Source organism: Carassius carassius, chromosome 45 (genome assembly GCF_963082965.1).
Source record: "Carassius carassius chromosome 45, fCarCar2.1, whole genome shotgun sequence".
Lineage (NCBI taxonomy): Eukaryota > Metazoa > Chordata > Actinopteri > Cypriniformes > Cyprinidae > Carassius > Carassius carassius.
In genome coordinates this window covers 3,306,662-3,378,750 of record NC_081799.1, presented here as the reverse complement: position 1 = coordinate 3,378,750, position 72,089 = coordinate 3,306,662, and the positions used below count along the sequence as shown (strand labels likewise).

General features: G+C 38.6%; 2 protein-coding genes across 3 annotated transcripts in view; both read left to right on the top strand.

Moving 5' to 3' along the window:
- Positions 1-4,834, top strand: part of syk (spleen tyrosine kinase) — an 18,566-nt gene extending 13,732 nt beyond the window's left edge. Inside the window, exons 8-13 of the mRNA XM_059538706.1 lie at positions 1-53; positions 642-851; positions 1,994-2,183; positions 2,318-2,458; positions 3,661-3,773; positions 4,041-4,834. The exon at positions 1-53 is cut by the window's left edge and continues 107 nt beyond it. Coding sequence (XP_059394689.1) covers positions 1-53; positions 642-851; positions 1,994-2,183; positions 2,318-2,458; positions 3,661-3,773; positions 4,041-4,113 — 780 coding nt within the window. The 3' untranslated portion in view covers positions 4,114-4,834. The remainder of the gene's footprint in view (positions 54-641; positions 852-1,993; positions 2,184-2,317; positions 2,459-3,660; positions 3,774-4,040) is intronic.
- A 13,449-nt stretch (positions 4,835-18,283) lies between these two features.
- On the top strand, positions 18,284-69,993 carry LOC132127411 (mitogen-activated protein kinase kinase kinase 1-like). 2 transcript variants are annotated; one of them, XM_059539266.1, is made up of 20 exons: positions 18,284-18,718; positions 48,232-48,382; positions 49,541-49,735; positions 50,004-50,198; positions 51,764-51,880; positions 51,966-52,114; positions 52,645-52,766; positions 53,588-53,669; positions 55,370-55,562; positions 56,286-56,546; positions 59,422-59,543; positions 60,115-60,206; positions 60,571-60,763; positions 61,242-62,478; positions 62,985-63,137; positions 63,301-63,463; positions 63,781-63,912; positions 64,836-64,978; positions 66,506-66,637; positions 69,681-69,993. In XM_059539266.1, the coding sequence occupies exons 1-20, from the start codon at positions 18,300-18,302 to the stop codon at positions 69,828-69,830; spliced, it is 4,401 nt and encodes a 1,466-aa protein (XP_059395249.1). In that variant the 5' UTR covers positions 18,284-18,299; the 3' UTR covers positions 69,831-69,993. The 2 variants fall into 2 exon arrangements, with proteins under 2 accessions (XP_059395249.1, XP_059395248.1); XM_059539265.1 differs by having other exon boundaries at positions 61,242-62,484.
- The last annotated feature ends 2,096 nt before the right edge of the window (positions 69,994-72,089 follow it).

Here is a 72,089-nt window from a genome sequence, read left to right as displayed (position 1 = left end):
TTGGGCTCAGGCAACTTCGGCACTGTCCTGAGAGGAGTCTACCAGATGAAGAAGTGAGTTGACCAAGTTTACCTACAGGATTTGAGTTATTTTAAGGATATCAAATCTGTCATCAGAATTCAGTGTCAGTAAATCAAACCTTTTTGCATCTTATAAGCCGTTATTCTCACTCTTAAAAAATGCAATTAAAATGATGACTTATTGGTATTGTATACTAAAAGCCTGAAATTGATACTAATTTGTGTGTGTGTGTGTGTGTGTGTGTGTGTGTGTGTGTGTGTGTGTGTGTGTGTGTGTGTGTGTGTGTGTGTGAGTGTGTGAGTGTGTGTGTATGTGTGAGTGTGAGTGTGTGTGTGAGTGTGAGTGTGTGTGTGTGAGTGTGTGAGTGTGTGTGTATGTGTGAGTGTGAGTGTGAGTGTGAGTGTGAGTGTGAGTGTGTGTGTGTGTGTGTGTGTGTGTGTGTGTGTGTGTGTGTGTGTGTGTGTGTGTGTGTGTGTGTGTTCTTTCTTGCCACAGTGTATGAGTAGTTAGTGGTTTGGTCTGCTTGCTCATGTCTTGCAGAAGTATTGATGTCATGTGCACTCAGCTCATAAATATGATTTCCGACTTGGACACTGGATCTTCTTTTGTGTTTGATGCAGGACACAGAAGATTGTTGCTGTTAAGATCCTGAAGAATGATGATAATAATGTGGCGGTGAAGGAGGAGATGCTGCGGGAAGCGAGCGTCATGCAGCAGCTGGATAACCCGTACATCGTCCGTATGATCGGCATCTGTGAAGCGGAGAACCTCATGCTGGTCATGGAGCTCGCTGAGCTGGGGCCGCTGCACAAGTTCCTCCAGAAGAACAAGTACGCCACGCTAGACTTACTACAGAACATATGAGAGCTGTGCTGAACTGTGAATATAGTAATATGCATTGAAAAACAATGTGGAGGAACTAACATTAAGCAGCTATTTAACTTAAAAGTTACCACTGTGAATGAATCAAAAATGTCAAAAACTCATCATAGTACCTAAATACTGTGCACTATATTCCAGGTTTTCTGAAGTCATGAATGTCAGCATTGTGTGAGATGCACAAAGAACATTAGTAAATGCATAAGCTAACATAATTTATAAATTTTATTAATATAAGAAACTCCTAATTTCCTGCATATTGATAACAAGTAAGGTAGTTGTTGTAGTAGCTATGTTTAGGTTTTGGGTTGGTTTAAGGGATTAAAATATGGTTATGCAGAATAAGCCATTATAAATGTGCATGCTAATAAGCAGCTAGTTAATAGTTAGTTTTCCTAATCTGAAGTGTTAATGTTACTGTACATTATGTACATAATGTTAATGTAACAGAAAAACTATTGTTAATGTTTGTTAACAATTGCAACAGCTACAACTTTAGATTTTAGAAGTGAACTATAATTAATGAATGCTGTGTAATTATTGTTTATTCTTGACATGGTAAGAACCAGACAGTATCCAGTCTTTTAAATAAAAATGCACAGGATTAGGCGTTTCCTAAGCAGACTTTGCTTGTGTTGGTCATGCAAACTGACCAATAGAAAGCTGCTTGGTTTGACCTGTGTGAGCTGTGCTTCATGCATTGATTTCACCAAAATGACACAACACTCTTAAAAATAAAGGTGCTTCACGATGCCATAGAAGAACCTTTTTGTCTAAATATATCCATAAGGAAACTTTAACTAACATCTGAGGAACCTTTCTGTTTCACAAAAGGTTCTTCAGATTATAAAGAGTCATTTTTTAAAGAACCTGTGACTGAACGTTTCTTTGTGGAACCAAAAATGGTTCTTCTATGGCAACCTTTTAAGCACCTTTATTTTTACAGTTTTTAATAAACTTTGCATACAATCCACCTAATGGATTTGAGAAGTTCATGTATTTGGTTATTGGTTTTGGTCCATGTGAGGAGATTGAGCTTTGTATTTTTTGAGTAGTTGTATTGTTAATAGTTTTTCACTTTGTGTATTTGCAGACACATCTCTATGAAGAACATCACAGAGCTGGTTCATCAGGTCTCTATGGGAATGAAATATCTGGAAGAGCACAACTTTGTTCACAGAGATCTGGCAGCCAGGAACGTGCTTCTAGTGACTCAGCACTATGCCAAGATCAGTGACTTTGGACTCTCTAAAGCCCTGGCAGAAGAGGAGAACTATTACAAGGTATAGTCACCAGGAACTAATCACATATACCAAGAATGAAAGCCATGCCCTCATTACAAAGCTTTGTGTTAGTAAAGTAGAATGGGTTTAAGATGAATGTATTCCTGACTGATCTTTGTTCGCTGCTCCTGTAGGCCAAAGGTCATGGTAAATGGCCGCTGAAGTGGTACGCTCCCGAGTGCATGAACTACCTGAAGTTCTCGTCCAAGAGTGACGTGTGGAGCTTTGGAGTCCTGATGTGGGAGGCCTTTTCATACGGACAGAAGCCATACAAGGTGTGAATATGCATATGATGTTGCTCCCAAACAGACATATATTGTATTGTTAATCAGGCTGGGTGATGATTGAATATATCAATAAGTGAATGTTTAAAAATGAGGCAATATTGTGAAATGGTCACAATGCTTTTAATGCCTAACAATAAATACAGTTCTGTCTAGTTTTAATTTAGTGACAGTGGGAAAGCTGTCACAGAACACTCACAAACAGGATGATCCAATGCAGTTTATTTAATAATCCAAAAACAGAGTCAGGGTAAAAACAGAATAAAGAATCACATAACAAAACAATCAACTAGCAATTAAGGACACAGAAATATATATATAAGCTTATATGAGGGTGAGTTAACAAGATAATGAGACACAGCTAGATGTAATGAGACTAGAATGTCAAAGCAAAGGATGATGGGAACTGAAGTCCAGATAAACAAAACTACAAAGTGTGCCCTCTGGTGGCTATAAAGGGCACACCAACTAGATCACCCTGTGACAAAACCTATATTATTGCTGTATTCGTTTTACATGGTAAATCTGCATTTACGCAAACCTTTTGAATCTGCTTCCCAAATATATCCGTCTATAAACTAACAAAATAAAATTCCTATTTTTCATGGTGATGCTTTACAAATAAGGTTCAATTCATTCATACTATTTAATGCTTTAGTTATCATGAATTAACAATAAAGATATTGTCAGCCTTTATTAATCAAAGTTAATGTTTATTTATAGATATATTATTGTTCTTTCGTTATTGAATAATAATTAAGAATTCTATTTCTATTCTGGCTACTTGTTTTGTTTTTATTTAAAAAAAAAAACACATGACCATCTAACATTAGCACTCTCTGTTCTATTTCTATTCTATTTATTCATTAAAATAATAATAATAATAAAATAATAATTTGACTCCGTAACACTGTTGCTCTCTTATTTTTATATGTAAATGTAAATAATGAATGTTCATAATACATTAACTAATGTTAGTTTATACAACATGAAATGCTAAAAATATATTAACATTAACCATAATTAATAAAACCTCCAAAAACCCTCTCTGGTATGTGGGCTTTAGGACCCCCTAAAATAATATTGACACATATACTGTATATAGAATATCATCTAAATCGCAAACTGCACATCCGGTGTTTGAAAATGATATTTTATTTTAGTACTGTGTGTTTAATTCATATTGTCTGTAGGGTATGAAAGGAAATGAAGTCATCCAAATGATTGAAAACGGAGAGCGAATGTCCGCTCCAGCCGACTGCCCGGCAGAGATGTACAACCTCATGAGGAAATGCTGGACATACAAGTATGTTTATTGCATATATCAGCGTTTATATATTGATAATTCTGCATTCACAATCATCCCATAACTTAAAAGACAACTGTGCTAGCAGTCTTTAACATACTGATCTGATACTGATAGGAGATCACACTAGAACACTGATTATAAGCAATGAATGATAGCCTTTTATTTATTATACAGAAATATCTTTTACGTATACCTGTGTAATAATGATTCATTCAATGCAGTACACTGAAGGATAATAAATGGCTCTCTGTTCTGTTTCTGCAGGCCGGACGAGAGACCTGGATTTTCAGTAGTTGAACCCAGATTGCGGCATTACTATTATGACATATCTCAGTGATGATGAGCAAACATGTACAGCTATACAATACAGTATTTCAAAACTGTCAGTCTGTAAGAGGTGGGCTAGTAATTTTTGAATTTTTTTCATTGACATTTTTCATGATAATATATGTTTTCCTCCATCACATTCTAATTGACAGCAGTTTGTGTTGAATCATTTAAAGCAATAACTCTTCTTGAAGTATTTGTACTTCCAGGCTATTTTTCTTAGAAGCTGTACAAATTGGATTAATAAGCAAAAATACTTACTAAATGTGTTCATTTTGCTTCTAAAAGCATGTTTAGAAAGAACATCAGTGTTTTGTGTATGAAGCCAAGTCGGTATTTGAGATGTATAACAGCAATAGGATGACCAATATGAACTTTCATTCCTTTCTCTCACATTTACTGTTTTTTTTTTGTCTTCATCTAAGTGCCATATTCTATTGTTTTTTTACATCGAGTGTATGGTTAAAAAGTTAAACCGGCTGGTATTCATTCTCTGTGTAGACAGTGTTTACTTCTCATGATCAGGTACAATGTATTGAGCATGTCATCTATGCAGCCTAAGCAAGGTCTTCTTCAGCAATCTTTTAGGAATTGTTTTCTCTGTGTATATGAATTCATTGCATTTGTCAGCTTGATTGAGTCGCTGCAGACTGATAACTGAACAGCATGGCATGATACCTTCAAATCTCGCTCTTCCTCACTTTGATGAGATCAATAAATGATACTGAGCAAACTGATCATGTGTGGCTGCATTGCAATATGATTTAAAAAACGCTTTCAAAGAAATAAAGTCATTTATTGATTGCTTTCTTGGATGCACTAAAATATGAACATAGAGAAATAAAAAATGTCCTTCAATCTCACTCTTGATTAAAGCACAGTGGAATAAAATAAGTATATCATATTTGATTAAAGTAATTCCCGAAACAGGAATTAAATTGGGTTTTAACTCTTGATACACAGAAAACTGAGAGAAAGTAAGGTAAAATACATGAATTATTCCATTTACAGTATAAAGTTGAGAGAAGTTGTGCATTATCAAATGGCACATTCAGAATAGTTTAAAAACCAACAGCAGGGTGTTCGTCCAAAAATACAAAATACTTCACAGCCTCCACACAGATAAATCTGTGCACCATTTATTACTGAATCACCTTTGGTCCAGCAGGGGGCGTGATACGCAGCAAAAACAAGTGTGGCCTAAATTCAGTCAAACTTCACATGATGCTGTATTCTAACATGACTATTCAGCCACGTATTGCCCTGTATTTATTCACCATTTCAGTATTTGTCTGTCAGATGTAAATGATGAGGTTCTTTGATATTTGCTAACTCCGTCCTAGCTGAAGTGGTTTTAAGCAGTTATGATCTGGAACACCGGAATTTGGAGCAATTATGGTAAATAAACATTCTCATCGAATCAGATGAAATCAAACAGAACGTCCTGAATCATGATGTCGTGCTTCAAAGGGGAAAGGCCAGCTTATGAACATTTAGTAAGCGTTGCAATTTTGCTGTTTTTTAGGATTTCAGTAACTGGAAATCTAGAATACACTGCGTGTGAACTGGAGAGCTGCTTTTTTTCTCCTCGTCATATCAAGGCCTTTTCATCTTTATGAAGTGAATTATTAACACATTCCTTTAACCCCTGCTCTCTTCATTTAGTCAAAAAAGAGGGATCTATTTCTTGTCCTCTTGACAGTGAGAGGCTTTCTGCCAAGGGCCCTGTGTCCACTAGAGCTCTGCAGGCCGGCTGTGGGCAGCCTCTTTTGTTCCTCGGAATTTGAGATGGGAACGTCAGTTGTGTGGGAGATGTCTGACTTCTCCCAGATGCCAGACGGAGCAGGGTGGGCGTATTTTAGGGGGATGGGAGCAGCAGAGACCGGACAGTGAGGATACAGTACATGCATCTGTGCACTTTCAGAAAGCTTGTGATGAAACCTGGACATTTTCCATTCTCCTGCACATTCACTCCCATGCCTGACAGACTTGATTGTGAAACTGGCAAAATAAATGAATAATAACAGTAAATGAAAATATACTGGCAGGTAAAAAAGTTCACTTTAGCATATACTTCTTAAAAAGGAACTTATTACAGAAATAATATGCAATAGTTTAAAATAATATACGTAAGTGCAAAGAATGTAATATCTTAATGAAAATGAAAATGAAAATGCTTTCTAAGTTAAATGTATATTAAAGAGTGTTTTTGACCCACTTAAAGGGTTAGTTCACCCAGATAGCAAATTTATGTAATTAATAACTCACCCTCATGTCGTTCCAAACCCGTGAGACCTCCGTTCATCTGCTGAACACAGTTTAAGATATTTTAGATTTAGTCCATTAGCCAGATAATGACTCATTCACGAGTCAAGAACTGTTTCTGTCAGACGCGTCCGATTCGAGAACCGAGGAGCTGATGATACTGTGCATGTGTGATTCAGCGTGAAGTAGACCGACACACAGAGCGTCTGAACCGAACTGATTCTTTTGGTGATTGATTCTGAACTGATTCTGTGCTAATGTTATGAGCGCAGGTAAACCGAAGGCTTGAATCAAGGGCAATCATCGCAAATGACGACATTAAGTCGAGCGCAAAAGAACCGGTGAACCGTTTTCTTCAACCGGTTTATTGAATCGAACTGTCCGAAAGAACTACTGGTGATCCGAAAACTGATGCAACCAGTTCTTGACTCGTGAACGAGTCATTATCTGGCTCGGCGTTCATCTTCAGTTCTCTCTTCACAGCAGTTCAGTCAGTGTACTGTTTGAGTAAATGAATAACTCCAGGATATTGGTTTGTTTGAACTCAGAGGGAGTGTCAGAAACATTAAAAAAGTTAACAGCTTAAGTCATTTGTTGATTAATGCGTACTGGAGACGCGAACCGTTTAAAACGATTCAGTTCGATTTGGTGAACTGAATGATTCGTTCGCGAACCGGATATCCAGCTGCTTTGATTTGAACTCTCTCTCACAACAGACACAATGATGAATAAAGTCGTCGATTTCTTGCTAATTTTGGACCAAAATGTATTTTCGATGCTTCAAAATATTCTAACTGACCCTCTGATGTCACATCAGACTAAATCTAAAATATCTTAAACTGTGTTCAGAAGATGAACGGAGGTCTTACGGGTTTGGAACGACATGAGGGTAAGTTATTCATGACATAAATTTGCTATCTGGGTGAACTAACCCTTTAAGTACATCTGGTTATATAATATAATAATTACTTCATTTATGGTAAATCATTTTTTTATGTCATTCACAATAAACTTGAATTTATGCATTTGTACTGATGAAGATGCAGTTTAGTACATTTAAAATAAATATAACATTGTGTAAATATGAAAAACACACTACAGTTCTTTTTATGTGTGATTTAGTATTTACTCAGCATATCAAAATAAGAGTACTTCTTTAAAGCATGACAAACAATTAATAAAGCATAATCATTTCCATAATAATATTTTTATATGTCATTATTTACATTTTAAAGCAAAACTTTACAAAAGTGCGTAAAAAAGCGTTTTAAGAAACATTCATGAAAGTGCTTTCCTAAGTGTTTTTAGTTTTTTTAATATTATATATTCTCTGTAAATACTGTTTGTTTGTTTTTTTAATACACATTTAAGTCTGCTACAAGTGCACATTAGCCACAACTCTTTTCATAAGTGGCATCTTAGAGTACACCACTCAGAAGAACTTCAAAATGAATTCGTTTTCTATACATTTTATGCAAATGTTGCATTCAATCAGCTCTGATACAGTCTCTCAGATGTGAAACAGAACATGAGAGTTGAGCAGGGAAGGAATGTTCCAGTGCTTTTCATCTGAGCTTGTTTTTTCAGAAATGACTCTGATATTCCCTCTCTAAGTGAAACAGCAGTGCCAGCACCACTGGGGCGTTCTTGGATGCGCTTCACAAAAAAGCTTCCAAAGTGTCTGCCAAGTGGAGAGGGCTGAGCTCCTGATCAGGAAGTGTGTGGAGGGACACATCCTCCTCTCATTAATACATCCCTCCACACCCCTCTCTTATCTGCTCATCCATAAGTCAAGCAAACGTGAAATCTAAGGATGTACAATAAGCTTTAATCTTTGATCTTTCCTCTCTAACACTGTTTGACACTGTTCATCACGACAGATGTGAACAGAAACTCTTGATGTAGAACAGATTATCACTTTAAAAATATATAAAATGCAGGTAAATAGGTTCCTGAAATAAATAAAGATGCAATATCTAAAATGAGCATCCAAAGCATCCAAGTGCGCTCACATTTATTGTTGTGTTGGTGAATTTTCGTTTGCAACGTTCTAGTCAGTCGAATGTCTAAAGTGGAGCATCAAAATAAAGCGTTAGCAGATGTTTAGCATGACTGCTAGTTGACATGTAAGTTACTTACAGTTATTAAAAATGAATGGAGTTACTGAATATCTGGCTAAACCCAACTTCTGACCTTGGTGAACGAATCAAGATAGAGCCCCTGTTTTCTTTGTGTTTCCTTCACCCCCTCTCCCCTCCATCAGCCCGCTTCACCTGGCTCTTTGTTCCCTTTTCAGTTGAGCCGAGCTTTTCATTGACAAGCCGAGCTTCTTTTGTGTGGTTGTTAGATACAAACTCCACTTGCTTGAAGACCTGCTAAAGCGCTTGTGTGAATAGACTGATAATAAGCAGATTCTAGACATCTGTGTGTTGTCACATGCAAAAACCGACCGTATGAAAAGTGCTGCATTGTTGGGTTTTTGGATCTTCTGTCGCAGTGTTTCTGAATCACTGTCCATGGCAACATTGCAGGCCTCCCGAGATGTTTCTGTTAGTCCAGTTCACACTGTAATATTGAACTTTTTTTCTTATCCTAAGAACATACGTACATTGAGCTCCCCTCAATTTGTCTACTGCTACTGATTAATGCAAACAGCATGGCATCACACAACCATATCAAATGTTCAAATGCCTTTGATTCAAAAGTAAATCCTCCCTCTTATATACTTAAAAATAACTGTCCTTCCTATTTTAAAGAAGACATTATAGGCCTACATTCCAGAAAGGCAGTAACAGCAAACATATCAACATGCCTCTAAACACACAAATGTAATAACTTTGCAATTTTAAAGGGGTAGTGCACCAAACAAAATATCTTTTTTTTTTCTGTATCAGTGGTTCCAGGAGCAGAAGTGGACACACTTTACTGAGCTGCATGTCAACAAGTGACTCATTTCTGTCTATTTCTATTTCCTCTAAGAAACTGGAGGTCTTCAGTAAGCCTCCTGAGCCAGAGAAGTTTCCTCAGGGTGGATCTCAGCCCTCAGACGTTTGTGGTGTGCTTGCTGTAGTTCAATAGCAGCACCCTCAGGCCAATGAAAGGGTCATTATCTCACAAATGCGGCTGTACCCTCAACCTGTGGTATTCTCCCTCAAGACAAAGAAGAAACTGATGTCTGCTCGTTTTACATGACCTGACCTGAAGCTGACACATTTTGTGATTTGTGCAGCAGAGAAAGAAAGGCAAGAGAGGGAGCAGAGAGCGCTGGCTGGGTGTGGAGGAGAAAGAAAGGAAAAGACAAGACAAAAGGAGGCTTTGAAAGGGCCCTTTTCCCCTGCAGTAAACTTTGCCAACCTCTCGATGATTTGCAGTCAACAGAGTACAAAGGCTGCTTAGGGCAGCACAAAATCCTGCAATGAATGTCAGATTTCAAGAGCGGTCATATCGGCACAGGAAAGGATGGATGAATGCTTTTCTATTAATCATTGCCCACATACTGTAATGTATGATGAATTTAATAATGACCAGAGACGAAGAGTCCTGAGACACCCCATGCATTGGCAGAAATATTCTTGGAAATGTATATTTTCCTTTCCAAATATGGATCTTGAATAATAAATCAAATATATTTCACTTATTCACTTGTCATATATTATATTTTCAGTTTTCATTTCTGTTGCAGGTCCATTTATAAATACAATTATAAATGAAAATAGTGTTTAAAACACACATATACATCTGGGATATATCTCAAATTAGTTTTAAATCTAACCAAACGCTGTCCTGAATCGGACCAAAAAGTGGAACCTTGTGTGAAAAAGTAGCATGCTTTAAATTACAATTAAAAAAGATGATTTTACTGAATTATTATGGGGAAAACATGCTTTAAAAGAATACACTTAAGTGTGAACTGAACGTAATATTTTCAAGCTTTAGTTAGTAAACACTTAAAATACTTCTTTATAGCAAGACAACAGATTATAAAAACAATGACTTTAAACTCTGAATTTAACATTATTAAAATGTGCGCTTACAGTACGTTTTTTAAGGAATATGAAAGTGTACTTAAATAGCCTTTTATTACATTAATATTTAATCTGCAAGTACGGTGTGCTTTTTTTCATTTACTTTTAAGATGTGCACATTCAGTACAATTGAGCACATTTATTTTTTTAGAGGGCTTGCCTTTATTTGAGTTTTGCTCACAGAAGGAATTGCTTCTGCTGCTTGCCACAAAGTTGCTTGCAACATTTTCCCACATGTGAAAATATAAGCTTGCAGGAAATGTTCCATAGTTATAGCACTGTAGTCTTTTATTCTCAGTGTAGAGCTTTCAAGAATAAGCATACATGGTGAGATATCTGGTGACAATATAAGCGTTCATGTACACCATTGCTCCTGATCCTTGAGTACACTAACCCGTGATTGGCGCTGTTGCTGTTCCAAGCTGTAACTTTTAGTTTCATTTGTCATTCTTGACCTGCAGCTTTGAGAAACACCGCTGAGTCTACTTAGTTTATTAAATCAGGACAGCCTCTCTCATCTGAAAATATGAACCTCTTCCTCTCTCTCACACACAGAGTTTTGTAAGTTTTTCTCTCATAGTGTGGTTCTGCTGCAGAGGCTTTTTTCACAGCTGAACAAATAAAAGCTGTTATGTGCGCCTGTGAGAACGCTGCATTTTCCAGTTATTCATCAACATCCCATAAAAGCCAGCACAGGTGTTATCTTAGCAACAGAAGGACAGACTAGTTTGCCTAAGCAGAGAGAAGAGTTTGAGCACATATCTTGACACAGCAATAATTCAGCAAGTGATATATCTCTGAATGAATAGGTGATAACAGCCATCTAAAGGTCGTCTGACCTCTCCTGTCACCCAAGATTATGATAAGGTTGAGCATTAAAAACTTCAGACAAAAAGAGTCACAGTGTTTGCACTTCTCAGGAAATTCCTTAGAATGTCTTACTTAGTTGTCTCTGCATATTAAAGAAATAGTTCACCCAAAAAAAACATTTGTTGAACATTTGCTCAGGCCATTTAAGATTAGCATGAGTTTGTTTCTTCATCAGATTTTGGAGAAATGTAGCATTGCATTAGTGTCTCATCAGTGGATGCTCTGCAGTGAATGGGTGCCGTCAGAATGAGAGTCCAAACAGCTGATAAACACATCACAATAATCCACAAGTTACCCACAACACTCCAGCGCATCAGTTAATGTCTTGTTAAGGAAACAAAGCCATCATTAAGACGTTTTAACTTTAAACCATCATGTGTGACCAAAATATGAGTCCATAATCCTTAATCACACTTCCTCCAGTGAAAAAGTCCATCTCCCGTTGTCTCTCACATCAAAATCAATTCACATATTTGTTTAGAGCTGTTTTGGTTTGTAAACGGTGCTTGATCTGTGCAGATTTCTCTCCTGATTCATGACTTTTCCACTGCAGAAAGCAATATTATGAATTATTGTCTCAGCGGTTTGTAGTTAAAAATACCTTAATGATGAATTTGTTTCTTACAAACACATAGCTTTCCAACTCTCCAGATGTTAACTGATGGACTGGAGTAGTGTGGATGACTTGTGGATTATTGTGATGTGTTTATCAGCTGTTTGGACTCTCATTCTGACGGCACCCATTCACTGCAGAGCATCCAATGATGAGCAAGTGTTAAATTGAATGCTAAATTTCTCAACATTTCTTATGATAAAGAAACAAAAAACCAACTCATACGTCTTGGATGGCTTGAGGGTGAGTATATTTTTAGCTAATTTTCATTTTTGGGTGAACTATTATTTTAAACTGGGATATATTAAAGTTATTAACATGACACATCATCTTTATCTGTCACTGTATCTGGTAACTCTTTCAGATCATGACATCAAATGAAGGAGTCAACAGATAGCTGTTAAGAAGCAGACTGTCTTTGTCAGGTTTCGTTCATGTGAGTTTTTCCACTTTGTGGCATTCCAAAGTTTTGACGTCTTTGCTAAGATGAAACAAAAAGGTCTTTAAATCCGAAACCTCAAACTTTAGTTTGCAGACTGACGCATGTTGTAACTTAACCTCCCAGGACAACAGTTTCAAAACCCTGAAGCAGCTGCTATTTCTGTATTCATCAAATCAATCAAGCAGATGCTTTCAGTCGACAGGCACAGCTGGAGCACCAGCCAACATCTGTAACCGCCGTGACCACCAGAATCACACTCTGGCATGTTTTGAGTGGCACGTTTTACATCAGCGTGCAAAATATCTTTTCATAGTAGGTGTTCAGGTTGCACTTCACAGAAAACATCAATCATCACAGCTTGTAAACAAAGCATACCTTGCACTGTGAGTCACTTTTCAGGGTCTGCCAAATAAATATACTTATGTACAGTAAACGTAACTGAATGAATATAGTCAAAGTGAACAGACTGCCACACAATAAATGTGCATGCACTAATACTGAAATTGTAACAGATGTTACTCCACATTGAATTGATGGCAAAAGTGCCTTTTTTAACCTGAGCAAATTAGTCACATGACTTCCTTAATATACAACTATGAATTTATCATAGATTATGTAACTAAAACTGGCATTTTTACACTTTGTAAAAGTGCGTTAAGAAATGTCATGAAAGTTTACTCATTACTTTCATTAATGTTATATTTTCTGCAAATACAAGTGTGTTGTTTTATATATTTGAACAAACGCAGTCTGGCTTGAGAAAAAGCTGAGTGGCTTCTAAACAAGATCAGTGCTGATCGAATAAACTGTATGGTCATGAGATCAGCGATATATCCTTTGAACAGAAAGTATCGCCTCCTGCTTTAGCATCTGCACTAGTTAGAAGAACTAAGATAAGAAAGCCTAGGAAATCCCAAGCACCAAGATAATATCAGAGTAATAGCTCCATTACAGTTGGCTCAGAAAACATTGTTGATGTCCATATGAGGAGATCAGCTTCCATGGGAAATGACAAAACTTGCAGTAATACGCGTCTCATTTGCTTTATCTTCTGATGGTAATATTTGTTGAGCCTGCCCACCGTTTCAGCCTGTTCATACACGTATCAGCAGAATTCCTTCAGCAGCAGCGCTCAACTCCACAAAAAATACTCCTTTTGTTGCATGCAACAATGATGTCATTGAAGACCTCTTTGGAATTAAAGCTTCCTGACATACATGGCCCTTGTTTCGGGATCAAATCTGTTTGGGCCAGTTGGATAAGATTAGTTGGGAGACTAATTGGCCGAAGCAAAAGAACACAGTCTGCGGGGTATGTCTGGATCTCCCCACCGCTGTGATTAAAGCCGATTAATTGTAGTTCCCACTCAAACCCAACCAGCCCTTGAGCTCTTCACTGATCCCCTTTCCATTTACTCAACATTTAGTGACACAATAAGACTGCTTCAGGTTTCCCAGAAAACTGAGGAATTATGACTCAATGAGCAGCTGAGGAGACAATAGGTTTGGTTTTAGAATCAGATCCTTTATTGATTTAATTACCTTTGTGACATTTCTTCTAAAATTATCATTATGTAAAAAATATCTCACATGCAGTGTGTTTTGGGGTTTTATGTGTAGAGTTTAAAGAGAAAGAGTCACAGTAGGAGAAATGGTAACTGTCAAGAGCTGTATGGCTGTGATGTGTGGCCACTGTATGTGCTGTAAAGCCTCACGTGCACTCGCTGCTTGTTTCGCTAACAGGACCCTGGAGGAGGAGGACGGAGACGAGGCTCTGTACCAGGCACTGCGCTTCAGAAAAAAACAGCTGGGAGTAGATGAAAACCAGCGCTTTGATATAAACCTTCCCTGCACTCCCATACGACACAGAATAGATTTTCAGATACAGTATTTCAAAGTATAACAATTGGCAAAAAACATTATGCTAATATATTTGCAATATGGATTCATTTACGATATGTTTTCAGCATGCTTAGTCATTTCAATTAATTCACTGTGATGCATTACACAGTCAAGCACTGAAAGTATGCACAAAAACAAGAAGAAGTATCAAGAACTTACTATTAAAGAATGAAGGCAAGAGATAAACACACACACACAGAGAGAGAGAGAGAGAGAGATGGGAGAGGGTTGATCCAGAGGGAGGTCAGTTCCCTCATATACTCTTCACTCATCTGTCATCATGGCCTTATATCCACGAGTAGTGAAACAGCGACTGCTCTTATTATTGAAAATACCAGAGTCTGTCCTCAGAAAGCTTTCTGACAAAAAAAACAACATGAAATTGTTTCCAATACAGTCCATCCTGCTCATGCAATATGGGGTTTCTTAACACGAAATTAAAATTGAACTCAACTTCCAACCAAAAACCAAATAAGTAAAACAATAAATATGAATAACAGTGCATGTGTGATACATTTCACATTTTTTAAAATATATACTGCACGGTTTTGACAGAAAGCAGAACGGAGGTCACCGCTCTACATTGGACCAAATAATTGCTTTAATCTAAATACAAGCTCTTTAATACAATGGTAATCTTCATAACCAGTTGAAAATATGCAGCTGCATTAGCTAAATATAGTACATTAGAGCTGTATGTATAGCAAGCGGGACATATTTTTTTTATTTGAGTGCAGAGAAATAAGACTGTTGTTGCATATACAGGTTTCGATCCAATCTAGAAACTTACAGTAAAAAGTCAAATGCTACTAAATGTTTTCGTAACTAAGAGATTTCTCCCAAAATCATTCAAGGCAATTGAATCTTTCAGATGTGCTGCTGTGAGGTCTGTGTCTTTAGAGGAATCCGAAAATAGATTTATTTGTGTCTGCACCTTCAAGCCTGCTTTTCCTGACAATGTTCAACTGACTGAAACCAGTAATATAAAAATGCTGAATCATAATAGGAGGAATCATATTAGAATCAAGATAATAAAGGTGTTATTATTTAAAGTCAAAGTCATGTTCGGTCATTTCACCCAATTACTTGACAGCACATTTAACCATATGTAATTATATTATATTAATATCTTACAAATGAAATATGAGAGCTTTTAATATTTCACTTTTTGAATCCCTCAGTTATGCCAGTTATTACAGACAGATACAATCCACCTATTTAACCTTCCAGTTCATCCAAATAAATAACGCAATCCTTCATGGACGTTCATCCCGATTCACATCACATCACTATTTTCCTTTCATTAGCATGAAACAATAATGTCTATCCACAAAGCTGTTTCCTGCCTTTGACCAAACTAGCCCCTGTTTCTCTGGAAAGCCACTGCTTTGTGCAATGGTGCTCTGTTTATGTGATATTCCACAGGAAGATTTCAAGTTCATGTTTTTTCTAACCCTCGTGTCGTGTGAAATTCACCCTTACATCAAATAACTGGAAGACACTCTGTGGCAGTACTGTAGGAGCGCTGATCGTAATAATTATAATAAAATGAATAGTTGCGGTCCTGACTTGAACTGAAGCAGATCTGAATGTGTTTGTCTAAACTGCAGCATGCCTGTCCTCAGATTCATCAGCAGAGAGGAGTCGGTCATATCACAGGAGGAAAAAGTTGTGACATTTTAATTGCAGAGTATACCATTAAAAATACAACAATAATAATAATGAACAATAAAAGATGCACTGACAGATGAATCATTCACAATAGATTATCATGCATTACGAAATTTTCCATGCATTAATGTATCCATTTTTAATGCAGACTTTATTAATACACACTGACACCAGTAAGCAAGTAAATCAGTGCCTAGTGCATTTTCCCCTCTGCAGTAGCTTTCAAATGTCATGTGCACTTCTGTTGGAAGTCCAGGAAGTCTTTCATCTTGTTTACTTTTGCTGCAATAGCTGGAAATTAAACATGATTTTCTCTAATCTCTCACTTGGCATTAAATAAGACTCAGCAAATTATGTTCAATGTAACCTTTAAGAACAGGGCCTAATACATTCTGTCAGTTTTCTCTGTTAATCAGTGCAAAGAATGCTCCTGAACTGAAATCTCTAAGGACTTTTAGGCCAATGCTTTTTTTTGTTGAACTGTTGTTTTATTCATTCCTCACCATGTTTGTCTTTCTCATTTTGTTGAACCCACACTTGGGATCAGTAGTGCTGACACTGCACACGTTGAGGCAGAAATACTTTGTGTCGTGGTCAACGTGAGCAGGAAATGCAGAAGCTACAGGAAGCCTGACTGGCTAAGAATAGCGCTTACTGGATGGAGTCAATCTACTTCAACAGGAAATTGCTTCCTCCATGCAGCAGCCCTCGCCCTAAACCGGTCCTCAACCAACAGGACTTCTGCTTTCAAACAACCCATTTTTGCTGATTGTGGGGATTTTCCGCTGCTTGCAGACAAAAAATACATGTACAATTAATGCACCATGATTTTTAAACCCAGAAAAAATGCATTTATCTTCCAAATATATGTGGTCTGTTCCATAAAGTGGAGTTACTATGTGTTTTTTCTTTTTTAAAAATGCTACATTAAGCATACTCTTGTGAAAAGAAGTGTTATCATATGTGATATAAGGTCACTTAGACTTTCCTGACTGCTTCTTAACACACTCACATATACAGTATTTTGTAATATTATCTATTTAAAAGTTTTACTTTGAAGTATGTTTTAAATGATAACATTTTAATAATCTCTTGTCATGATTTAAACTAAAGTACACTTTTGAGTGGTGTCAGGATTTTGTCTTGTGTAACTTTGACTCTGTTTCCAGAGGTTTTGTTGATGAATTATAAGTGGTTAAAGTGCTCTCTGATGAGAGATATGAGAGAAATAACATTTTAAGTGTAATCCAGTCAAATAATGAAATAAATGTTGTTGATTAAATCGGTTGAATACTCTTTCACATGACAGAACTAAAGCCAAGAACTTAGTGTACAGCACAGCAGTTTAACATCTCGGCCCATCAAAGTGATGATGTGTGGTGTTTGTAACATTAACTGCATGCGTAGCTTCTGTCCTGGGCCAGAACAATTAAGACTATACACCAGACAGCTAGAAGGAGGATTCATGAGGGATGGAAACCCCCTGAAAGGTCAGGTCTACCCTGAAAATTAATGCATTTGTGTCTAAATCCCAAGGTTTATATATATACACACACACACACATACACAAATTGTATTCTATTTTTCAGGATTTTTTTAGAGTGTACAAGTCATTGCAGCAGTGATGGGGCCAGAGCAGATTTAAGTGCCTGACATAGTTTTTGGATGTATACACTTCTTTGAAATTGTTTATTGAGCTCTGACTGTTGAAACAAACAAACAAACAAACCTAAATTTAACCTTAAGAACTTCAGAAGTTTGTGCAGAGCCTTAGATGATACACAAAGCATCTTTCCTCTTTCATGTGATGTCAGTTGGACACAATATCTTCTTCTTCTTCTTCTGATGTATACTGTAGGAATAAAAGTATCCTACAATTCTGAAGTAACCTACTGTACAAACTTCTCACTGCTCTTTGTAATTAGATGGGCCACTTTTGCTGATGTGTACTTGTGGGCAGTTCTGTTTTTAAAGCTTATACATGTCTCTGAATGATTGTATTCATGAGCACACATGAATGCTGTTATTATCTGTCAAATTTTCTTTTAAACTCAGTATTTCATGATTGCACAGACATGATTGCAATTTTTTTTTGCTCTTCGTTTTGATTTATTGCAATAAAATGTTCTGTCTTTGTCACTTAGTTAAAAAAGACAAAGAAATCAAATTTTTACAGTATGATTTCATAGTTTGCGATATAAATTTTAAAAGATCATGACCCCTTTAATTTCTTTGACATCGTGCACGCAGCAGGTAAGATGCCAAAGGAGTCCCTTCCCTTAGCTCCTCCCACCTTTTGCAGACGACTCCTCCTATCGATCCAGAAGCCCCTCCCTCTCATCCTCCCACGGATTCCCGCCACTCCCTCTCTCATTGAATCTATTAAGTGGCAAAAATTCACGACAGAAAATGGCGACGGCGGGGAGCCGGACGTTATCGTTAGGCGGATTATTAGACTCCAGTAGCGGCACAAACGTCGGGAACGGACTTCAGGGCAGTTCCAGTGGCTCCACACTTTCGAACAGCAGCGGAAAAGTCAAGAGAAATGCCGGGGAGAGTTCGCAGTGGAGGCGGAAGGTGAGGAGTGTGGATCTGGATAAATGCGAGAGCGGGACCGCAGCGCTGCACCTCCTCACGGTGTCCGGTCCCGGCTCGATCCAGACCGCCTTACTACAGCAGAGCCTCGCCGAGCCGCCGCTCGCAGAGAAAACCAGCGATAATCCGTGTAGGAGTGCTCAGGAATGGATGAGGAGCTCTTTAAAGAGCAGCGAGAGTCCAGGCGCTGAACATGGAGGGACTTCTGCGGATGTGAACGCGTCACACAACAGGTAAAAATAACTCCAAAACTCTTCTTCAAACGCGTTTCTGTCGTAAGATGCATTTGGAGAAACTTTACACATTAGCGATATAACCTTAGCTAAACTTCTCTCTGACAGAGCCTCTTGCTTTGTAACTTTTGTGTGTGAAAGATTTAAGGACGTGTTGCAAGTGTGAGAGAATGTAATACAATCTTACTGCAAGTGACAGTTATAATGCAGGAGATTCAAAATATCCTCCAACGGTTTTGCTGATCTGAAAGAAAGTGCAGGCTAAACTAGTTAAAGGTTTACAAATAAACCGACATCTCATTTAACGCTCACAACGTGGTATAAAAATATGTTTGAAAAAACTAACGTTAACTGACAAACAAACATCCGATTGTATATTTTTCCCCTTTATTTTTTTATATAAATATTTTTTTTATATCGCTGTCGTTAGTCGTCTCCTGTGAGATCTGTGACGTGTAGCACGAAACCAATTATAAGTATTATAGCCAACAATATATTGTATGGGTCAAAAATACTTTTTTCTTTCATGTCAAAAATCATTAGGATATTAAGTAAAGATCATGTTCCAAGAACATATTTTGTGGATTTCCTATCGTTAATTTACCAAAACATCATATTGATTAGTAATATGCATAGCTAAGAACTTCATTTGGACAACTTTAAAGATGATTTTCTCAATAATGAAGATTGTTTTTGCTCCCTCAGATTCCAGATTTTCAAATAGTTGTATCTCAGCCAAAATAAACATACATCAATAGAAAGCTTATTTATTATGCTTTTAGATTATATATATATATATATATATATATGAATCTCATTTAAAAATGGCCCTTTAAGATGGTTTTGTGGTTCAGGGTCACATGTGTGTTTCTAATGCTGCATGTGTCAGGTCATACTGGGGTGTGTTGTTGTAGCCGAGTCTCATGTTCAGCTCTGTGTTATGATGATGTGTGAATGTCATGAGCGTCTGCTGGTTGACTGGCAGATGGTTTCAGACGGAAGACTGCGAGCGCAGGATTTGCTGCAATGTGAGCTGCAGGCTTTGAGACTGTAAAGATAATGAGAGATGAATGGAAGCTGAAACCTTAAAAAAAAGTGTGCCTTTGTGAGCTTGGTTTTCAGGATAATACTTGAGAGTTACTAAAGTCTCCTCTGAGCACACACAATTCTTGCATGAGATAGTGCTGTCAAATGAATACATCCAAAAAATAAAAGTTTTTTTGTACATAATATATGTGTACTGTGTATATTCATTATGTTTATATAAATCCCCACACATGCATATACATTTAAGAGAAATGTTAAGTTTAGAATGTTTAATATATACAAATAGATAGATGTAAATATTTGCTAAACGTGTGTGTTTACACACACACACACACACACACATTATGTAAACAAAAACTTATTTTGGATGCAGTTAATCAAGTTTTATACTTGTAATTTCCTGTATCATTATTTACTAATAAATACTTTTCTTTTTTTAATCAGAGATACTGATATTTAAATGTGAATAAAACAAAAGTGTTATAAGGTATGGTGGTTAGTCACATGGTGTTACCTTTAATTAGCCTGGTTGTTTTTCCAGTTTTATCGTCTCTTGGGTGTTTCTGAGCCACATAGGGATTCACAGTGTCTCCAAACCAATGTTTTACGTCACTGAGCTTATTCATACAGCGCTGTTCCCCTCGGGTGAGAACAGGAGCATCAATCATTGTGTGTTCATGTGTCCTGGAGTCACTGTTACAGGTGACACAGTCCTGATGAGAGCTCGTTTCAGACACTGCTGTTGAAACAGATGTTCTCCGGCTTGAGTAATAGTAGGACAACTCATCCGCTGAAAATGTTTTCATAGAGAGATCAGTGCATCTCCTTGAGCTGTTTTTGATTGTTAAACGTGAGAAAGTGTGGAAGTTATACACCACTGTCGGCACCAAAATAAAATATAATAATGGTTGTTTTCGAACTGGTTTCCCAAACACTCTGCCAGTCTTTTATTTGATGGCTAATTGAATTCTTCTGCTCCAAACTAACAATTTGTTAAGCCGGTACTGCCGTGTCGGTCTGGTTGGGATTCTCTAACACACACTGTAATGTTTTGATGCCACAGAGTCACAATGTTTAGGCGTTTTGTGGGAATCAGCCTGGCTGACATTGTCTCAGTGGGGCAGGTGAAAATATTGAAACATGAAAAAAAGTAACATTGAGGGTCCATGTTATACAAAGTTTAATTATGGCTTGACAGATAAGCTCGCAGACAAAACCTAAAAAGCAGCATGACTTTGGATCTGTTTACGCTTGGTCACTTCATGCAGTTTCTTTGACTGGATGGTGTTTCGAAATGCAGATTGCAGTCTGATCACACAGACCTCTTCAGGAGATAGTTTGAGACTCAGTCTGGTACTCAACTCTTTTTTTTATATTTATATTTTATTTGATTTATATTTGTTTCGCAGAAACCTTTATGTGGCAAAGTGTAAACGGAAGCGTTTGAACAAACTGGATCAGAGAAAATGCAGGAAGTGAAACATTTAAATAGGCCCTTGTGATTTTTGTTTAAATTTGCTGTAGCAAACTTTCAGATCTAGATGATTTCCAAAGACCTTGTTTAGCAGAAATATAAGATGTGATTTATTACAGTAGTCATTTGTTATGTCATTTGTGAATGTGGACTGAATTGCTTAATATTTCTCAGCAGATCTGCAGTCGGAGCTTGACATTGTGAAACAGCGGCGTGGTTCTCCAGTGCTGTCCTCTGTGTCCGCGCTGGGGTCTGGAGTTTCCTGTGTGCTTGACACTATTGGTGTGCTTTCATTGGGTGTTCCCAGCCCACAGAATCATAATTAATTTGTTTGCATTTCCAGCGAATGTGGCGGGGCTTTGACCACTCTCATTAAGCATAGATGGCTGGTCCAATGCTGGAGAAGATACTATTATTATTTTGTGAAACACTGAATGTTCAGGCCAAGTAGTTTTCTTAGCAGGTAAAATACATTTTGTGTGATTATGCTGCGTGTTTTGGTTTTGTGAAGTGTCTGTTTCGTTCGTGCCCTATAAAGAGCATGTGATTCATTGGCTTGTCTCTGTAAATGGTGGCCTGTCAGATCTCTAAAACTGACCTTTCCAGGGCTGCCCTCAAATTAGCTACAGACCAACATCTGGGGCCAGAATGACTTCAGTGCTGAGCTGGCGCTCTCAAACACACTCTTAACTGCCATTCTTCCTGTTGGAAATGTCCACTTGACGAGCTCATGCTTGTAAGAAGACTCCCAAAGACTTGTGAGGTCCGCTGGAGCTTTATTGTGACAAATATAGCCTCTCGTGGGAGTCCGCAGCAGGCTAAAATAAAGATCTAGGGTGTATGTGGCGTCCTAAACGCTCGCTGATGGAGTGACTCAGTGGCGTTTGAGTGTGAGATGTGACACTTCTTAAAATTGTGTTTATTGCAGTCTTAGGCTTCACTTAAAGAGGATAAATGTAGCATTCTTGAAGTGTTTTCTGTACTAGCACTTACATTACTGTCTGTTCACACCTAATGCTAGTGCTCTGTTGAGGGAACTTTTTATATCGAAGTATAAAAAGGGACAGAAAAGAGGCAGTGCTCTTTACACGTCTTGCACAAAAAAAAACTTTTCAATTAATTACAATACTCAGAAACTGCAGCAGTGTATTTTAAGGTCCACTGAAGTGCTTTGAAATGCACAGCGTTATTCTATGTGTTGATGTAGTTTCAGCTGAAACAGGAAGACAGATTTTTTTTAATTTTATTTCTTTTATATCACTGTTTGTCCCAAAGCAGTTGAGCTTAAAGCCACATTTGACAGCGTGTAACAGCCACACTCTCATCCATATCACTATAAAAAACTTTTTTATTCTATTAGTTTTGGTCTAATTTTCAAAAAAATATATATATTCATAAAAAAAACTATATTGTTCTCTTCATTTGAAGGCGCTTTTGATCAAATCAAATTAAAATCTAAATTTATATTAGAGCACTCAGTTAGGGCGATTTTTCAGATTTTATTGAATGATTAAATTTTAAATGTTTAAAATATTTTAGCCATGGTAAAAAAAAAAATTTTTTTCAGAACTCTAGGAATCACAATTTTGAATAATAATATTACCAAACTTTAGAATTAGACACTTCGACAGTATGCCAATGATACCAGTTCAGAGAACTGCTCTTATCACTAGCTATTGTTCACACAGAATGCACTTTGTGTTGATGAAGATGTGACGCGGCAGTGGAATAAGAAAAACATGTAGATGGGAGTGAACTTCTTGAACTTGAGTGCTGCATTTTTAGACGCAAGTGCAACAGTCAAACATGTCCATGTTCAGACAGAAAAACAAAGGAAAAGCAGCACAAGCAAATAAAAAACCTGTACCTACTACTGTATGTGTGAGATTTCATGTTTGCATCATGGTGACAGACTGAAAGCTGCAGTCATTTTGAATTTGAATTACCTTGACTTTTTTTTTTTAAGCATTGTCCTTGTATTATTTCTGATTATATATGTATAAGACAAGTTTGTACAATATGTAGTTGTAGTTCATGCGTCTTTTCTGCAAAGACCTTTAACAAGTCATTTGTTTAACATTTACATTCTGTTGACAACTTCATGTGTGGTGTGCTTGGAATAGTTTTCTTAACTAAAGGGTTAATAAAGAAAAAAGTTACTTGAATCAAGGTGTAGATACATTTGACTAGCAATCCTCTACAGACACCTTGGCAATTGAATCGCCATTGGCTAGTAAATATTTTAGTTTACTCACCAGACTAAAATAGTCGCCAGAATGAAGGTATAGCTGCCTATGTGAGCAATTTACTTGCAATGTAGAGGTTTGACTAGTTACAAAATCGCAAAAATTAAGGGATCCATACGTGCCATTCACCGTACAGAAAATACTATTTGTGAATAAGTGACAGATTTGAGCTGCAGCATCTAAGCTACTTGTACATACTGTGCAGTTTTACGTGTTCGAAATAGTGGTATGACCACTATTTGCTACTGATTGAGAGAGGAAATAGGCTACTGCAGTAGAATGCCCTATTTTATACTGTCATGATGAGGGAATATTGTAGAAAAATTCCACTCTAAATATTGACGAAACCGTTAGTAAGCAACAGGTGCTTGGAAACGCTGTTTTGTACTCCTTTATTGTCTGCTGTGGTACAGCCAGCTGAAATCTGACATTTTTACATGTATATTGTTACACTGAATGACAATGCAGCATTTTGGGAGTCTTAGACCTTTCCAACGATATAGTTTGTCATGATTAGATTAGGATTTAATTGTAATATAGTGAAGTAAATGTAGGCGTCCCGTAGACTTTATTTTATATATTGTTGGTAGTATGCGCACTGTAATGTTTAAAAACATTAAAATTTGCACAAATAAATTACTCCACTGTTCACAAAGAGAATTATGAACACCGATGTCAACAGAGTTACATTGTCCAAAACTTTTGTGGTATAAAAGTTTTTTAGTTTTTTTTTACGGTTTATTTTGTTTTCAGATTGCACCATGCTTCAAACGCTTCATTTAGATGTTAAAATCTTAAATATTTTCTTTGGGGGGGGGATTCCATCAGAACCCCCTAAAAGGTTTATAGAGTTCGCAGGTATAATTTCCTTTCCTCTGCACTCCAAAGACAAATTTGTACATTTTTATGCAATTTCCAGCACAGTGATGTAGTGCTGTGTCTCTGTGGCTTGTATTGTCCCTGTGGAGTGTTTTAACATGTTTTGTCTAACGAGCGGAGGCCTCTCCATGGCCACCAGGAACTGCATGTTTAAAGCCCAGGGTTAGTTGAATGATCACGCCTGGACGCCGGACACAAAGGCCCGGATATTTCCATACCCATTAGGCCCTGTCCGCAGGCACGGGGTCCCCCTCCTCTCAGGTTTTGTTTAGTTAACAGCAGGACGAGGCAAGCTGGAGATTACATGTGAAAAGTAAACACATGGGAGCGTGACTAATAAGACCAGGATTACTGGTTAAAACAACAGGTCATGTGGCAGGCCTCGGCGAGATGCCCTCGAACTCACCCACGGTATGAGCAAACACGCTCTGAAAACAAAGGAAATGTCTTAAACCATGTTCAGTCACTCTCTGTTCATATTCAGAAGTTTTGGGCGTTGTTTTAGACTTGTCGGTATTCAGTTATGCGATATATCACGGTAATGAGCATGCATGATATTGTTATCATGAGAACTTTAAGATACTGTAAATAATTATGCCAGAATGTGCACATTCACACTCTGACAGCAGATGGCGCTAAAACCACAGCAGAAATGCAGCCGTTACCCCGAAACCCCATAAATAAAGCAGCTGTGCTACTTTCTGTTTCTGGAACTTATTTAAATGACACAGCCATTCAGATTTGTGTATTTGCAATGGTGCTCATCAGTGTGCCAAATACTTAAATATTTACACTTAAAGGTACAATATGTAACTTTTCACCACTGGAGATCGCATTTTCAAAACCATAACAAAGGCGAGGTGCACTGAACAAAAACTCATCTGAACGCCTATGATTGGCCATTGCATTCATAAGCTCAACACACTCATTTGTGATTGGTTATAATGTGCAACACTGTAAAAACGCATAAAAAATCATGGCACAACACTGAGCAGATCTAAATGAAATGCTGCCGTCAACACATTTCATTTATTAGCGACAGCCATAATAGATTTAGTTTAACTGTACAGTAGCTTTTGTGTCTGTGTGTTGCAACTGTGTTTTTTAATTAACTCAAACCGACATGAACTAACAGTTTTTATATATATATATATATATTTTTTTTTAACAAATATTAATAGCTTCTGTAGCAAATGTAGTTATTGCTTATTGCTAATGTTAATACTTATTAACTTAAATGAACTGAGGTTAACTAATTGTAAAGTGTTACCTATTGGTCCTCAAAGTTCTTTTGCACTTTAATCTGGGAAATTATTTACTTTATAAATTCTTGTGTATTGCTTTATTGTATTTAAATGTGCAATTCTTTTTGTCATAAGAAAAAGTTATTAAACCTGTTATACTGTATTATGACAACACTAAATTTCAATATCGTGATAATACCATACAATACAGTTAATCGCAGCATGACAATTTGATACCCTCATATGCCTAGTCCTCTGGCTTTCTCTTTCGGAGAGTGTTGATTGTACACAGTCCTCTCCACCATGTCCAATGAGGGCTGTTGACATACTGTGTGTTGTAACAGCATGGGAAAGGGCCATCGATTTTCCCAGCGTCTCGTTGGCCTCCGGGGACCATCAGCGGGAAACTTGATTCGCCCTGTAAATTGGGAGTGACTGTCAGTTGATTGGCGCTGCGGACAGGCACGGAATCCATGGGCTTAGGAGACGACACAAAGAGAAGCATTGTGAAACACCATCGCTGTTGTCATAATGAGGAGGATCCCAGCTCTGGGGCCAAAATAGGAAGTGGCCAAGTGTCCCTTGACCACCTCGCAATCCCTCTGGCCTCTCATGCCTCCCTATAGCTAAAGTAAAGTTCAGTGTGTTTGACGTTAGCATGGCCTCCTCCCAGCGTCCATCTGGGCTGCTGTCCTGGGACATTGTTCTGCTGTTGTCTTTTGTTTTACTCTGTTCTTTTGAGGTTGGGTTTAATCTTCATTGACCCTTTTCCTGAGTGTCTCTCTTTGTTTGGTGGGGAGCAGATTGACTTAATGACGCTTTTATTCCCCCTCCCACTTCAGTGTTTGTTGGTTTCTCTGGATGCTGTCGGAAAGACTCTTTTAATGGAGATGGACTGTGCTGGAAGTTGGTCTTTGCTATCCTTTCCAGCACCGTGAGCTAGTAACCTCGGTACTCCTACATGGGCTGCCGATGTAACCTGACCTCAACCCCACAATAAGGGACGCTGCCCACACTCCCTTACTAGAAGTGCATGTGAGGTTACTCAGGGAAATATACCCTTTATGTCTCTTCTATATAAATAAACAAATGGGATCATGACTTAAATATAATAAAACCCAGATGGTTTAGACTGTAAATAGTACCAAAGTTTCATAATTGGACCAAAAACGATGTAAACATTCAAAAGCTCAAATATGCTTTGATGTGTTTTAGTGAGAACTATTAAGATACGTTAGATAAGCTGATTTAACTTCAAATTAACCTTGCTGAAAAGTAGACTCCGTAGTAAAGTTTTCTTGCAGTTGTACAAATTAGGTAGAATATTTTTTATTAATATTCAATTCACTGTTGCAACAAATGAAATATTATGAATAATGCAATAAACATTAATTAAACAACAGAAGATGTAACCTAAAACCCAAATGTACAACACATTTAAACATAATACTTTCAAATGTGGTCCGCAGGGAATTGTGGAAAAATTAGTTTACTGTTTTTGACTAAATTATAAGTTGATTTGTTCTTTAAGTTCTAAAAAAAGATGTAATTTCTGATGTAGCATCCTTTTGAAAAGACCTAAATAAGACCTTTCCCTTTTATTATTATTTTTTTCAATTTTGGTTTATTACACAAACAAGTAATTTGTTTACTTTGTTATTGGTCTAGTCTATTCTAAATATTTTTTTTTTTTTTTTAAATGACAAACTTTGGGCAAGTCTCTGAAATCCTAAAAATGAATAGAATGTCATAAGTCATGAAGTAATGTTTTGACTCGGTGTGACCTAGAAAGTGTTTAATCACTCCAGCAGTGTGAAGGAGCTCTGGAGTATGCACGGGAGTTAAATATAGACTTTATTTATCCATTAATATCCTTTGAAGAAACCTGTGCTTGGTCAGCACCGTTGACTAACACACAATTTATTAACAACGATGTTAACTGTAAAGTTACTTTTTATCCGAGTTAAAACTGACCCAGAGGGATTAGTCTGAGGATGTAGTAAATGTTTAACATGTTTTGTGTTAGAGCTGGTGTTCATATGAAACCAGCGCACAGGAGTATGTAGGTCATCATGTGATCAGCGCACGTGAAGCATCAGTTATGGATCGAATGGGATTTATAGTCCAAATGTTATTATATTTTTATCAAATTTTGATGCATTGATTTGATCAATACCATTAGTTGATATGACAGAAAAAGCAAGCCAGAGTTTCTCTCTGTGAGCTTTGGTCGCACCAAATATATCTGTATATTTCTCAAAATATCTGATTCAAATGAAGCTGATGCTATTTGTGAGCTGAATGTCTCATCAGCAGCAGTATCAGGGCTCTAGGTTGTGACTATTTTGTTAGAGGTTGCTCTGGTGCTGGTGTTGCAAACAGGCCAAAAGTGGAACAAAAACCACGTTGCTTGTTTGAACTGCATCACCATTTTTCAGCTTGGCCTAAAGACAGCACAGCGCGATCTCAGAGCAAATGAGTTCTCTCGATCATGTGACCGTTATTAAACCGCACTGTCATCCAGTAACTAGCATTTGAGTTGTCCAACACAAACCATCAGTGTTTTGGTGATTTTAAATTATTTTAATGTCAGACGAAACAATGCTGATATTCTCAACAAACTTAAATAGAAACCCGGAGAGTTTACCATGTATTTACTTGGGTAACTCTAGAATGTTTCACTGGTATTGTGGCAGAAATGTGGGGATATTCATATAAAGTCATATAGTTACTTTGTACCATGGTAGTGTGGTTTTACCTGTGGTTATGATCTACACATGTATGACACTATATAATGTGCGGAGCGCGAATCTCTCTGCTCGAGCGCAGGAACTGGTCGCGCGCTCTCAGATACACGTTGCTCTTGTAAGAATTTTCTCTGGGCTCGCTCAGAGAGTATGCCTGCACTTAAAACGTGTTCAGTGCAATCGCGAATCTCTTCTCTTCGCTTAAAGCAAGCGTGTACGTGCTTAGACTGCGTCCCGTGGGTTCGCGCATGGCCAATTACTCTTCTCTTCAATTTCTTTCTCTTTGCTCTTGGCATAAACGCTGTCAAAACGGCAACAACCAATCAGAAATAGGCTTCAACGACTGACCAATGAAAACGCGACATCGTACATGGAATTTTATTGGTTGATATTGAACCGCACATGGAACATTACATTTACAGTTATTCATTTAGCAGACACTTTTATCCAAAGCCACTTACAAATGAGGACAGTGGAAGCAATCAAAAACAACAAGAAGAGCAATGATATATAAGTGCTATAACAAGTCTCAGTTAGGTTAACACCGTACGCGAAGCATGGGCTTTTAAATAATATAATATAAAGAAAACAGATAGAATAAAAAAAGAATAGAGCAAGCTGTGTTAGAGGTCTTTACACACACACACCTATATATATATATATATATATATATATATACAGTGTTTCCCACAGAATTAGATTCTATTTGCGGTGGTGTGGTGTTTGGGGACCGGGGAAGAGGGGGGGGGGGGGTTTAAGTTAAATATATCATATATTTTAGTGACAAGTACACATTTCCATTGCCAACACTTAGTGTCAGATACCTTAAAGGGATAGTTCACCCAAAAATGAAAATTCTATCATCGTTTACTCACCCTCAAGTTGTTCCAAACCTGTATGAGTTTCTTTGTTCTGTTGAACACAAAGGAAGATATTTGGAAGAATGACAGAATCAAACAGATCTCGGTCCCCATTGACTTCCATTGTAGGAAAAAATATATACTATGGTAGTCAATGGGGACCAAGATCTGTTTGGTTACAAACATTCTTCCAAATATCTTCCTTTGTGTTCAGCAGAACAAATAAACTCATACAGGTTTGGAACAACTTGAGGGTGAGTAAACGATGATAGATTTTTCATTTTTGGGTGAACTATCCCTTTAATGACATTGCTATTGCTACATTGCTATGTCATTGCTACACTTTCTATGCTATGACTGCTCCACAGACTTCTTGTTGCAAATTTTGCCCACACACACACACACACACACAAACCTGGACCTAGAGATGGACACACACACACTCAAACATTCAAAAAGACTCACACACACACACTCACACACACAGGCTCACACACACCAAACTGGACCTGGAGGTGGACACACAAAGACTCTGACACACGCACACACACATACAAAAACCTGGAGATTGAGGTGGACAAAAATCAACACACACCAACCTGGAGATAATAATAATATAATGTCTAGTCTGGTGGCTGTGATATATATAAACCTACCAACGTCCGTTGCCATGATTTTTGGAATGACTGATCGCGAGAGGAAAAAAATGACGTTTTAGTCGCATAACATTGGTTAATGGAAATGCCGTCATTTCGCAATAGTTTATCGATATTTAGAAAAAAAAACACAAAAGCATTATATTCCGTGCGCGAGCAGAGAGATTCGCACTCCGCACATTATATTCCGTGCGCGAGCAGAGAGATTCGCGCTCCGCACATTATATTCCGTGCGCGAGCAGAGAGATTCGCGCTCCGCACATTATATTCCGTGCGCGAGCAGAGAGATTCGCGCTCCGCACATTATATTCCGTGCGCGAGCAGAGGGATTCGCACTCCGCACATTATATTCCGTGCGTGAGCAGAGAGATTCGCGCTCCGCAAATTATATTCCGTGCGCGAGCAGAGAGATTCGCGCTCCCGCATTATATTCCGTGCGCGAGCAGAAAGATTCGCGCTCCGCACATTATATTCCGTGCGCAAGCAGAGAGATTCGCACTCCCGCATTATATTCCGTGCGTGAGCAGAGAGATTCGCACTCCGCACATTATATTCCGTGCGCGAGCAGAGAGATTCGCACTCCGCACATTATATTCCGTGCGCGAGCAGAGAGATTCGCACTCCGCACATTATATTCCGTGCGCGAGCAGAGAGATTCGCACTCCGCACATTATATTCCGTGCGCGAGCAGAGAGATTCACACTCCGCACATTATATTCCGTGCGCGAGCAGAGAGATTCGCACTCCGCACATTATATTCCGTGCGCGAGCAGAGAGATTCGCACTCCGCACATTATATTCCGTGCGCGAGCAGAGAGATTCACACTCCGCACATTATATTCCGTGCGCGAGCAGAGAGATTCGCACTCCGCACATTATATTCCGTGCGCGAGCAGAGAGATTCGCGCTCCGCACATTATATTCCGTGCGCGAGCAGAGAGATTCGCACTCCGCACATTATATTCCGTGCGCGAGCAGAGAGATTCGCGCTCCGCACATTATATTCCGTGCGCGAGCAGAGATTCACACTCCGCACATTATATTCCGTGCGCGAGCAGAGAGATTCGCGCTCCGCACATTATATTCCGTGCGCGAGCAGAGAGATTCGCACTCCGCACATTATATTCCGTGCGCGAGCAGAGAGATTCACGCACCGCACATTATATTCCGTGCGCGAGCAGAGATTCACACTCCGCACATTATATTCCGTGCGCGAGCAGAGAGATTCGCGCTCCGCACATTATATTCCGTGCGCGAGCAGAGAGATTCGCACTCCGCACATTATATTCCGTGCGCGAGCAGAGAGATTCGCGCTCCGCACATTATATTCCGTGCGCGAGCAGAGAGATTCGCGCTCCGCACATTATATTCCGTGCGCGAGCAGAGAGATTTGCGCTCCCGCATTATATTAATGTACTTTCGTTTGAAAGTAATGTTTGACAGGGGAAATAATGTTTGACAGGGAAATAACGCCATACTCTACTCAAATGTTCAAATATTCCATGACAACGTTTAATATTTGTGACCCTGGAGCTCAAAACCAGTCATAAGAAGCATAGCAGTAGCCAACAATACAGGTCAAAATTAGCGATTTTTCTTATGTCAAAAATCATTAGGATGTTAAGTAAAGATCATGTTCCATGAAGATATTTTGTAAATTTCCCACAGTAAATATATTTTATTTTTGGTTAGTAATATACATTACTAAGACCTTAATCTGGACAACTTTAAAGGTCATTTTCTCAATATTTAGATTTTGTTGCACCCTCAGATTCCAGATTTTCATAATAGTTGTATCTCAGCCAAATATTGTCCTCCTAACAAACCATACATCAAAGGAAAGCTTATTTATTCAGCTTTCAAATAGTGTATAAATTAGTGCTGGGCGGTTTGACCAAAAATGTATATACCGTTTTTTTTTCAAAATTATTATTCGGTTTTCTGGTTTATGACGTTTTTTTTTTTACATGCATAATCAGGTGTACAAGGCATTTTCTGCTGGTTGATATTCCAAGACATGCTTGCGGCTAAGGTGCTGGAGCAAATTGCTCGTGTTGCCGCCTTTGGGGACAATTTAAGCCCGACAGCACTTGCATAAAATGGATATTATATATGCATAATCTGCCTGCAGTGCATATGCAGTTCGCAGCACGGACTCGTGCTTTCACACAGGACGTGTTTCCAGTCCGCTACTGATCCGCGTCTGTTTAGTCCACAAACACAACATTTGCTCATTGTTTTGATTTCATATCATGTAAAAAAAAATATATATTTTTATATTTTTATGTAAGTCTTTTATCACAGAACAGTAATAATCTTTCATATAGACATTAGTTTAAACTAAATAAATATAAAGAACGCATTATTCATGCATTTTACTTCTAGGTTTGTATAATAAGCTGCTCAAGCAAGCGGCAAAACATTTAAACACAATAATTAGCCTACTTTTCTTGTTAAAATATTTAAAATTAAAACACCACAGACAGAAACAGTCTCTTGCATTTTGCATTTAAATCTTTATCACAAGCAATCCCACGGGTCTTAATGAACTTACTTTTTCTGCTTCCATAAAAGTGAACATATATATTGTTTTCCTTGTTTATCTAAAAGTGCTCTTTTTCTTATTTTAAACCTAGCCAAAAACCCATGTGACTGTGTTTCCATGTCAATCCATGTTCATTTTTCCCGCGAACAATGCGCTTTCACTTTAATTCAGCGCCTGCAGCACAGCAAAAATAGACTCGGTACGTTAACAATCGCTGCACTGCTGCAGACGCACTGCTCATTGACACCTCGCGCAGCTGGAATCCGTTAATACCGAGCGCCAACCTCCCGCTCTCTCTCGTGAGGCCAATAAGGAAGTGACTAAAACTGCAATTCATCGACTGGCCGCTTGAGGCTGGCTGCAAAAGGGAGTCAGTTCCATAGACTCCCCATGTTAAAATGCCCAACTTTACAGCAGGAAAAAACATGTTTACAGCCTGGTTCAAAAAATGATTTTGGTCTAAATAGCTAATTTTGCCCTTCAGGACAACTGTGAGGGGGGGTGAATTTTTTTATAACTCATCCGTTTAAATTATATTAAGACATAAAGTTCTGCATAATTAAGGGCGTAGCCACTTGAGTGACAGGTGGATTGCCACTGCAGTCACAGCCGTCGTGCTGGGTGGGTGTAGCTTCAGCAACTAGCTCCCGCCTTTTTGCCCATTTTTGATTGTCCGGGAGAGTCGCGCGGTGACGCGCTGCCAAGATGGCGACGGCCCGCTCTACACACTTTAGGCTTCAAAAACACACTTCAGGAGACTACGGGTGACGTCACGGACACTACGTCCATGTTTTTATACAGTCTATGGTTAATACGCACTGCAGACGGACTGTGTGAAACGGGCATTATAACGTAACACCAGAGCACTGCTGAGTTTACCCTCACCACGCCTCGCAGTCGCTGCTTAGAAGTGCGACATTGTAAACATCTGAAACAGTGTCACGGTTCCGAACGCTGAGTAATTAAATACACCGGTATGGCGGTATATTCCAAATTAACATCGTAACGAAAATATACACCGGTTTTCGGTATGAACCGGTTTACCGCCCAGCACTAGTATAAATCTCTAATTCAGATATGGTTTTGTGGGCCTGGGTCACATTTAACCTCAAAGTCATTGATTCAGCATGTTTTTTTGTGATATTTATTTACATTTGCTTGGAAGAAAACTTGCTTGGTTTTTCTCTTAATGGATCGTCTTGTTTATTACAGCTTCTTTAACAGATGCAAAAAGGACTTTTTTTTTATTGTCTCCTATAAGCATGGCTGCTTTAAACAGCATGTCCAGTGTGTTTGTGTATGTGCTCCACCTGTGTTTCCAGCTCGGTCCATGAGTCCTGGGTTCTCCGTCCCCTACAGGGCCTGTGCTCCACTTCCAGTGCCTCTCATCAGAGCTCGCGGCTCAATCGTCCTGACATCAGAGCTGTGTGTGTGTGTGTGTGTGTGTGTGTGTGTGGAGGGGGAGGTACACTATTTCCTTGTGATAGAGGAATGTGATGAGGAACAACGTCCACAAACCCGCAGCACTCGTTTGTGAACATGCACTCGAGCTGTCAGGAACACAGCAGAAGTGTGGATGTGGTGGTGTAGCTGTAGCAGTGTGTGGGAGTGAGGTTAGTCGGCCAGTCCTGCTGAGAGACGACGGGGGTCCTGCTGCTCCAGTTGGGTAGAGTGAAGAGGTCTGCTCGGAAGAATTTCTCTGCATTCCAGTTTCATGCCAGAGCAAAGTGCAAACTGAAGGCTATAAAACACTATGGCTATGCTGTGCATTATGTTTAAAAATAAAAATAAAGTAACAGGACTGTATTGACTTCATTAAATAATCAGGAAAAACAGAACCACAAACTAGAGCCCTGTGAAATCAGTTTTAAGTCTTCGAATTACTGTTTTTATTTTTCCAAATTCAGTTTTTTCAGTGATCTGTTGGTTACAGTGTTTACTTTCTTTTAAATTACATTTTTATAAAATATTGATTTATTTGTGAAAAAAAAGTATACTTTTGTTTTTTGTTTTTACACATTTTCTTTTTTAATCCATTGTCAAATAATTTCACATTTCTTAAATAATAATAATAATAATAATACAATTATGCCGGCTTCTTATCGACTATAGGCCCCCCTGCTTTCCAAGATATCGACATCGGCTGTCAAAAACAATATTGGTCGACCTCTACTGATGAAGGTCAGCTTCAACAGGTTTGTGTTCATACTGCTTGATTATTGGCAGTAAGGTGCAGTTGCTGTACTCCGAGCTGAAACCCTAAACCCTGTCTATTATGTGGACATGCTGGACCCTCTTCTGCAGTTTCAGTTACAGTACAGTTATGATATTGTGATACTGTGACATGTATTGAATTTTGATGGCGTATTGTGAGTGATACCCAACCTAGTTTTTTCCTTATGTTCTCTTGCTAAATCACACACAGTTTGTTTGTTCCAGGCCTCATTTAACACACAGATGGATTTCATGCAGTCTCTTTCCCACTTATAGTGCTTACTATACATACCTACTCCCATATTCACACACTATTGTTTCTATACATGTATTTAATGCATCGTCTACCCCCCCCCCCATTTTATTGATAACAGCAAGAGTATTTGCCATTTTATTTCATTTAACCTTTTTTTTAAAATGTGTTTTTGCAAAGCAGAAAGACAGTTCCATTCCATTCAAAAGGTGCACCTTTATTTACCCCTAAAGGCTGCATATTACCTTAAATGTACATACTGTATTAGTACCTAGAGTCCATACTGTTTGAAAAGGTACTACCTCAGTGATGGCGTTTGTACCTTTTTAAATTAATTTATTTATTTTTGTTCTCTCTGAGAGTGAAATGTAATCGATACTGATATAACTGATGGCTCAGTTCATAGACCCGACTAATCATGACCGCTAGGGCTGGGCGATATATCGAATATTAGCGATAACATCGGAATAATTTTGACGACGATGTACAATTTGAATATATCGGGAATATCGAATATTTCAAATTCAAGCATACTTTCCCAAAAGAACGCGCCGAATGTCCAAAAAAGGAACCTGTAACTGCTGACTGCTCTACGCCCCTCTACTACGAGAGCTGTAATGATAGCGGTTGCCAGATAACAAGAGTTTAAATCTCCGAATCAGAGCTCCACTGTTACAAGGATACATTTTCTGCCCCGTGTTTGCTTATTTTAAGCAATCTGGCAACCATGCGCACGTGCTCACTCCTCATTGTGGAAGAGCCGCCGTCGATAATCTGAAAACACTAACAAGCTGGAATTGAGCAATCTAATGAAAGCGTCGTTCAGCCGGTCTGTGTTCTGTCGTGAGATCTCAACTGTATTGTTTGCATTTGTGATCGCAAAATAAATGCACTTACTCGACCGCTGATGTTTGAATAGAGAAACATAGGCTATGGCCATTTGGAATTACTATTGGGGAATTTCACTGATATGTTTACCAGTTTCCATAATATGCAAAAGTCTTTGGTATTCATTTATATATATTTATATATAAGAGCTATGTGCTTCAGCAACTAGCTCCCCATCTAAGAGGGTTTTTAGTGTCAGTAGGAACATAGTTTCATGCCACAGAGCTTCTCTTAAAACCACAGACAGTTGACAGACTTGTGTTCTTAGCTTAAAAACTTGTTAAATTTTTTAAAATAAAATACTTATCCCAGTTGCATAGTTTAAATTGTGAATTGCATGCACTAAAAAGTTGACAGAATGCACTTTCTGTAACTGTTACTTAATTTGCACTGCTTCAGTTACATATAGGCCTACATGTATTCATTTAATAAAAAGCAGTAAGTGATCTCTTGGTCTAGATTTTTTAACTGCTTAAATTAGCTGTTTAATCTAAATAGTTTTTTTTTTTTTTATGGGCAAAAGAAAATCATGTTTTATTTTTTATTATTTAAATGCAAATGCAAACATATCAAAATATATATCGAATATCGTAAAAATTTTGACAATATCGAGATATCATTTTTTTTTGTATATCGCCCAGCCCTAATGACCGCTGTTTTCATTGTGAACACTTATTAATTAGTCATGCAGCTCTACTGTTTTTTTTTGTTTGTTTTCATATCACCGAAGATGCACAAATCAAAAGAAGACAATTATGTGAACCTAAAAATAATCATTAGATTCACAGTTTTTTGTCTAGCTTCTAGCTCTGGACAATCTTTCAAACAACTTAATGAGGATTTTTTCTGGGATACAGAGTTTGCATGTATGCCTGCTTTATCTTCACTGCTCCATCTGCTTCAACACATGAATACACAAAACCCAAAGTAGTTACAGCTGGACTTTTTTTTTTTTTTTATATATATATATTGTCTCTTACTTTGACTAGAAGAAATGTTGACTGCTTAATTAATAAAAATTAATAAAATTAATAAAAGATTTTTACTAGTTTTTCTTACATAGTCTCTCAATGTTTCATTTGAATTGAAATACTAGATCTGGGCTTTAACTTGGCCATGTTTCCATGTTATGTGTCATCATCATTTGGACGGTTCTGCTTATACTACATAAGCCCAGAAAAACCAAGTGACTCAGGCCATCCTTAAAAATATTCTTGTTTGCTGTAACCCGACCGACCCTGTCAATTTAGGACCGACTAAATTTTTTATTTATTTTTTTGCTTTTAGTCCGCACCATAATACATCTAAAAAATGCATTAAACCACTCGACACCGCTTTAACTTGGCACGAAGTTCTGGAAAAACTGAGCCCAGATCTTTTCCCATCCCTTCTCCTCTCTAGTCTAAAACCGTGACCGTGTCGACTGTCACTTTATGTTCGAAAATCTATTGGACCAACCAACACAAGTTTCGAAAACGAAAATAGGAAATTGATTTTAACGACCTTCTCTCGGAGCGCGTCCAGGTAATTTTTATTTTTTTGGAGCATGTCCAGTTTTTGTTTTGTTTTTTTGGAACACGTGTCACACAGCAACTGCAGCTTCGGACACACGCATAACAGCAAATAATACTTCTGCACAATGTTTCTCTTTTTACAGCAGAAATGTGAATTCTGCCGTATTCAGACAATCTCATGCATACAGATACAGATTCGGGCTAGAATCGCCTAGGGCTGTCAAAATATCTGAAAAACTAAATTCAAATTTTTTGCTTAAATATGATTGTATTCTAATTTAAAATGCATAATTTCAGTTAGGGTGAAGAAAAGCTTTTTGCTTCTCTTCTGACTCAAGATATTACTGCACGTTTATTCAAAGCATTAGAATACATGACTGTAAAAAAACAACATATTTAAAATAATTTTTATGAACCAATTATTTAGTTGCTTAAAGAACTATAAACAAACAACTCTTTTTGTGTAAGTGGCTTCAGCTGGATAGGCTAACATAACCTTATAATGCAATGCCACCTACATCGTCATTGCATCTTGTGTGCCACTGATAAAGATCAAGTATACTTTGGCCTTCCTCACACTGTCTTCATTATGTCCTTTTCATCATCCGCGTGCGAGCACTTTTTGAGACCGCGCGGACAGTGCGCATACATGAGGTGAAAGTTGAGACAGCAGCTACTGTGTGTCGAGCTCGTCCACCTTTGAAAGTAGTGTAGAAACAGCTGTGCGCACGCGAGATGGACTGGAACACGGACTGTGAAGTACCGGGGCTCATAAGGCATCTTCCTTAATGCACTCCTAAGATTCGAATGCAACGTTTTTGCATTCGAATGTGGATTTTTATTTTAAATTCGGCTAATATTCGAAAATCTTTTTTTTTTTTTTTTTTTTTTTTTTTTTTTTTTTTGACAGCCCTAGAATCGCCTATGCAATATTTTGTTGTTGTTGACATTTCTAATCGTAAACACAGCCATGTTGAAGCCTGCAGTAAATGTTTTGCATTATGGCAGTCCACTCTGCTTATTGTTTTTGGAGAATGTTGCACTCCTGTTTGTCATTGTGCACGTAACTTCACACCAATAAATCATCAGAAATATTGGTCTTTACATTCCTCCTGCCTGTTGTCCATGGATTTACCTATATTTGGTGTTATTTGCCATATAAAACTTTAGACATGCAAAATCGATTCAATGAACACTCGTCACTCAAATCCAACAGGATTTTTTTCACAAAAGTAACAACTCAAGAAAGCAAAGTAAACGGTCTCTCATTTGTAGGTTGCATTGATACCTAGCGATGGATGCAAGTAAAACATTACCTCATTTTTTTTTCTTCTCACCTGAAATTCATGCAATAAACATGTTTTTGACAAAGATTTTAATTTGTTTGTGGTCTATATAGCCTGCATCAAAATGAGGTTTGCAATGATGAGCCTGAAGGCACGGGTTGAAGACGCAGTCAGTGACGTCATGATATGCTAATTTGTTTACATTCATACCGACGTCATCACCATCACCAAAATGTACTTTTCTTTTACATTGAAACTTGAAAAAAAAAAAATAGACCGACCTATACCAACCCTTTAAAAAAAAAATACTGTTACTGCAAACCAAAATATTTTTAAGGATGGCCTCACAAATGCAACAAACTCAGAAAGAAACATATATGGAGATGCATGACTGCATGACAAACATGGATGTACAGGAGCTGACGGCAGTAGTTGTGCCACTCTGTGTGCTAAGTTGTGAAATAATGAGGCAAGAGCGTTTCGATGTGGTTTTGAGTGGGTTGATGCGTCTGGTATGACTTTTACAGTTTGCATCACGAGATGAGTTGTGTTTAGTCTGTCATAAGTGCAAGTTATACACTGTTTTCTAAAATCAGCTCAAAATATGTGGGATAACTTTCAAATTGATTGAGAATCATAGTCTATAGTAAATAAAATCATACCTATTTGTTTATTTGTGTGTGTGTGTGTGAGAAATGTCAGCTCTGACTTTAGCAAGTATCTTTGACTTGTCCAGACTGCTAATCTGGGAAAGTTGTGTAGTCTGTTCCAGCCTTGAGCATTTGCTTTTTCTCTGAAGCTCACTTGAATTTGTTGTAAAATGGATCATTAGTCATGATGTTATGGTGCTTTAGAAGCTGATCTGAAAGCAGTTTCCTAACGAGGTGCCTTCATACATAAACCCCGTCTGTTTACTCGTTTCCACACAGTCAGAGGCTGATGGAGGCGTTTGCTTAGACATTTCTATTTATTTGACTTGTGCATGTTAGCCTGTAATATTTACAAAAGGTAGACGTGCACCAAATCAGAGCATTATTATAGTGAAGAAAACTGTTGTGGTGCGTGGTTAGGGGTGTGCCCAATGAATGAAACTAATGCATACTACAAGCCACTAAAAGGTTAGCCGCTTGCTAGCGATAGCCTGTTGCATCACAGTACGTGACAGTTCACTTACCACATACACGGAGTAACAGATGACTGAGGACGATGGCGGATTTACTGAGGATTTACTTAGTTTCATTATGTCCAACACGGTTTCAATTTGTCAGGACATTTTAATAGTCTGAAAGAAAAAAACATACTACAGTATTAGCTTAGATGTAAGATTTAAAATACAAACATTTCGATAAAGTGCATTAAAAACTTCAAACTTTAAACATTTAAAGTAACACATTTTCACTCTTCTGAACACACAGTCATTATACTTTAAGGGAGCACTTGATTCATCAATCCTAATAATAACATTATTATATAAAAATATTTGCATGCCTCAAACATTTATATAATATCAGGTCAAGCTATTATCTCAAATGAAAATATGAAATTTTACATATACACTGTCATAGTACAATTTTGAGTAGTAAATGTTACAGCTGTAAAAATGTTTTGAATGGCATTAAAGACTTGACACAGAAACCTGTTCATCTGAAAATACATGCTAAAGAAGTGCACTCATGCTTCGTACGGCGTGGGTCATGCAGCATTAACTTCAACCGAACAGAAGAGGATGGTGCTAGCAATGCCAAGAAAATGAGCTCTTTTCTCATAAGTTGGAAGAAATAAAAATTGCATTGGATAAAAGCATCCGTCACAGCATCCGTCGTGAATAATGTACACTACAGTAGAAACATATGCATGTTTATCTATCAGTTATATCTATTAAAAATGCATTCATGAATCCTCCAGAGTGCTTCCAAGAAATGTAAGTATTTACAGGAGTTTTATGATTGAGCCACATTGGCTCTCAGGTGTACAGTAAGCCCATGATTGAAAGCCTTCCTAGTTTTACAGCGTGACCCAGTTCGACTGTAACTGAGTGTGGTGATATCGTGGTTAGGCTTATGGCAGCAGCAGTTAGCAGCTTGTTTCATGTGCTAGTTCACATTACAGCCAGAACCTGGTGGATGAGTGTGACAATGTTTGCCCTCTGTCACACCCCCGTCATGCTTAAAGGCAAGGAAACCTGATTAACTTCACTTAAGCAGTAGACATTAGTACTTCATGCCTGTCCCAGTTCCTTAAAGTTGTTTTTTTTTGCAGCTGTTGGCAGGACAGTGGTGTGTGTGGTTTCAGAAATTGCCAATGAACCAATATCCAAGGCTTCCTGCAGTCGGCCCAGCGTGTGATGTCATTGAGCAATGGCTGACCATAGGACCAGAAAAAAGCCAGTTTGTGCTCCCTCTCGCTGCCTGTCTATGCTTGGAGTGGTGTGACCAATGATTGAACTGTAAAAAAATACAAAATAATTCAGGACGGATGGTCTGGTCAAGTAGGCCTTATTTCCCATAGTAGGTCCCATAGCTAACTTTTGCATTTACATTTAGTCATTTAGCACTTTTATCCAAAGCGACTGATAATAATGATTACAAAATCATTTTTACACAAAAATAAATTGAGCTTTATTAAATGAACTGTTTTATCAGCTGTTTTTCTTATGGGGCCAGAAATGGGGGGGGGGTGTATTGTAAATACCCTGGTACCTTAGCTTAACACCGATTAATTGAATCATTCAGATCAAAGGATTCATTCAAAACGACTTATTCAATTTATAAAGGAAGCAAGATCTTAATAAAACATTGGCTCACTTAATTTGTTCCAAAACAGATTCATTCAGGATTGAAACAATGCAGATTTGCTCTGCACTGTTGAATAAAATTAATAGCACATTTGCAATTGCTGCTGATAAAATATCATCACTCCTGAAAACTCCTCATGTTGGTTGTATTGCCGGAAGTTAAAGGGGTTAAAGGAGGAGGGGGAGTTTTCAGGAGTGATGATTTTACTGCGCCAAGGTCGAAGTGCTCTTCTACCATACATTATTGTCATAATTTTTATCCGCTTAGGAAATCATCACGGTTTATTTTGGTCTTCCATGCTTGGTCGTGTAACTACTCATGTAACCGTCTTTAAATAGGGAAAACATGGAAGTGTTTGGTGGCTTCTAAATTCATCCCTGTTTGGATCCTAAGAAATGAATGGGCTAGACTAAATGCTATTATAGTGGTGACGAGCACTACAGCGATTAAGTGCATGCACTGAGATGGGAGAGGTACATATCAACTAGTCTAAGTTGAGGGAAGAACATAGTGAAAATGGAAAAACGGTAGCGTTTTATTTTAAAGTGGAGATTGCTAAACTGCAAGCTTAACGGTGTTTTCAGAAAGCAAGTGCGTTTATCCACAGTGGAGTGAGAGCAGGTTCACATGGTTGCCAGGTTGACAAAGCTACATCTCTTTATATCAGGCAACCCCAGTTGTGTTCCTTTGCGGCCAGATTAAATGTTGTAGCCTTTATATTATGCTTTATTCATTATTTTTTAGAAACCTTGCACTTTTCTACTCCATTTTAAACATTTTTCTTGTATTCAAATGAAATGTGGTCCACTGCTGCACACGTGCCACAATATTGATACAGGGCCAGCTGTATCGATACTCGTATCGTCAAATCTCTGTGAAATGTATGTATCAAACGCAGCACTATAAATAACAACTGTTCAACATAAAGCACAGTTTTCAGTAACAGTTTCACGTCTGCACGTCACGCAGAGTAGTTGGTAGAAAACTCTAGAATAGTGTTTTTGTAGAGCTGAAACAACTAATCGATTTAATTGATTCAAATTGATTATCAAAATAGTTGTCAACTAATTTAGTCATCGATTAGTTGCTAAATAACTTTTATTTGCCGTAAGCAGCTCATTTCGTGCATATTTTAAATCTGCGGTGACCAAAGTGTAGAAGTAATGAGCCACCGGAGGTTTTACTCAGCCAGTTAATCGATTAACCGATAAAATAATCGACAGATTAATCGATTATCAAAATAATCGTTAGTTGCAGCCCTAGTTTTTTTGTGAAAGCTGGAAGTGCTAATGGAATTATACAAATGAATATATGAATAATTTAAAAATTCTGACTGTCTTCAGAAAATATTCAATAGCATTTTGTTTTCATCTTCCCTCCATGTTAGCCTATACCTAGTTTAGTTTAGTTTATTTGTTTAGCACGTTTAGTACAAGTACAAAACTATGCAAGGAGGGAATAAAGTAGTGCTTAATTGCAATGCTGCTTTGTCCACGGAGGTTACGGGAAACAGCTCTAATTCTACTGTTCCATAAGTGCCACCTGGTGACAGAGAGTGGATTTACAGGGAGTTGCATTTGCATTGAAACTGTACAGTTCTTGTCTGGCCAAAAATTCACATGACCTGCCGTGAAAAATGGAAAATGGAAAAACAAGCTTATGTGAATTCCTCAAATTAAAACAATTCAAATAAGGTATCTAGAATTTTTTATGGAGCACATAAATGTATATTACCATTAGGGATGGGCGTTTTCCACAAATATCACATTCGAATATTTGAGCTCACAAATAAACGAATATTCGAATATTTGTTTATTTAAATTAAGTTTAATGAGTCAGACGTTATTTTTCAGCAACATTTGTTTTCGTCATTTTGAACAAGCTTACAATAAGCTTGAACATTACACATCGTGTTTTGTAGCTGAAAACCTTTAACAATGCGTGCAAACAAACAAAAGTACAGATTAAAAGCAAAAAAAAAAAAAAAGTGAACAAAGAAAAAACGTAAAGCAGCCTGCAGCAATTAGGCTATTGTACAGAATGTAGCTTACACTTAACTTTTAAACTGTCAGCAAATCTTTTTTGCTTTTTTCTATTGTTTCAAATGTTCTTGTTAAGAAATATGGGCATGTAAACATGATTGGGGGAAAGTCGGCTCCTTAGTCTGTTAACGGCCGGCCGTGGAGGAAACGCGCTCTGTCGACACAGACATTGGCGGGACTCACAAATAACGGTGTGCTAAGCGAATACGTTTTGTGAAGCGCTTCGTGTTTTCGTTTCACCACTGAATGGGATCCTCATCTGGTGAAATACATGGCTCCAGCAAGAACTGTTCCCACTCGTCTCGGCTGGACTCTCTGTAATCATCGCTGAAGAACTGGCTCAGCCTTTTCCGATGAGTGGGCATTGCATCTTCTTCATCATTGATGCATCCGCACCACTCGCATCAAGGAAAATGTTCTGATAATGTTCAAAAAAGTTTTTTTTCTTACTTCTCTCATGTTTTCATCTAGAAACCTGAGATGTTTGTGCCGAGGGTCTAGGGCAGACGCGAGAAGAGGAGTTTTCACTGCATTCTCCAAGTTAGCGGTGTTTATTCGTTGCTTGAGAGATGCTGCAACAATGTTCTTGGATCACTTTCTGTGATTCTTCACAGCATATTTGAAGTACTGTAGAAGACCGCAGTTCTGTTAGGGGGCGTTCACATATCGTGTCTTTTGCATGCTCATGTTCGTTATTTCCAATGTAGGCGCGCGGTATGCGCGCTCATAATGGAAGCGACGCGGTTGCGATGCGCACGCGGTGCGACGCGGTCCCGTTTTTTCCAGGCGCGTCCGAACAGCATCGAGTTAAAAACATCTCAACTTACAGAATGCGCAAGCGCACCGCAGGTCATGTGACAAGAACTAAACATTCAGCTTCATCCTTTCCTGTAACAATGTTGAAAGCTCAGCCAAGATGAAGGAACACCTGATCATAGCTGTATATGGATTGCTATTTTGAAATAAATTTAGTAGCAGAGCTACTGAAAGCGATTTTTTTTTGTGCTGCAAATCCATTTATCCTTTGCTGAAATTTCCGCGTCTTCATGGAGAGAACGCGTCGCCTCAGGAGCGCTTCTGCCCGAGCGCTTTGGAAAGAAGGAGAAAGCGGAGCGCATAGCCTTTTCCACGCGTTATTAGGCGCGATATGTGAATGGCCCCTTAATCATTCATTAATTATTTTTTGCTTGCATACACCTTCAAATATGCCGTGGAGAATCACAGAAAGTGACCAAATTAGGTTTTATTGTGAATTTTTTTTATCTTTTTTTTTTTTTTTTTTTATATCATTTTTATTTATCGAATAATTAGAGCAGAACGAATATTCGAATGTTAGACTATCCGTGCACATCCCTAATTACCATTTATTACTCCATTTTCATTTAGATTTAAACCTTTTCTTTATATAAAGTCTGAAATGTGAGCTTTACCATTTTATGCAACTTTTTTAAAGCTTTATTGGAACATTTCATACATGTTATTGTTGGTGTCAGTCATGTCATTAAAATCTGGACATGTTATTGTTTTCATGTTTATGCAAACAAAAAGTATTTTTTGTTTACTGTTTGTTCATTTTAAATTCAAAACTTGGTGAAACAATTTTCATGCCATTACATCACTTAAGAACGCATGTTGAGAAACGGCCATTGAATGCTGTTTAAATAAAGCATCCAAAGATGCACCTCATGATTTCGAATGTCCAGGCTGTGCAGAGCTGGAATCTGGTCGAAGGGATTTCTGTATGTTGTGTGATGAGCAAACACCCCTGCTCTCATTATTTACTAGTTATTTGTGCTTTTGTGTGTTTGCTGGAAAGGTTAGTTTGTGGCTGGTTCTTTGTTTCTGATAGCTGGTTTAGTTCCTGTGCCGAGCGCTGGTTAGTTGAGTGCGTGTTTGGAGTCTTTCTTTAGCGTCTGAGTGTCCGGCCCCTCCAGCAGAGATGTGGTCATTGTGTTAAGGGTAACCCGAGTGCTGAGAGCGTGGTGGCCCATGAGAAAGGGTGTGCACAGCTACAGGCCTGCAGTCTAGGCTTACGTGCTGGGCTGAAAATGATTCCCAGCCGCTGGCTCTTCCACATCCCACCTGCTTGGCCCACAATGACTCTTTGTTCCTGCCCCATGGCACTGTGGGATAGCTGTTATCCGAGAGGCAGGGGTTGGCCACCACCGACTTTCTCATTCAAAGTAAAGATGGTGAATTCCTGCTCTCCGGTTTCGTTGTGACTGGCTCGGGCTCGTGAGAGCTGCTTTCTCCTAGTGTGGGAGTTGAGCTGTTCTGTTGTTTACTTGCATGCTTACAGTGTTGCCGTTTGATTCGCGTTACAGCTGTACTGTTCTCATCCTGAGCAAGGAGTGTGAGAGTATTTGTCAATGCAAAAAATCTAGAGATTGACCAAAATTTGATTTTGCCAATAACGATAGCTAGGTTGGACCACACTGACCGATGCCGATTAATTAACCGATAGTTTTAAAAATGGATACTGAACAAAAACCTAAATATTTTTATTAATTATAATCCATATTTTAAATATGGATTTTTGCAGATAACCAGTAGTTCCAGCAATCAACTATTGGTGCTGATTAATCTGCAAACCGATAAATCGTTCAACCTATAAAATTGTCTGTACACGGGAAAACCTGACACCATCCTGCAGTTTGATAATGTAACCTCATTCAAAAGCTGCAATCTCCAATCTTTTTTATTAATGCACTGTATTATGTTTTATTTTATCTAAAAATTTTATGGCTGGGAAAAATAAGGTATGCATTTCTGTGATTTTAATATTTGCTGACATTTATTTGAAAGTTAGTTTATTTTATGCTTGGAAAAACATCTTTTTAATAAATGTATTGGTGTTGATGACACTGGCCTTGTTTTGAATACACTGCCTTTGTTAATTGTATATTGATTTGGCTGTTTAACCGCTGTATTTAAAACTATTCATTATAATATCAAGTGTGGTTTATTCACAGTGATTACTTACATTTTATCAGTGTAAATTTAATCGGTTCACAGACTTGGTTAATTTATTAAATACATATACAGATGTGTGTGTGGGTTTACATCTGTTGCACTTTTTTCTTTTTGTTGGGTCTGGTTACAAAAACCCTTAAAACATAAGGCAGATTTTTATTGACCGACTCCATAAAAATAAAAACACTCGCAAAAGCATCTCTACCCTCTTCCTTCAAAGTACCATAATTATCTTTAACACACCGCTATTATTGTCCCGTTGGCTTGACCTTCTGTTTTTAAACCATGGCTGGCTGTATTTTTAATATGTCAACTTAAAACAGCCTGTGCCTCTTCCTACAAGACCTGCTGCCCAGTCCAATAAACACAGAAGCAGGTGGTGCCATCTCTCTTCTTTTTTCATGATTGACACAAACTATAATCCATACTTTACAGCTAACCTTACCGTCAATTACCGTCAAACTGTGTAGAAAACATGGTAATGTTGCTGTTTTTGTAGTTTTAGTATCATGCTTGAATATTTTTTTTGTTAATGTCAGTTCATTGGATAATCCCCACAGTTTTTGAAGTATTAGCAGTTAGTTGGTCAGCAGATAACGGTTCTGTAAAATAGTTGCTGTTTTTGCAGTTGCTAAGACGTCACTGCACTTCCTCATTTGGTTTGACTGGGGTAGCACAGGAAGTCTGGCTTTCCTGTCCTAGGGTTGTTATTGTTATACAGTGCACACTGCTGCTCACTGAGGAAGCCGAAAGAGCCGATGGGACACCAGTGATCCTGCTGCTCGGTAAAGATGGAGACCCACAGCGGCCCACCTCTTGCTCCTCATCCTGCTCCCAATGGGTGCTTAGATTCTCTCTCTCTCTCTGCATGTCTTTCTCAGCCCTGTTTTTGTTCTGTCTCTCTCTATCTCTGTCTCTGTTGGGTGGTTCAGGGGCTTTTCCACCATTCACTATAATGATGCTTAATGAGACCCTCGGTTGTGATTTTGATCTTATGTGAATTGGTACGTGACGGGTAAGTTCTTTCAGAAAGATCACGCAGTTCTTACTGTGCAGTATTTCCTCCGCTTACTGCAGAAAAATAGTGACAGAATAATTCAGTCTCCTAAGAGTAACTTATTCATGGATGAGACCGCTTTGCATTTGATAGATTGCTTGTGTTGTTTCTCGTTTGTAAGTCACTTTGGATGAAAGTGGCCGTTAAATCAGTAAGTTCACTGCTGAGGATAGGGCTGTTGGTTTGCCTTAATTTCATTTTAACTAGTATTTTATTTAATAAATTTCAATTAGAAACATTTTTTTTACTGCTTTTGACACAGAATCTGCACAGTGTTCAATGGATGAACTTTGGCATTTAAAATTTTCAGCATTCTGCGTCAGATAAGTGTAATGTTTGGGACTTTTATGTTTACAGTGCCAAGTCACAGGACCCTGTTCTAAACTTAATTGTTGAACAAAGACAGTAAACTAATAATGTCTAAAGTAGGGATGTAATGAGTAACTGTGAGCCGATTGAAAGTCAGTTCAAATATGTGATTATTCAAAGCAGTTGAGATGCTAAACTTGATTCAGTCAGGGGTAGGAGTTTATATGAATGTATGTCTGAGGGGAACTTGCTGTGTTTAGAAAAGTTTAGATTTAATTTTTCCATTTCATTTTGCCTCTGTATAATGCACATTAAAGTTCATAAATGCAGCACTGCTTTGTTTACAGCGGTAACCAAGGAAAAATCTGTCAAAATCCTTCGCCCACTATGACACATCTGTGCAGATTGTAGGAAAATATCCGTGTAAATACAGCACAAGTAAGTTCGCAGACACACATGCTTATTAACTTTCTTCTGGTTGCAGTCGAGACATGGAGAGCAAGGAGACTCTGCGAGGGCTCCAGAAGATGGAGGACCGGCCAGAAGAGCGCTTGATCCGAGAGAAGCTCAAGGCCACCTGTATGCCCACCTGGAAGAGCGAGTGGCTGGAGAGACGGAGCAGGAGAGGCCCGATGGTACGGGACATTACTTCATGACTCCTTGTCCTTTTTCTGTTCATCACACGGTTTAGTTTTTCTCAGAAACAAAAACAAGCTGTGTGTCACAACTGTGTGGCAAACAGTCACGAAAGTTATAATAGTAAAAGAGTATATAGTAAGCTTTCATTTGTTAACATTAGTTAACTATATTAACTTGTACTCTACCGCTGCACTATTTTTTAATCTTAATGTTATTTCGACATTTACTAATCGTTTTTAAATTGAAAGTAAAGTCTGTGTATGTCTGTTAACATGAACATGCAATTAAAATTGAATTGTATAAACTTACATTAACACTGAACAATAATTTTATTACATTTTATTATATTTGTTAGTTTGTGTAAAGCTAATGCTAATTATAAAGGTAGTTAAAAAAAGAAAAACCAGTTCTGTCCTCAAATACATGGTCTATAAACAGGACTCGATTTGAGGGATGCCATTTGAACATTTATTTTTTTTAAGTAAATTTTATAATTACAGTTTTATTGTATTATTTTAACTAATTAAATAGCTTCAGTTACCAGTCTAATTGTAACTGTGGTGTCAGGTTAGTTTTTCCCCCCACATTTTTCTCTAATCCGAACAGTCATGATTCTCTTCCATCTTATTCAAATGGCATTACTGATATTATACAATACTACGGTTAACAATTAAATCACTGGCTTAATTAACTAGTTAACTATTGTTAACAACTGCTAATGATTAAATCATTTAATCACAAGCCCTGTTACCAAAAATAGTAGAAAAATGTTTGGACTAAGAAACAGGAAGTGAGAAGTTCTGAAGTGGAACGGCTCCTCCTGAGATCAGCATGACTTCCTTACATAACCATCAGAACAATCGACCGTTGACCGACTTTCACACTGTCTGCCTTAACGCTCCACTGCAGTTAGACTGTGATGGTTTCTCACTTGGAAATAATCATTTATAGTAATACAAAACATTAACTAGAAGGCTTTGGCATCTGTCTATTAACAGAGCAGTTATTGATCAGTGTCCAAATATTACCCGTTATGACACTTAACGACAAGACAAAATAAAAAGGCAAATGAAGACACAGAATACAAGATGGAAATGGTTTGGCTTTTATTTTTATGGGATTTTTCAGTGTTTTCTTGTGTTATTGTATCTCAGGTAGTGAAGCCCATTCCTCTGAGAGCAGATGGCACTGAGGCGGGAAGCAACAGTCACAGCTCATCTTCCTCTCAAAGCAGAGGTCAGCGCAGCCCTTCGCCTGGACCTTCCTCCTCCTCCTCCTCATCCTCCACTAAGACTGCTGGGAAGCCGGATTCTCCTGGTCTGCGCAGGCGGAGAGCCTCTCCGGTGCCTGTGAGTTTTGAGATGTCTTGATTTCACATTTAATCTAGTTTGAATTTGAATTGACTTTTTTTGTAAGGGTGCATGTTTTGAAAATATCATGTGACAGGGATTCCACAGGTTTGGTTCAGCCAAAAAAATAGCATCATAATGCATGTCTACAAAAGACAATTGACTCAACCAGCAAGATTCAGTTCAAGTTTCAAGTTCAGTGGTCTTAAAAGTCTCAAAATCTGTTTTGCTATGGAGCTGATGTGTTTGTTTGAATGTGTGGTTACAGAGCGGGAGGGTGACACCTCCTCGGAGAGCTCCTTCGCCTGATGGCTTTTCCCCATATAGTCCAGAGGAGACCAACCGCAGGGTCAACAAGGTCATGAGAGCCCGCCTCTACCTGCTGCAGCAGATCGGACCGAACTCCTTCTTGATTGGCGGAGACAGTCCGGACAACAAATTCCGGGTGTTCATTGGTCCACAGGTACACTAAAACAGGTCCCTGACATGACTTTTGGCAAATAAAGCTGAAATTACTTTATACTGTTAGAAGACACTCATACAAAACTAGGCATGAAACTGAAACAGCTGGGAAAATCTGTTGTCTGGGACAGCGGCCAATTATCTACAGGGTTTCTGCAGGTCTTAGAAATGTCTTGATTTGCCCTTTCACCAATTAAGGCCTAAACAAGTCTGAAATAAGAGCAGAAAGTCTAAAATTCAGAAAGTATGATTATCTTCTTTAGTATTCAAAATTCACTTGGTTCTCTCAGAGCAGAATCGATATTTTAACGTTTCTGTTTCTGCGTTCCTCTGTATTATTATCATTCTAAAACCGGTTTGCCTTAGGAAAAATACCAGCTATTTTTAAAAGTTTTTCCTTGCCTATAATATAAAAATAAAAAAAATCTGCACCTTAACCTGCTGTGCTTAGTCACAGCCAATACAGCATCATCTTTTCTAGTTTTTGGCCAAATGTAGGCTACTAAACAAAAGAAAAAATCTGTTAACGCTTTAAAGACATTAAAGCATTTTTTAAGAAATGTAAAAATGTTTGCTGCTTTGTTAAAAAAAAAATGCTACTTGTATAACATTGCGTTTTGTAAGGGAAAGTCGCATTTTATTATTTTTAACGTTTATTGTAATGTTATTATTTTTAATGAAAGAAAGCTAATATTTATTCTCACTGTAGTATTGTTGCCACTGCCTCCATTTCGTGGAGACGCCTTGTGTTTCCAAATATGTTAAGCGGCGTAACATTTCCGTCACATGCTTGAGATATTCAGCCAATCACAACTCACTGGATAGCTGGCCAATCAGAGCACACCTTGCTTTTCAGACCGATGAGCTTTGTAAAAATCGATACTTTCAGAAGGCGGGGCATAGAGGAGAAACAATAATGTACAGTATGTGCAAAATGTGTTTTTGTAACCTTAAACCACATAAACACATTGCATTATACCAAATACACAAAATAAGGTTCCTTTTAGGAATGTCATATGACCCCTTTAATAATAATAATATGTTTCATTTATATAGCGGCTTTCCCGAGCTCAAGGACGCTGAACATGGTACACCAAAGTAACAAATATTGATAACAAGGCAATATTTCATTGGACATTTGCCCAATTCAGTTGCAAATAATTGCAGTTGCATATAACACAGATTATGTAGTAAAGACATAAAAATGGGAAGCAAAATGGACAAATACACATGTAAATTAGTGATAGTGTTGATTTAAATAAGTTTTAAGTTTTGACTTAATTCACTAAATTACAGAAACCCTGTATGTATTCTAGTGTTTTAATACATAAATACAGAATAGAAAAAATGAGGTTATAAACTGATTTTATATATAAAAATCCTTATTCCTTTAAAACAAACAGTATTTGTCTAGAAAAAATGGTATTTGTAAAGAAAAATGTAAATACAAATGCTCTGTTTCCTGTTTGCATGACTAATATATTACAGTATTTATTCTTTGTCATAATTGTCACTACTATATTGACTATTTTTTCATCATAATATGGTGTGTGTTATGTTGAGCAGACGTGTAGCTGTGGCCGAGGGACGTTCTGCATCCACGTGCTCTTCGTCATGCTCCGAGTCTTTCAGCTGGAGCCGTCAGACCCTCTTCTGTGGAGGAAGACCCTGAAGAACTTTGAGGTGAGGAGACTAATGCAGCCACATCACGACGAGCTCTGTGCCATCGCTCAAGCTCAGCACACACTGATGGTCTGATCTCTGTCAGGTGGAGAGCTTGTTTCAGAAGTACCACAATCGCCGCAGCTCGCGCATCAAAGCCCCCTCACGCAGCACCATCCAGAAGTTTGTGTCTCGCATGTCCAACTCTCACACCACATGTACCTCCAGCGCCTCTCCATCCAGCAACGAAAGCAGGTCTGTAAAACTCCAGAGCCCTCTTATTTGGTTGAACTATGCCATTTGCATTTTTCAGCAAAATAATTCACTCTGAATTTGTAGTTTGTTGCTATTCTGACATCATATACAGTGCATTGCAATGTATTCCTTATTTCTCATGTTTGTTAAACTGCTTTAAATTACTTTTTTCCCCACATCAATCTACACTCCATAAATAATAACAGGTTTTTAACATTAAAATTGATTTAAACCATTTTAACATAAAGCTGCAACATAAAACATGAAAAAAGGAAGGGGTTTGAATACTTTCGCAAGGCACTGTATGTATTGCTTTTGCCCTCCCAGCCAAGTTTCTGAACCCCAAAAAAGTTGTAGTTATTGTACTGATGTATCTGTGCAATGCTAGTAAGATGTCAATGCTAGTAAGAGTTCAGTTGATTTTTGTCTCAAAAGTCCAAGAAAAAAAATGGATTCCTCATGAATAGATTCCTTGTCTTAGTAACTTTTTTTTTTAAAAGCTGTGCATGTGTGTCTACTCCTGTGAGCAGCATGAAGGATGAGGAGGAGCAGATGTGCCCCATCTGTCTGTTGGACATGCTAGATGAAGAAAGTCTGACGGTGTGTGAAGAGGGCTGCAGAAACAAACTCCACCATCACTGCATGTCTATATGTAAGTAGCAGGAAAAATATCAGTGCTCATATTTCAGATTATCCCACATCACCTGGTGTTAAATGTGGATTAATCACAGGAACTAGCATTGACTGTCCACATCACAGGAGGGAGAGCCTATTTGTAGGTCCAGAAAATTTTACAAATACAGCCCACATACAGGAAATGCAAAAACGCACACTCTCAGATCCAAAGTCAGATTTAAAATTTTTGAAACTTTTTTTTTTTTTTAAAGGTGTTATTTTGGAATAAGTTTGAGCTCGGTTTCAATTTGAATTGGTATTTCTGGCTGAGAATGTACATTTATTTGAAGAGATTTCCTACCAGCAGTATAAGTGTAAAGTCAAAGATAAAGGCTTTTGAAGATATTTTCAAGATTTAGAAATACTCATTCATTGTCTGTATGGCAGATCTCTTCATATGTTCTCCCCTCATGCCAGTTTAAAAACACTGAAAAACAGCACAACACAAAGATGCAGGTTTATACAGACCTATAAATAAAAGAAAAATGCTAAAGATGGAATACAAAAATTGGTCCTTTGTGAATATACCCTGTACACAATGTACATCTGTGAAACAAATTTTACTGACTTCTGAGAAAACAATCCCACATAAATAGAGCTTAATGCAATAAATAGGCTAAATATTGCAAAAAACTCTCATAATCAAAAGTCTGATTACATGTAATAACTGGAACACTGCACACAGAAGATGATTTGAAGTGACTACTTGTTTGTTGAATGTTGAATCCCTGACCGATTTCTAGCCCTATATCCCCTGACAGTTGTGTGAGCATCTCTTGTGTCCTGTTCGTTTTCTAGGGGCCGAGGAGTGCCGGAGAAATCACGACCCATTAATCTGCCCTCTGTGTAGAGCCAAGTGGAAGTCTCATGATTTTTACAGGTACATCTAGCAGACTCTTCTATCCAAAGCGACTTACAAATGAGGACGACAGAAGGAATCAAAACCAACAAAACATCAGTAATATGTCTAATAATGTGACAAGTCTCAGTTTAGCCTAACACAGTACACATAGCAAGGGTTTATTTATAATAAATAAAAAGAAAGCAAGTAGATAGAATAGAAAGGAACAGGGAACGCTAGTCTAAGAAAGTTAGTTTTTAAATAAAAATAAAACCAGTCAAAAGAATAGAGAGTGCTAGTGTTAGAGGGTCAAGTGTTGTTGTTTATTAAATAAAGAAGGAAACAAGTAGCTAGAATTAGAGTTGAAAGCTGAAAGCAACAGTTACAGATGTTTTATGAGCATTAGGAAAGAGTACCTCATAAATATTTGCGTATTTAAGGAGGTGTGCAGTCGACTAGTGGACCCTTAAGAAAAGAGGCTTGCATAAACCCAAGCAGGCCTGATGCTAATTGGACACAACAAGCCCAAACACAGATGGAGTTTAAGAAAGCTGCCGCCATCAAGCCCAAGCTGTCAGAGCGGCAGACAGCGCTAACTAATGAAGCTGGCAAAACCAGTGCTGATGCTTCATTCAGAGTTACCCTGAGAGGAGGTCATGTAGAGGTCATCACCGAGTCTGGTGTCGACTCCTCTCTGGTGGTTAGGTAAGCGAGACAGCCCGGCACCAGCCATGTTTGTGTGGCTCCCCCGGATTGACATGCTAGCGGCTAGTCGGAGTTTGGTGTTTTCCAACTTCCCGCAAACCATCCAGAGAATCGCCCCACACACAGAGACGCATGAAACCAAATCCTGATTTTTCTTCTTTTAGGAAACCGCAATTATTCTAATTTCATGAAGTAATTCCCCTTCATTTGTCAGGAAGCTATGCTACACATCATCGTCTTGCCATCTCAGGTTTCAAGAACACAAACCACGGGTTTGGTTTGTTGCCTTTGTGGTGTTCCTGCAGTATTAGACCTTACGCATGCATGGTTTTGTTGATATGAGACACTACAGCGGCCATTAGTGTAACCTGTCTTCTACAGTCAGTTACCACTTCACTGCAAACATATGTTAATTATGTGCATGGAGCTGTTCGCTTCCAATACTTTGACCAGTATTTCTATACCCAAGCCGTTTTTTCTAAATGTAAATACTGCAATGATTAAATATTAGATTGTGCTGCCAAAATATTTACTAGAATAAAAGTTGACTGAATTTACATTCATGCATTAATGCATTTAAGATGACTTATAATAAATAGTAAAGGACTGTGTTTTGAATGGTTTGCCTGAAGACAAAGTCAAATGAATTATCTCTGCTAATAAGAAACATGACAACCAAACATGGTATCATGATACTTCAGTTGGCAGATGTGAGGATGTGATTTATGCCGTTCACTACTGTTCAGAAGCTTTTTGTTTTTGAAAGAAGTCTATCCAAGGCTGTGTTTATTTGATCGAAAATACAAGAACAGTAATATTATGAAATATTGTTAGAATAAAAATGAACAGTTTTTGTAATTCATTCCTGTGATGGTAAAGCTGAATTATTAATGCAGTCTTCAGTGTAACATGGTCCTTTTTTATAGATGTATATTTTATACTTTAATGAATAGAAAGCGCAATAGAAAAAAAGTACAGTAGTGTATTGTGGATGTCACTTGGACACATAATCTGATAGCTGTGTCTCTGTGTAGTTATGAAGCACCATCTACAGTGGAAAGCACCACAAACCACTCCCAGAGTCAAACAGCTGCTGCTTCTTCAGCGTCTTCATCCCTTCATACCGAGAGCTCGAGAACGGGGCAGGACGGGGACTTCTCGCTCCCACAGTATGGAGTGCAGCACATCCCTCAGACATACACAGAGCTCGCCGAACCCTGGATCAAGGTGCGCTCAACCTGTAAACTATACGTGCTTCAGACAAAAATGCATTAACATGACCATTCATGAACAAAAAAAAGACACTTAGGACATTGTATAACACTTGTGTGAAGGTGATCGCCCTCTTAAAGTCACCAGATACTAGTGCAACTATTTCAAACTCTCTTCATTTGGATAAAATTGCTCTGATTGTGGTTTGTTGGAGCCAAAGAGCCCTTAGAAATGTCTTTGCAGCCTTCTCCAGACTGATAACTCTTCAATTTCTATTACAAAGCCATCAGAAGACCTTCTTTTTCTTCCTTTTCGGAAAAGGATAGTCTGGCCAAAAATTATTATGTTTTTTGTATGTAAACATGCATGCCTTTCTTTCTTCTATGAAACATAAAAGAAGGTATTTTGAAGAATATGAGTAACTAGTTTTATTAACCATTGACTTCCAGTGTATGAGCATACAAAGTAATGTCAGTGGGAACTGAAACGGTTTGGTTACCAACATTCTTCAAAATATCTTTTGTGCTCCACAGAAGTCAGTCAGTCCTACAAGTTACAGAAATTCATTTTGGATGGATTGTCCCTTTAAAAACAGGCAGAACAGGATTGATTTAGTAAAATTGGCCATAAAAATAATTGCCGGCGATCAGTATTGGCAAAACTCACACACTGCAAGAGAACTTTTTACTCGTACTGTTGATTGTGAACGTTGTTTTGTGTGTTCATGCTCTCTCTCAGGTGTTTGGTTTGGAGTTGGTCGGCTGTCTCTTTTCCCGAAACTGGAACATCAGAGAAATGGCTCTTCGGCGGCTGTCACATGACGTGAGCGGCGCCCTCCTCTTGGCCAACGGCGAGCATTCATTGGCCGGGGCGGGTGCAGGGGCGGGGCTTGGGACAGCTGCAGGGGAGGTGTCCGGAGACGTGGTGGTGGAGTCCTGCTGTAGCGTGCTCTCCATGGTCTGCGCTGACCCCGTCTACAAAGTCTATGTGGCAGCACTGGTGAGATGCTACACCTCTGTATTCTTCACACCACCCTTTCCTCCGCTAAAGTGTCTGGCAGGGTTTCCGCACGTCTTAATTCACCCTTCTGCAAATTAAGGCCTTAAAAAGACTTCAGTCAGAGCAGGAAGACTTAAATTCATGAAGTCATGGCATTTTAATGCTGCATGAAGTAATACATTTATCTCCCCCTCAGTATTGTTGATTTCCAGTACAAATAATTTTCTTTATTCACTCTTAAAAAGCTCTTTAAAAAGTCTGTTACCTTCATCAAACCTGCAAGAATCTGTAAGAGTCCCTGAAAGGAAAATTGAGGATACTTATAAACAGTGTCAAAGCACAGAAACATCACATCAATGATGCTGTCAGTAGTACCATAGCGCATTGCCTGTTAGACATGACAGTGAATCAGTGTGTGCATTAATCAGGCTGCACTGGTTTCCTGTGCTACTTCTCTGGTTACATGCATAGCGTGCATGCTTTCTGAGTTGTTTAAGCACTTAAGTGAAGCAGAAGTCTTTATTATTTAAATGCTCCAGTCTTTATTATGTGTCGTGCATGCTGACTGTTGGAGCGCTGTCACATGCGTTCTTCCTTGACCAGTGTTTCACATGTCTGACCTCTGCTGATCATGTGAACACTTCAGTCACATGAGACCTTACAGCGTGATGCTTCTGTTGTGATCATAGAGAGGTTGCACAATACTGCACCAACTCTTCACCAAGAGCTCCTACGGTCATCAGCACAGACAGGTTTAAGTAGATGGCTTTTGGATCAAAACGTTGTCTTTCGGCCATGTGTTGAGCAAAAGCACTGTCATTTTGAGTAGTATTTCAAGCAATATTGAGTGAATCATAAAACTGAAATGCCTCTGATTACACATCAGAGATCAACTCTTCAAAATCATATCAATAGAAACCATAGATGCTCTTCACTTACATCAGAAATACTCGTGAGATGAAAAATTATTGTATTTAGAAAGCTAAACTAAACTTAAAACGTTATCATTAACACTGTTCAGCCAATACAAAAATGAAAAAAATCCCAGGAAATAAAACAAATCAGGCCCTTAATACTTTATTATTAGCTTGTGCCAAAATGTTAGTTTTGGTTCTGGCTGATATCAGTGTATTTCTGCTAGATATAAAGCAGTCTAGATAAGATTTCTCCCTTCGGTCAACTTTGATCAGGGGTTATCAGAACCGTACTGAGCTCTAAAGTGCACTGAACCACACTGGCTCGTTTTAAAGTTCACTTCAAACCAGGAAGTCTGGAAACAGCGGGATCCTCAGACTGAAGCTGGAAAACAAAGGTTTCTCTTTTTCTTTGTCTCTTAACCTATTTCTCTCCCTTTAACAAAACAACAAAAAACAATAGCTCTTGCTGCTCGGACTCCTGGAATGGTCTTTCCCTCGGGCTCTGTGCTCCAGTGAGACGCCTCTATTAAAAATACAACAAGCGTTTTGTCCTTTCGGGGCTTTCCAGCAGTTTTTCAGATTTCTTAGAACACGCACCAAAAAGAGGGCCATCTCTATGAGCTAAAAATACTCTTTTGGGATGTTACCTTGTGTTAGACTGCTCTGTAAACACTGCAGCGTAGTGAAGTCTGCTCGTGCACTAAAGGTGGCGAGTTAAAATTTCACTTTTCACTATTTATTCCTGACTTGGAGTTATTTTTTTGCGGGGAGAAGAGCATTATTTGAGCCAGGATTTTAGCCTTTAGTGTTGTGTGTGTGTGTGTGTGTGTGTGTGTAGGCGGTAGAGTGTTTGTGTTCATGAGGGGAGTGTATGCTGGGTTAATCTCCAGTGTGATGTGCTATCAGTCACCACTCCCAGCTCTCTCTGGAGTCAGGGTCAGGGTGAACTCTTTCTCACACACTCACTGTTGCTGTAGAGTCCAGAGACTCACAGCCGTGTCCTGACCGCTGTGGTGATGCGAAGAATAAAACACAGCCAAACACTTAACTACTGCTGCTTTTGTTGCTGATGTCAATCAGAATCGGTCACTTTGTAAAAGCTTGGCCAGTTTACCAGGTTGTGTGACTTTCAATCAAAATTGAAGAAACCTTTAGAAACATAGCACTCCAAAACTAAAAAAAAAACTAAATAAAAAATTAAGTCTGAATGTTTTGGAGAAAGGAAAAAAAACTAAACATTTTCATATTATTGTGATGTTGTTGTTGACATAGTTTTTTAATAAAAGCTCCATGTTTGCTGTACTTGTTGGTAGGGCTCTGCAATTTGGCCAAAAATCTAACATCTAAAACTAAATTTATTCAACAAAATAAAAATAATAATATTGTAATGTTTTACTGTAAAATTAATTTTTTTTTTTTTTTCTTCAAAATTGCAGTACAACTAAAATTACAACATTAATATTTATTGCTTTCTTCAGTAACACTTTAGTGTAGGGACCAATCCTCACTTTAAACTAGTTGTTTATTAGCATGCCTATTATTAGCATATTATCTGCATGAGCATATTCTACATCTCTAATCCTACACAATACCTAAACTTAACTACATTACTATCTATTAATGAGCAGCAAATTAAGAGATTCAGGCAAAAGTCGTAGTTAATGGTTTGTTAATAGCCAGAATTAAACCTTAGAAAGAAAGTGACCAATTCGTAGTTTTTAAATGTTAAATGATTAAGCTTTTATTTTGAACCGAAACTCTTTAAAGCTACTTTTTGTTTAGAACAGCAGCTAATTTATATACACTTTCAATATTTTCAACTAATTGCGCAGCTCTCTTTGGATCACGAGGCTAAAGCGACTGAGAACTTCTTGAAGACTAGAGAATCCACAACGCAAGGCACCGTGGTTTGTTTTTGCTTGTGTTGATCCATGTTAAGAGTTGATGTTTTTTTTCAGAAAACCCTGCGAGCGATGCTGGTGTACACCCCCTGTCACTCGGTGTCCGAGCGGACGCGATTACAGCAGCTGCTGCGGCCCGTGGTGGACACCATCCTGCTCAAGTGTGCGGACGCTAACAGGTACACACCTGAACAGCTCTGACTGGGGCCTGCTTTTAATACACAGAGGAGAATGAGCTCATTGATAGTGATCTGCCCTGATGTGAACAATCAGAAGATCAAAGTTAACAAGCTATCGCCACCTAGTGGTCAGGCACTGTAACAAACACAGATGAATAATGCATTTTAGTGTTTGCTGGAGTGCTATTATTATATATTTTTACAAGTTTTCAGTATGAAATTAAAATGTGTACTATTTGCTCCACCACACACCTTCCTGGTCTTATTGTGAATGATTTAGGGGTGCATGTTATTCTAAAGGTAATAATGGTTGTCTTCATAATCTTTTTGTTGTGGGCATCACCACACCGTAATGTTTTTCAATTCTGCTTTTTTTTTTTATCCAATCAATACTTTTTGGATAAGCAAGTACCACCCTTATTTGGAATATTATATTTGTTCAGAAAATAAATTCACCCTGTATCAGTTCAGAAAAAGGCCTCACGTCGTTGTTTGCTTTAAAAGCTCTTTTGGAGTGAGTTAACGCTCTGTGTGTGTGTGTGTGTGTGTGTGTGTGTGTGTGTGTGTGTAGTCGCACCAGTCAGCTGTCCGTCTCCACTCTCCTGGAGCTGTGCAAAGGGCAGATGGGGGAGCTCGCTGTGGGGAGGGAAATCCTCAAAGCAGGTACAAATCATATTCCACACTGTTTACACAGTATATCACGAGCACAAGTATACCAAGTAGAATAGTGCATAAGTGTGCAAATCGTGATGCATATATACATAAACCCTTGTGTGAGAAACAGGAAGCTTACATTTGATATTGACCGATAAACCAACACTCCACCATAGCTCTAAAAAATCTTGCTTATGTATGCCGAGACATGGTAGAAGAGAAGATTTTTAATGAATAACAAGTATACCTCTTATAAAGCTATTATAAATGCCTTGTATAAAATAGTACTTTAAAACACAGGTTTGGAAAGAGTGATGAGTTTTTAAGCAGTGCAGTTTAAATAAAGATGTTTTCCTCTCTGATTGTCCACCAGGCTCTATTGGTATCGGTGGAGTTGACTATGTCCTGAACTGTATCTTGGGCTCTAAAACGGAGGCCAGTAACTGGCAAGCACTGCTGGGTCGGCTGTGTCTGATCGACAGGCTCTTGCTGGAGTTTCCTGCTGAATTCTACCCTCATATCTTGTCTGGCGGAGACTGTAACCAGGCCCAAAACATTGTGGAGAGGTACAGAAATGCTTCCAAATCTTATTGTGCTTCTGTTCTTAATTTATTAAGAATGAACACTTATAAAAGTTGATCATTACCCCTCCCATTTCTGATAGTTTAACTGTGATTTCTAATCAGTGCGAATCTGCCATTAATATTACAGATGTCCTGTGGTGAAATTACATTACCCATCTACCCCGTAAAACTAATCCCATCCAAATAGGGCTAAAGAATGTCACGCGCTTCTACCGAAAAACATTATATGTAAATTAATCAGAAAATGAAAAAGTTTGGAAAAAACTTGAAAAAGTAACTCGGATATTTTATTGTAAATGTAAAAGTATAGTATTGCTTTACTAGTTACTGGAAATAAGTAATCTGATTACTTGACTTATCAGCTTCTGAATTAAAAAGTAAAGGGAAACCGGTTTGCACCTTCTGTATGTAAAGTGCTTTACTGAAAATCATTTTTTTGCATTTATTTTGTCTTTTGTAGGTACCAGAAGCTGCTGCCTCTTCTGAGATTCGCGCTGCAGTCCATCGATAACTCTCACTCCATGGTGGGTAAACTCTCTCGCCGGGTCTTCCTGAGCGCCGCCCGTATGGTCGCACGTGTGCCTCATGTCTTCGTGAAGCTCCTGGACATGCTCAACATCACCAGCTCCACTCACTACGCCCGCATGCGCCGCCGTCTCCTGGCCATCGCTGAGGAGATGGACATCCTGGACGCCATCCACCTGGGACTAGACGACCTGCAGACCGAGCACAGTTCACACTCCAGCGCTTTCCTCGGACCCGCAGCCCCCCAGAACTCCCCGTGCACCACCGAGAGAAACTCTCCCACCCCTGATCTACAGCAGACCACCACCAAGATGACGCTTTCAGGTCAAGCCTGTTCAGCTCCTGTGGACGATATAACAGAGAGACTCTCAAACGTCGTCACAAGCCCTGCTGAGTTTCCAAAGCCCCCCGTTCAGCCCCGAAACAGACCCGCGAGTCAGTGTTTGAACTCCCCGTCATCCGGTCATCCTCCAAACCTTCCTTCTCTGTCCATGGCCAACGCCTCTGCCTTCCCTCCAGAAAACCCCAAAGCCCTGCCGCAGTGTTTTATGCCCAACAAGCTCACCCAGTCCTCACAGATTAACCTGCGCAAGAAGGGATTAAACGGAGGCGTCTGTAAGGAGCCGGAGAAGCTGCCTTCGCCAGTGTTCACCCAAGCTCAACCACTGCCCTCGAGTCAGATCCACCGGCCCAGACCCACTCGCCCCTGTCCCGCTGACGGAGCTAAAGCTTTAAGCCCAGGGACGAAGAGCAACATGAGACTGGACCTTCAGGAGGTCAGGTCCAGAGACGACGTGGTCTGCAGCGGCGGATCCACTCTCATCCCCAGCGAGGACTCGGTCTTCACTCCAGTGGAGGAGAAAGTCCACGGTCTAGACGCCTCGGCCGATCTCAGCTCCAGCATGGAGGACCTGCTGGACACCTCCATCCCTGCAGCAGACAGCACGGTCACCTTCCAGTCCGAAGTGGCAGTGCTGTCACCAGAGCAGGCGCACACAGACGACGACACGTACAGCGAAGACGTGACCCAGAACCAGAAGTGCAAGGAGAAGATGGAAGCTGAGGAAGAGGAGGCACTGGCGGTGATCATGGCCATGTCTGAGTCACAAGATGCCCTGCCTGTCATCCCACAGTTACAGGTGGAGAAAGAAGAGGACGTGATCATTATTCAGGTGGATGTGAGTGCATGATCTTAATAAACTTCGCCCCCAAAAATGAGGGTGAATTGTTTGTACACTGTCATGAAAATAATTTACCTTTAGGGGTACAAGCACATGTCACTGGAGCAGTACCCTTAACAGGACAATGTTGTATCTTATCTACTATTATAGGGACAGTTGTGGCTTAATGGTTAAAGACTTGGACTTATAAACTTGTAAACTGTGGAGGTCGCAGGTTCAAGTCTTAGTAGTGGCAGGAGAAGTTAATGAACAGTGCTTGGATAGGTGACATGCTGAGGACCGATTCAGAGTATGGTTTACCATACATGGCCTTTGCATCACTTCATTTTACTGTTCGCAATTAAAAGTATTAAAATGCCCTCATAAGGTGCTACAATGAACCTTTTAGCAGTAAATAATGTACAAAGATGTTCCTTTCAGAGTACTGCCCCAGTGACAAGTTGTTGTACCCCTTTTGTGGCTTCAATTTTTCCCCCATTTTTGCTTTTCATGATCAGACACCAGAGACTCTGCCTGGTCATACCAAAGCGAAGCAGCCATACCGGGAGGGCAAGGAATGGCTCAAAGGTCAGCAGATTGGCCTGGGTGCCTTCTCGTCATGTTACCAGGCTCAGGATGTGGGCACTGGCACTCTGATGGCAGTCAAACAGGTGAGGATATCTGTCACACACCACCCAGCACTTCACAAGAGATTATCACCATGCATTCATGGTCTTCAGGTTGCAAGCCTCACCTTTGAAAAGGTTACTGATCAGTCCTACCATTTTCTCAGACAAGCCACTTGCAGACTGAACTGTGAATTTTACTCCTCAGGTGACGTATGTGAGGAACACGTCCTCGGAGCAGGAAGAGGTGGTGGAGGCACTACGAGAGGAGATCCGCATGATGGGCCTCCTCAACCACCCCAACATCATCCGGATGCTTGGAGCAACCTGTGAGAAGAACAACTACAACCTGTTTGTGGAGTGGATGGCAGGTTGGTTGTCCACAATCATGCAGAGAGTAAAGGTGCGGTCACATAATTTTGTGTGCAAAACAGGTCCATTTATCAGTTTGAATCCAAGCAGCTTTCTCTTGATGATGGTGGTGCATCTGCATGACTAACTTAAAGCTATTACGAAATCTGTCCTCACACAAATTACAAACTGAGTGGATTCTTATTGAATTGAAAGGATTCCCCCGTAAAAAATACAATGTGACCGTACCATAGGTAGTGTTGGGATCCTTTTGGCTACTTTCCTCACTGATTTGCCCTAATCCATAAATGTAATACTCAGACTCCTGTTTTCTTAGGTGGCTCTGTGTCTCATCTCTTAAATAAGTATGGTGCCTTTAAGGAGGGAGTGGTCATCAACTACACCGAGCAGCTTCTGCGTGGTCTGGCTTACCTCCACGAGAACCAGATCATCCACCGGGACATCAAAGGTAAGCGACTGGAGCTCTGTACTAGGAGGAATGCTCTTGTGTTGATGGATGTAGAGGGCAGTGACTTTTCCACTTTTTTGCGGTGTGTTTTAAGCTTGTTCCTAACCTAATCAGGCACTCAAATTAACTGATCAGATTTACTCACATTTACTCAAATACACGGTTATAGTTTACACTACTCAGTCAGCATTAACAATACAGTAGGGGATGTTCAGTTTGCATACTTTTGCTCTCCTCCTAGTCACTTTTGAACTCTTCCCTCTTTGATTAAAGCTCCAGGTGCAGGGTTGCCAGATATCACAAAAAGAGCAATACAAGCCCCTTAAAACACAGCATAATAAGCAGACAGCAGGGAACAAATTGAAACAATATAACTAGTATTAATAGTTATATAGTTATTCAATTCATATATGTTATGAATTGAATTTTTCAATATAAAATATTTAAATATGAACTGATTGAAATAAAACCGTAACATTTTATTAATAAAATAATTCAGAAACATCTTGATTAAAGTTTAATTGCACCTGAAAGTTTCATTTAATATCAATCAGCTGGGAGCTGTAGTGTGTTTTTACTAAATAAATAAATAATTTATAACAAAAAAAAAAAATATTTAAACAGGGTGAAGTACTTTTTATTTCTAAAGTATTGAATTTATTAATCATATAATGCCCTTTTTGTCTATGTTCAGAATAACTACATAAGTTAATAACCATATGGTGAAATATATTGTTATTCATACTGTGAAACTGAATTTTTGGTCATACTGCCCACCCCAATCCACCCCTGGGCAATCCCAGAATGCATTTCAGATAAACCCAGTTATTCTAAGATGAACAAGTGGAGAAACTCTGTTAATTTGAGGGTCTCTCTCTACATGGGCAGGAGCAGAGCTTTATTGCATGTTTCTGTCACTGCAGGTGCCAATCTGCTAATAGACAGCACGGGTCAGAGGTTGAGGATAGCTGATTTTGGGGCAGCGGCGCGTCTGGCTTCAAAAGGCACGGGTGCAGGGGAGTTTCAGGGGCAGCTCCTGGGAACCATTGCCTTCATGGCTCCTGAGGTAAACATTTGAATCTAAACATGCAATACTACACTATGGTAAATACTTGCTGTAACACTAAACACACATGCAGCTGTCTCAATATTAAAGCTTCAAATGCTGCATTCAAATGGGACACCGTATGTTGCAATGTTTCTTTTGTTTGCAGAATTTGTTGATATGCTATAATGCAGCTAATGTAGAAAACTAGAGATCCATCTGGTTTTACACTGATGTGCACATTAGTTGCTTTGCTTGAGTCCATTTAATTCACATACGTAAAGACGTTAGCCTCTGCTCAAAGCTCTGGTGGCTTGGTTGGAGAATGAGAGAAAGAGAGACCTTCCCAAACAAAAGAAAGCTTGTTCATTTTGAAGAGGTTCAATGATGAATACACTGCTGAGGGAGGCAGGGCCAGCTGAACTGCTTCCTAATTAAACAGAGTTTGGGCTCACAATAACAACACGGACTTAAGGGTCGGCCAATTGTGGCTGCTTTAAAAGACTTCCAATTTACTTTAATTTCAACTTGAGATCTAAATCCACTTTGTCTTGTTTTCCTGACTGGCCACGAAACTATGAACAGCACACACAGAGGTCACCAGACTTGACCACGGTTTTGTGGAAAGACATTTAAGACATTTAAATGTCCAGAGCTTACAGGGCAAGAAAAGTTACTTACTTCACATTAGCACAGTTTTGTCCTGTCTGGCCCTCCATGACTAATAACTCTGAAATGTCAGAGAATTACTGACAAGTGTACTGGGCTCATTCTGAGGGCTTTTATTTTGGAAATTCATAGAGCAGAGGACTGAGAGAGACAGTGACTCATGCTGCGAGGGTGACTGTGCATTCAAGGAGTAAATCAGTCACTGATTGATGAGAGAGGACAGAATCTCCCCCGTTCTGTGAAGAGGACAGATCAGCCAAGCATTAGTTGCTAAATTCCAATCTGCGTTTGTGCTTTGACTGGCGCTGAGCTAGAGACCGACTCGTTTGTACAGCGCTGCACGATAACCAATCAGACACCAGCTTATGAATGCAATGACCAATCAGAGACGTTCAGATGAGTCATCGCTGAGTTAGTTTTTAACAGGGTCTGAACTCTAGCTAGACTGAATGAAAATGTTCTTTGTTAATTTATCTACTTTGCTCTCTGTTAAATGAAAGTGTTATAATTAGTGACGTACAATATTGTTATTAAATAAATTCACATTAAATGCAAAGTCGTATTAAACACATTTTATGGCATGACAGCCATATCTGCTACTCAAGTGAAAAGTCGGGTAGGCTATGTGTAGTTGTATCACAATTAGTCTTATTTGCCCATCACCATTTACTGATCAAATAACATAATCTATAAAGGTGCAAAGCGCATTTAATTACACATGTTTGAGAATCGAGATATTTCCTGATATAGTTAACACGTTTGGAAACGTTGTGTCACATTGTCATGTGTCTGTGGCATGACCCCCCGGCCCCAGTGCCCCTCAGAAGTCATGAGTGCATGACGCCCCTGACTGTGATGTGTGTGTGTGTGTGTGTGCAGGTGCTGAGAGGACAGCAGTACGGGCGCAGCTGTGATGTCTGGAGTGTGGGCTGTGCTATTATAGAGATGTCCTGTGCCAAGCCGCCCTGGAACGCAGAGAAACACTCCAACCACCTGGCACTCATTTTCAAGGTGAGAACAGTGTGTGCACTCGGTTTAAGATCAAAACACTGTGTAGATATCAGGGCTCCTACGGGGTTTGGAAAATTATGGAAATTATGATTGGGGGGGGTGGAGGGGGTTTACTGCATGATGATTGAAGTGGCCTTAAAGCGTTAGTTCACCCAAAAATGAAAATTATGTCATTAATAACTCACTCTCATGTCGTTCCAAACCCGTGAGACCTCCGTTTATCTTCTGAACACAGTTTAAGATATTTTAGATTTAGTCCGAGAGCTCTCAGTCCCTCCATTGAAGCTGTGTGTACGGTATACTGTCCATGTCCAGAAAGGTAAGAAAAACATCATCAAAGCAGTCCATGTGACATCAGAGGGTCAGTTAGAATAAATACATTTTGGTCCAAAAATAGCAAAAACTACGACTTTATTCATCATTGTCTTCTCTTCCGTGTCTGTTGTGAGAGAGTTCAAAACAAAGCAGTTTGTGATATCCGGTTCGCGAACGAATCATTCGATGTAACCGGATCTTTTTGAACCAGTTCACCAAATCGAACTGAATCGTTTTAAACGGTTCACGTCTCCAATACGCATTAATCCACAAATGACTTTAACTTTTTTAATGTGGCTGACACTCCCTCTGAGTTCAAACAAACCAATATCCCGGAGTTATTCATTTACTCAAACAGTACACTGACTGAACTGCTGTGAAGAGAGAACTGAAGATGAACACCGAGCCGAGCCAGATAACAAACAAAACAAGAACTGGTTGCATCAGTTTTCGGATCACCAGTAGTTCTTTCGGACAGTTCAATTCAATAAACCGGTTGAAGAAAACGGTTCACCGGTTCTTTTTGATTGCCCTTGATTCAAGCCTTCGGTTTACCTGCGCTCATAACATTAGCACAGAATCAGTTCTGTATCAATCACCAAAAGAATCAGTTTGGTTCAGACGCTCTGTGTGTCGGTCTGCTTCACACTGAATCACACATGCACAGTATCATCAGCTCCTCGGTTCTCGAATCGGACGCGTCTGACAGAAACAGTTCTTGACTCGTGAACGAGTCATTATCTGGCTCGGCTCGGTGTTCATCTTCAGTTCTCTCTTCACAGCAGTTCAGTCAGTGTACTGTTTGAGTGAATGAATTACTAATATAATTTACAGCACAGTAAAGACTTTATTAATGAACTTGGCTCAGAATGCCCATGCTCTGACTGTAACTCAGTGGCTGTGTTGTTTTGTCAGAGATAGGCTCAACCCAGCAGTTGGGTCGAAAAAAAAATAACCCAGCGTTAAAAATAATTACCCTGTACCTGGGTAAAAATATTAAAAACAACCCAATAAAATGACCCAACAAGCTGAATCCAGCATTTGGGTTAAAAAAAGAATAATAATAATAACAACTGGAAACAGGAAAAACTACCCAGCACCTGTGTAAAAAGAAATATAATAAAAATAACCCAATAAAATGACCCAACACACTGAACCCAGCATTTGGGTCAAAAAAAATAAAATAACCCAGCATTTTTTTAACCGTAGAAAAACTACACGGCTAATATATATTAGGGCTTGCATAGACCAGTCGAGTGATCGACTACTTCAACCACTAGTCGGCGCTGTCGGAAACAATCGACTACTCCAGCATGCATTAACCATAATGCGTACAAAGAGTTTGCAAGTACGACGTGAATTTTAGGATTACAATACTGTGTGTAGCTGTTACTTTCTATGACCTTATCTATGTTGCATGTAAAATTAAAATATGTAAATAGTGGTGTGCCTGAAGCCAAATTCCTTATTCCGAATGGCACGGATAATGGCTTCAAAAATGAATAAGAGACAAGGAATAATTTTGCCTGAATACTCAGCTGAAGCTGGCACAGTCCAGAGTCAGGGGGTCAGCGCAATATTATACACAGACCTCTAAAGTCACGAGTGTGAAGTGAATGAATGTAAACTTTATGAGTGAAAAGAGCGCAAATCAAACACAGCATTGCTGTTGTCTCTCTGTGCATCTCTCAGAAATCAGAGCTTGGCAAGAATAATATTACCTATAATAATACATCATACACGTTCTATTGTAAATATTTAAAAGGCAATGCTTTAAACCTTACGTTATGATACCAATGAATGGATTAAGCACAGCGCGCTCACCAATCACACAGCTGCACTGCGCGTCTCAAAATCTCAAAAACCAGTTCTCTCTGAGACCAGGCTAATAATCAGCTTAGATACAGATACATTTTCTACTTGTCCTACATGTTTGCTTCTTTATCTTTTGCTGGTTTGTGCGGCACATGCACATTTGTTTAGTGAAGTTCACTAAACATTAAGACTTGCTTAAAGAGTTAATTTAATGAAAATATGCGCTTTGAATTGTTCCAGTCGTGTCCAAATGCTTGCATGATAAATATTATTTTAGTTTAACACGGCATACTTATTCAGTGATAACTATGGGAAAAAAAGATAGCCATAACGGTCTTATCAAGTACTGTACGACATTGTATCCGAATGCAGATACGAAAAATGTTGTGATTGTTACAGACACAAATACAAATACTGGCTGTTACATAAAAATTTAAATATGTAATGTCATAATAGTTTTGACAATTTATATATGTAATTGTTGCATAAGGCTATGAATTAATACGCATTTATTGATAAAAAAAAATGTCTTTTCATTTATAGTAGCAAGAACCACGAGTAGTTGAGTAACTAGAGTATTTTTAAAATAAAAAATCGACTAGTAGAAATCAGTAGTCGTGCAAACCCTAATAAATATATATATATATATATAAACAACTCCATAAAACTAACCAACAAACTGAAAAAATTAGCATTATGGTTTGGCTTAAGGTTACCTGCATGCAATTATGCATAATTAATTGGTATTAAAATCTTAATTACATATAACATGTGTAACAAGGACACCTTAAAATAAAGCATTACTGTATTTTTCCCCAGCACTGACATGTATAGATTTGTGTGTGTATATTTAAGCTCCTGTCTCACTTTAAATGTGTTGTTTGGTCCAAACTAATCCAATCTACTCTCCCAGATCGCCAGTGCTACCACAGCACCCACGATCCCTCCCCACCTGTCACCAGGCCTGCGGGACGTCACCCTGCGCTGCCTGGAGCTCCAGCCCTCCGACCGCTCGCCCTCCAGAGAGCTGCTGAAGCACCCCATCTTCCGGCACAGCTGGTAGAGCGGGACCTCCGACTACTGAAGCTCATCCTGCTGTCTTTCTCTTGCCACAGTCACTGAAGCTGGAGCCTCAATACCTGATGCAAACCCGCTAGCACATGTGTCTGTATGAAAGTGCCATGTCAGTTTTTAAGTTCAGATCCTTGCTTACCTTCTGAATCGGGTCGTCTTTAGTAACAGAGAGGCCGAGGTCAGTTCATCTGTTAAATCTCCTCACATTTTAACACTGTTTGTGTCAGGCCTCGTGATTTGTTTTCCACCACGAATGTGTTTTGGTGAAAGACAAATCTTTGCTAGTTGATCTAGCGCACCGCTGAATGTGAATGCTTATGATGCCGGTATGTATAGATGTCTGCTTTTACTTGTTTGGGTGTAATCGGGAACCTTTTCAAAGCTATCACCCAATTTTAGACTGTGATGTGTGTCTGTAACTTTGATTTTACTTGTTGGAAAGTCTCACTGGAACATAATTTCTGATCTCCAACTCCATTTCAGTTGTAATGTTGTGATTCGACTCATGATTCAGTTGTAATTTCAGCTGTTAATTGCTCAGCCATGTTTTTGGTGCTGTTCTGTTCACATTCACAAAAAATCCGACAGGCGTTCTGTAAGTGATTAAGCTTCCTAAAGGAGTATTCAGCTCCTTTTCCTGATTAATTCCTCATGTGTTATTTACTCAGTTTCATGCTGTTGAACATTTCGGTGGAGGGATCATATTTAGCTAATGATATTAGTGCTCGTAAACATTGTTTTCCCATTATGCATGTTCTACAGACGTGTCAGGTGTATGAACTGTAGCTCTTCAAGTGTTGTTGCTGCTGACAAATTTTAAAAGAATATTGATGACCTTATTTGGACTCAAATCTCAGTTTTAAACTTGACCGTTTCAAAACTATTTTTAAAAGTGAAGTTATTTAATGCTAAATTGTGGAATACAGGCCGATCAAGCTTGAAGAGTTCAGATGTAAATATGGATTTTGGTAGCTAAATGTATTTTACTCGACTCCTGCAATTTTTTATTTATTTTATTTTTTGGAAGCCACACTTCTCATCATTAATACTTATTTGTTCCTGCATTTGGGTGTTTTATTTTTATTTTTTTCTATGCCTTTATAAAAGCTTTAAAGTTATGCACTCTTGTCTTTTTATATACTGGAAAGATGTCAAGTTTCAGTCAGCTTCATAAAATCTAATCAGTATTACTTGAGTTTTTCACATCTTTTGTCATTTCAGTTCGATCATCTCAACCAGCTTGTTGCTCACTGTATGTTATTATTCTGTTATTTCACTGGCTTTTTTTTTTTTGATGGGGGCTGAACGGACCTGTATGAAAGGATGCCGTTTCTTGTCACTTGGTGGTACTTTTTATGTGAAGATGGTCTATTGCTGTTTTATTCCAGTCTTTTCTACCTCAGGTGTCCTCTAGAGTTTTCTTCTACCAAAGTTCACTTTCTCAATATATATAAATAATTATATATATATAAATATATATTCTTTTATTATAATTTTATATCTCTCTCTATTTTTTCCCCTTAAAGATCTCCAGGGCTCAAGGGCTAACTAACATTAGCTCCTTTTATTATTGTGCAAATACATCTCTGGGTTCAGCGAAAGAAACTTTAATTGGCTAAAGCTGTATCTTTTAATCTTGTGTAGCTTTTGTCAAAAATGTTTTAATTATTAGGTTTTTACCCCATTTGAAACATTTTATAATGAAATCTACCTATTTTGGTCTTTATAGCAAATAAAACGTATAGGAAAATCTTTCTCTCTGCCTCTTTTTCTTTCACATTTTGACAACACATAAAAAAATGTGCTGATTACATTTGTTCAGATCAATGTTATCATGCTGTTTACAGTATCAGGTGATCTGTATTGAGTAATGATGGCCGTAGCACGCTTAACTTCCATTGCTGTAACTTCACTCAGGTTTATTGTGTAGAAGAAGATGCCTTGATTGAGCTCAGATATCAGTTCAGTATCTGATGGAGAACATCACCTGCCCTTCAACTATAGTGATGAACATCAGTACAGTTCTCCCTGTTTTTGGTACAAACTGTATCTGACTGTGGAAAGCTCTGAATTCATTTTTAATGTCCTTCTTTTTTAGAAATTAAAGTAAATTAATAATTACTTCCTAGACTACAGGAGTTTAAAAAAATAATTCTTTAATTTGTATATAAGACTGCAGATGAGTTTTTATTGGTTTAGTTGTGCTTCTCAAATCTGTTTTGATTACGTCCAGATCGACTGAATGTTC

Excerpts from the sequence above, each read along its gene's own strand:
- LOC132127411 (XM_059539265.1), top strand. The coding sequence starts at position 18,300 with ATGGCGACGGCGGGGAGCCGGACGTTATCGTTAGGCGGATTATTAGAC. Across the intron at positions 63,464-63,780 it reads GTTTGTGGAGTGGATGGCAG|GTGGCTCTGTGTCTCATCTC; the intron begins GTTGGTTGTCCA and ends CTGTTTTCTTAG. Across the intron at positions 64,979-66,505 it reads TTGCCTTCATGGCTCCTGAG|GTGCTGAGAGGACAGCAGTA; the intron begins GTAAACATTTGA and ends GTGTGTGTGCAG.